Raw genomic sequence first — 72,089 nt, 5'->3', positions numbered from 1 at the left:
ATGAATTCAAATTCAAGTTCACTGGTAATTTATATGAGATAGATGGTATGTTTTTGCTCTTCATGCATGTATTGTTTGTGGGAAGAATGTGAATCAAAAGAGTGCGTTGACAAATGGTCTTGTAGACCGTTGGTTCCCATTGATTCATATCAAATTCCCAAAGCACTACAATTGAGCCAAATGGAGACATCAGTGGATTTTGACCATGTATCCAACCTAGTGGATTCAAGTGATTTTTTGAGTTAATTTTTTTGCAAGTATTCTTTTTGGTTCATTTTGTTGTACATCATACTTTATTTTTGGTATTAATTAACACTTTATAAAATGTAGGTCATGTGTATGCAGTTCTTGCAAAAGAGACCAATGAAGAAGGAACAAATTACTATTTGTGTCATTGTGTTGAGCCTAAAAGAAAATTGACAACCACAATCATTGGCGTAGAGGGTATTGAGTACCCAATAGGGTCTGCTGTCATGACAGAAACATGGCTTCGGAAAAAACCTATCAAGAATTATGATGTTTGGTTGTTCGACGACTTTGAAACACAGAGACATATTCTTCATTTCTCTAACCTTGTTGTTGCAACAAATATTCATTTGATGAAGTATCGTGGTAGACCTCATAACAAGATTTTATGGAAAGTTCATGAATCTAACCACGAGGCAATACTTGACACAATATAGGTTAGAGCCGATCCTGAAGGCTCACTTGATTGATTCTATGATTCAGAGTAGAATGATTTTGATAATTTTGTATAAAACATCGATGAATTGTTTTATATTCATTTTTTGTATATATAAATGCCCATGAGCTGATTTTTACATGTTTAGGGGCATAATTTTGTATATTTAAGTGGCAATGAGCTGATTTGTACATATGTACATGCCAAATTTTGTATATTAAAAAGGCAATGAGCTGAATCACACATATTGTAATGCCAAATTTTGTATAAAATCCCATGAGATGATTTGTATATTAAAATGGCGATGAGCTGAATTGCATATATTGTAATGCCAAATTTTCTATAAAAGCCCATGAAATTATTTGTAAGACAATTTTTTGTATAATCAAATAGCCAAGAGCTGATTTGACCATATTTAGAGGCAAATTTTTGAATAATATGTGACATGTTTTGTGACTATTTTGTGTGTCAATATTTTGTGACTATGCTTTGAGTATATGTGATGCGTCCCTAGTCAATCATGAGCATTCTTTATTCTTGTATAATCATGGATAATTATTTGAGTCATTATTGGGTCATAGGGGTCATAGATTGAGACTAGATACAATTTGAGCAAAAATTGTCATTGTTGTCAAAAAAATTGTCAAAAAAGTTGTCAAACAACTTCTACATTGCGTCAGTAGGGTATGACTCTCGACGTTCTGGTGCTTTGGAATGCATGACAGGGCCATGCCTCAAGTAAACCTGCCCACTTAGACAGGCTTGCGATGTCGGTTTGTGCACATGAGGAACATAATCAATTCTAGCTAATCTTGCAACTTTTCCTTGCAAGCAACTAACAGTTTTTTGAGCAGGCGAAAAAATGCTACTAACTGAAAATGGCTCCGAGTCATTGAAAACAGAGATAGGCCATTGTAGAGGAGCCTCACGCAACTCCATGGGATCAAACAGATCGACCGTATGTGTCGTGGATTGGAAGAAATAGTTCGTCAAATTTTGGCAATTTTTTGGACTCAGGGCAATTGAGAGATCTCATCGGTAGGGTATGACTCTCGATATTCTAGTGCTTTGGGATGCATGATAGGGCCATGCCTAGCATAAACATGCCCACCCAGATGTACTCACAATGTCGGTTTGTGCACACGAAGAACAAAATCAATTCTAGCCAATCTTGCAATTTTTCCTTGCAAGCAACTGATGGTTTTTTGAGTAGGCAAAAAAATGCTACTAATTGAAAATGGCTTCGAGTCGTCAAAAACTAAGATAGGCCATTGTAAAGGAGCCTCAGGCGACCCCACGAGATTAAAAAGATTGATCGTATGTGTCGTAGACTGGAAGAAACAGTTTGTCAAATTTTGACAATTTTTTGGACTCAAGGCACTTGAGAGATCGCACTGATAGGGTATGACTCTCAACATTCTGGTGCTTTGGGATGCACAACAAGGCCATTCCTAGCATAAACATGCCCACCCAAATGCACTCGCAATATCAGTTTGTGCACACGAGGAACATAATCAATTCTAGCCAATCTTGCAACTTTTCCTTGCAAGCAACTGACGGTTTTTTGAGTAGGCGAAAAAATGCTACTAATTGAAAATGGCTTCGAGTCGTTGAAAACTGAGACAAGCCATTATAGAGGAGCATCACGCGACCCCACAGGATCAAACAGATTGACCGTATGTGTCGTGGATTGGAAGAAACAGTCTGTCAAATTTTGACAAGTTTTTGGACTTAGGGCACTTGAGAGATCACACCAATAGGGTATGACTCTCGACGTTTTGGTTCTTTGGGATGCACGACAAGGCCATGCCTAGTGTAAACCTGCCCACTTGGATGTGCTCACAATGTCGATTTGTGCACACGAGGAACAAAAACAATTCTAGCCAATCTTGCAACTTTTCCTTGCAAGCAACTGACAGTTTTTTGAGCAGGCGAAAAAATGCTACTAATTGAAAATGGCTTTGATTCGTCGAAAACCAAGATAGGCCATTGTAGAGGAGCCTGACATGACCCCATGGGATCAAATAGATCAACTGTATGTGTTGTGGATTGGAAGAAATAGTCTGTGAATTTTCTATAATTTTTTGGACTCAGGGCACTTGAGAGATCGCACCAGTAGGGTGCGACTCTCGATGTTCTGGTGCTTTGGGATGCACGACAGGGCCATGCCTATCATAAACCCTCCCACCCAGATGCACTCGTGATGTCAGTTTGTGCACATGACGAATAGAATCAATTCTAGCCAATCTTGCAACTTTTCCTTGCAAGCAACTGATGATTTTTTGAGTAGGCGAAAAAATGCTACTAATTGAAAATGGCTCCGAGTCGTCGAAAACCAAGATAGGCCATTCTAGAGGAGCCTCATGCGACCCCATAGGATCAAACAGATCGACCATATGTGTCATGGATTGGAAGAAACAATCCGTCAAATTTTGACAATTTTTTGGACTCAGGGCACTTGAGAGATCGCACCAGTAGAGTATGACTCTCGATGTTCTGGTGCTTTGGGATGTACGACAGGGCCATGCCTAGTGTAAACCTGCCCACCCGGATGTGCTCGTGACATCGATTTGTGCACATGAGGAACAAAATTTGACCATTGCAAGCGTGAGGGTGATCTCGCACCAAACACATTGTTGTTTATATTCATATTGTCGATTTTTGTTGTTTATATTCATATTGTTAATTACATATGCAAATATTCATTTAAATTTATAAAAGGGTAGCCACCAAATATAGCGAATACACAATAATGAACTAAATACAAGGAGTTTTGTAGGGTTAATTCAACATTTTAGAAATTTTATCAAATCATATTCCACAATTGCAATGCTTTATATCATATATTTTTGTTGTTTATATTCATATATTTGATTACATATGCAAATATTCATTTAAATTTATAAAAGGACAACCACAAAATACAACAAATACAAAATAATGAACTCATTACACATTTATTGGATCGAATATCGATATTTATATATATAAAAGAAGGCATGTCTGCCAAGTCAATACAAGTATTACAAAAATGTGGCATATGCCATGTCCAAATCGATATATAATAAAAATGTAGAATATTTCGACATGTATTGGTCATTCTATGACCAAAACTAACACTATATGATCCTAAACTTGTGGGGGATCATCAAAATCAAGCCTCTTCGATACAGTACGTGGCTTTGTAGATGGCTACAAAACCACAATTCAAAAGCCAAGTTAGAATTCTTTTGTAGAAAATAGTTCACAATTAACATCATAACTATGCATTTAACTTTAATTCCTTTTCAATTGAAATGTAGATTACCTCATCGATTGATCCAGGAGCTAATGTCTTCGCTCTCCTCTCCTTGTCACTCTTAGGAGTTGTAGCATCGTAAATTGTACGCACTTGCTAGGGTGGTACAATTTCACACCTAGTTTAGCACCCGCCTTGGCGCATTTTGTATTTTGCATTTCATTTCCCCTTTAGCACTTAATTAATTAAATTAATTAGGTCTAAGGTTATATTTCATCATCTTCCACATCATAAAGTTGGGCCCTTTCATTAAAGTGTGCCCTTTTCATTTTATTCCTCCTATACATCATTTAACCTAAAACCCTAATTAGGTCCTATTTTGAACTTGGGGGCTTGATTTCGGGGGTCAAAACATCTCGAAATCGCCTGTAACTTCGGGATTCTCTCTAAAATCATCATATCCGACGGCCCTGAAAATTTGGTGAAAAGTTGCCAGGACCATGGCGCCCGGAGTGCACACGGTCCCGGACATTTTTCCCAAAATTTTAGGAGCGCGATCCAATCATAAAATAAAGCTTAACCCTAAGATATTGGCGGGAGATTCAATCTCTAGGTCAGCCAAAAGTTGAAATTAAGACCTAGGGTTTCATATATAAGAGCTCTCTTTCTTCATTTGAAGGGATCCGATTTTTGGTTTCAGGGACCTTCTATGCAATGAAAGAGCAGATCTTTGGAGACTTCAACAAAATTCAACATTCATCCATCAAGCATTCATCAATTTCATTCATCCATTTAAGGCTTTGAAGGCATTGAAGAGCAATAAGGGATCACCGACTGGAGATTGGCTTGTACCCCTCCCTTGGGGTTGGGTATGATTTCATGTTGTTTTCATGTCCTTGCACAAGCTTCATTACATCATTTGTATTCATGCTTTAGATCACTCTACATCTTGATTTGGAGCATTTACATTATCATTTGCAAGCAATTAGGGTTTACTTTCTAGGTTGCTCTAGTTTACTTACTTGCATTTTAGGATCTTGCACACACACAAGGTCTGCACACACACTACTTTTACAATACAACTTGGCTATTCGTGGAGGTGTAAATCACCAAAGTGGGGGTTTGACTAAGGCAAAACCCTATATAGCCACCCAAAACACCTTTTCAGATATAAGTGCAGATTTCGGGATTCGGACGACGCCACAAATTGTAGATCCGACGGAAGCGAATGGAGACTGAACCACACACCAAATTTCAGAGCAAAAGACCAGGACAAGGGCGTGGGGTTTCCTAGTCCCTGGGACAAGGGTGCTGAGTGCCCTGGTCCCTCTGTCAGACAAAAAGTTTTCAGCACTTTTCGATAGCTTTTCAGGTTGCAAAACAACAGTTTCAGGAGCAGAATCAGGAAAGTGGCGCCCACGCCCCTGTCCCGAACATTTTCACTCAGATTTTAACTCCAGGTACGCATTTGCATTTTTGTCTTGTCCTTGTGTTTACAACTTTCCCTTGGTTTAATCTCAATTCTGCAATCTTGTTACTAGTTCATACTTGCACTCTAGGGCTAGTAGTTGAACTTGCATCATTTTATCTATCATTTGCAACAAAGGAATAGAAATCCTAATAGGTAGCCTGTGGCTCTCTCTTCCACAAAAAGAAGTAGCCAATTGTGTGATACCTCTAGGCTCTTTCGTATTCCACAAATGTGTGTCAAAAGGTGAGATTAGGGCATGTTTGCTTAGTGTCACTTTTTCCCTCACACAGAAGTTTTCTTGAAGACATACTTAAATTGATCCAGGTTATGGTTGTACCATGATGGAGTCTATTGTAGATTAAATGTACAATTAATACAATGTACTAACATAAATATATCAAAAACACTTAAAAGCTATAATATAGAGAACAATGATGTACCTGTGCCTGAGATGCTTCTCCAATGGACTGAGGATGGCTCACCATTGATGTAGAAACTGATGCTATTACCTATACAAAAAATGTAGAAAGATCAAATACAATTAATATAATGATAAGTATTGAAGGTTGAAAACAATTAATTTTACATATCAAACAAAAGTGTACCAGATCCTGAGATGCTTCTCTAGTGCAAGGAGGAGGGTTCGCCATTGATGAAATAGGTATGGATATTTCTTGTATGAACAAATTATAAGATTATAATATATCACAAGTTCACATGTATGCATGCATATAATCATGAAATCAAGAAAATAAAGTAGAGATACATACCTCTGCCCTCTCTTGATCCGCAGGCGAATCAAGTGCATTCAACATATCCACAAAGCTCAATGGCTGTTGTACATGTAAAATAGACAAAAAACACTAATCAATCTACAAACCCCAACTAATACTTGATTTCAACATTTTCAAACAATTGTACAACTAAAAATGTGTTCAATTACCTTCTTCACATGTTTTTGCGTCTTCAAGGAATTCTTTTTCTTACGACGAGCCGTAGACACAGAGGGGGTACCCTAAAAACACAAAATTAACATGAGATATTAGTACAGATAATAAATTAAACATAATTTTAAAAATCTAAAATGAAATGACTTTCATATTCCATCAAAACAATACATAAAAAGAGTTGTACAAAATATGATACTGTATAGCCTTGTAGGCCAAAATCGATCGCTGAGAGCATGATGTCATCAATCTGGGACATTTAGTCCCCTGTCAACACCTACAAACCACAAATTGGACCAAGCATTAAAGATAGTTAGTATATCTTGTATTTTTTTGAATTCAAAGTGTACTATTCTATTTTAACATGTTACAAAATTTATACCTCAGGCATCAAAGTTGCAGCTATGGTAACTGGGGGAGGTGTATGGGATACCACTGCTGCATCCTGAAATGCATATTATTTGTCTCAATTTAAATCGATGTATAAATGGAAATTCATTTATGTAATTACTAATTTAAAGTGACTGATAAATAAAATGTTATGAATTCAAATCAACACACCTATGTCTATGGCTCATGGACAAACACCATGTCCATCAACTCATCTGTCAGCATGACATCCTCAACCGTGTGAGCCTGACATCTACAACCGCAAATCATGCACAAATGATATAAGTATCCATCTGAATCGGTTGCATCATCTATTCCCAAGCATATCCCCGAGCAACTGACACACATATGCTCGATGGGCTCTCTATCGCCCTCTAATGGCTCATCATCCAATACAATAGGGTGTGCTAATGATGTCCCATGCCGGATGATGGCACCAGTCAATGTTGTGGCCGCCTGAAGAGTCTGTAGCTCCATTGACTCTTTCAGCTCTAATGGGATAGCTTGATGCACCTTGGGTTTGGGTTCTAGGGGGCGGTGACTCTCCACGACTAATCGCCTACGGGCTCCAGGTCTATCTTGGGCAGAGCCACCACCTCTACCATGAAACTCTCTCATGTCAAAATAGTTTGGCCGCACATTGAGCACAAACTCACAATATATTTTTTTCAAAAAATTTAATGGCACCTCATAATTATTACAAGGTAGATCATCAAAGACCATCCACAACCTCTACCAAAAAATATTCTTCATCTGCACATTGGTACACCAATGTATGGGAAACCTCTTTGCATTAAGAGTTAGTGACTAACCAGTTTTGGGATCAACAAAAAGGGCACATATTTGTTGTTTAAAAATATTTTTGTTTTTTACTCCATCGTATGATAGCCCATTGGCATAGAATTGATGACACCTATCCCTAAAGCTTCCCCATTTGGTAATTTCTATGGAAACAACTATGGCACCACTAGCGAATGTTTCTAGGCTAGTGGCGAGGGATTGATGATAGTCAAGTTCAGAAGTTTTCAATTTTACAATCAATATATTGATTTTAGACGTATTTTGTCCTAGCTAATTAATTAATTCTTCCTGTGTTTCTGCTGTGCGGTCAAAAGGAGGAATTGGGGGTTGTCCTTGTGTGTTTTCAGGAGGTGCATTTGGTTGTTCTTGTTCTGGATTAGAAGAATCTGGTTTTTGAAACAAAAAATGAAAAAACCTAATCAAAATTAATGAAATTAAATTCAAAATGTAAAACAAATTGCATAAACTAGAAAGAAAGACAAAAATAAACAAAAACTAACCTTGATCCATACCTTGGAGGACAAATTTAACACCCCGTTCATAGTTTAGGTTAGAAAATGGGGAAAAATTGAAGTAAAAAACATGCTTTATGAGTAAATGAGACCTAGTTTTTTTTTTTTAATTTTTTTCACTAGGCACCGCGTACGCAGTTTTATTTGAATTATTAGCGTGTACATGCTCATTTTCCTATAAGCAGCGCATACATGCTAAATTTTGTAGGTGTAGTGCGTACGCACTCGTTTTCCTAAAAGCAGCGCGTACACGCTACCTTTTCTAGGCTCATGAAGAACAAACCTAAGCGCATATGGGAGAATTTGAAATTTTAAAACCGCGTACGCGCTGCCTGTTTTTCCATGTTTTTTTTGGGTGGTGTCCACTTTTTTGACTGCCATCTTTGTGCACACGCCCAAACTTTCGACTTATTATTTTAGAAAGGACATTTTTGTTAGGAAATGAAGCTCAACTAGCACCTTTATCGCTGAACTCTTGGCCTTCCATTTTGAAGGTTCATTTGTTATATATACCTCATACATAGCTGCTCAGCTTGATGTAATTTTTCAGACTGTGATAATATGAAATTCCCCTGCTCTTAATGTGGATGTAGGCATTTAAGCCAAACCAGTATAAACATTGTGTCGATTCTTATCTATTGTTTTCTTCTTCTTTTATTATCTATATTTATCAGCTATTTCTGGTTCATTTCTTTCTTGACAATCTGTATCAGAGAGAGGTTGGATTGTTGTTTGAGATTTCAATGGTTGAAATTCCAAAATCATGGAAGAAGCGAAGGTAGAGAAATTCTCCAGGCAGAACTTCAGTTTGTGGAAAGTACAGATAGAGTCTTTGCTGATAAAGCAAGACCTTTCACTTGTGCTTGAAGGGAAAATGAAGAAGCCATCTACGATGGCTGATGAACAATGGGAAAAACTAGATAAGAAGGCAAGAGCAACGATTTTTCTCTCGCTGTCCAATAATGTCCTCTTCAATGTCACAACTAAAACAACAATGAAAGCGGTATGGGACAAGCTTACAAACATGTATGCAATAGCATCGGTTGCAAATAAGGTGTTCATAATGAAGAAGTTGTTAAACTCAAGATGAAGGAAGGTAGCGTTATGGCAAACCACATCAACAAATTTAACACCTTAATCAACCAAGCAAATTTGGTGGGAATGACACAAGATGATGAGAACAAAGACATTCTCTTGTTATGCTCCTTACCAAGTAGCTAGGATGGAGTTGTAATAGCAGTTAGGACCTCAGTGTCCAGAAAGAACAAGCTATTTTTTGATGATGTACCAACTACTCTTCTCAATGAAGATTTGAGAAGAAAGAATGAAGAACCTTCATTAGGTGAGGCCTTAACAGCTCTGAGAACTAACAATCGAGGAAGGAGCCACAATAGAGGCAAAAATAATCATAATCGAAGATCCAAATCAGGAAGGAGATCGAAGTCTAGATGCAAAAATGGTGACTGTGGTTTTGTGGTAAATCTGGTTATCAGAAAAAGGATTGTAGAAATTACAAAAAGGCACAAGAGAAGGTGTGAGACAGCGAAGCTAATATTGCTTATGATAAAGAAGATAGTGCTTTAGTTCTTTCCACCACTGACATCACTTCAGATTCATGGGTGCTTGATTTCGGGGCATCCTATCATGGTACTTCATGTATGGAAGCATTCATGAACTACCAAAAAGGTCAATTTGGAAATGTCTTTTTAGGTGACAATAAAAATTGTAAAATTGTTTGGAAAGGTGACGTTTTATTACCATTGGAAGGAGGAAAAACATGGTTGTTAAAAGATGTTAGACATGTCCCAAAGTTGAAACGAAACTTGATATCCACTGGTCAGCTTTTTACACAAAGATGTGATGTCAATTTTCAGCTCGATACTTGGAAGGTCACCAAGGGAACCATGTTGATTGCCAAGGGTAATAAATTAGGTAGTCTCTATGTATTTGAGAGCCATGGTGAAGTGGGAGCTGCCATGGTTGTTGAGGACAGCAAAGCGGGCCTTTGGCATCAAAGGCTTGGCCACATGAGCAAGAAAGGACTCAATGTTATGCTCACAAGGGATTAGCTTCCGGGTCTCAAAATGGTGGATTTAAAATTTTGTGAACATTGCCTTTATGGCAAACAAAACCGAGTCAGCTTCTTAATAGGTGGACGTGACAAGAGGACAACACCATTAGAATTGGTACATTCAGACGTGTTTGATCCTACCGAGGTAACTTCTTGAGGAGGTGCAAACTATTTTGTTACCTTTCTTGATGATAGTACAAGGAAAGTTTGGATTTATATGCTTTCTAGAAAATCATAAGTATTTTCAAAATTCAAAATATTTAAAGCTCTTGTTGAAAATCAAAGCGGGCACAAAATCAAATGTCTACAAACAGACAATGAAGGAGAATTTTGTTCCTTGGAATTTGATAATTTTTGTGCAGATAATGGCATTCGAAGAGTTAAAATTGTTCCTTTCATGCCTCAAGAGAATGGGCCAGCGGAAAGACTCAATCGAATAGTTCTTCAGAAAGCTCGATGTATGCTTTTCAATGCTGGATTGGGTAGAGAATTTTGGGCAAAGGCTTGCAATACAGCTGTATACTTGATTAATCGGAGTCCATCCTCTCGATTGAATTTTGGTATTCTAGAGGAAGAATGGCTGGGAAAGAGAGTTACATTCACACATCTTAGGGTAGGGTTTGTGGATGTCAAGCCTTTGCACATGTTCCTAAAAAAAGAGTACTAAATTAGATCCCAGATCGCTGAAATGTATATTTGTTGGGTATGGCGAAGACCAGTTTGAGTTCAGATTGTGTAATCTAATTGATAGAAAAATCATTCGAAGAAGAGATATTGTCTTTGATGAACACACGTTCCGTGCCAGGCAAACACCACTGGAAGATACCAAAGATTGTGTTCCTTTGTTAGCATTTTCAGATACACATACCCGCAGAAATAGAAGTAATTTACGGCAAGGCAGCCCAAGTGGAACAACACTTTTCTTGCCTTCACCGACCTCTGTTTTATCACCGGCCCCTGTTTCATCTCCGTCCTCTATTTCGAGTAGCATGGGAAGTGGTGATGCTAATTCCTCTTGGAAAACAATCGACATACCTAATTCGGCACAGAACGTTGGTAATAGTAGCGGCTTTGACTGTCTGCGTGGGTGTCTGGATGAACTGGACATCCACGACTCTGGTCCCCTGCCTACGTGCCTTGCGCATCCCACGCAAAGCGAACTATTCCCACTCTGCACAAAGGTGTGACTACACACTCCACGCAGCAGTCGAACACGTCGACAAAGTATGACCACGACGTTGGAGATTTCTGGAAGCACATTGGTGTGCGTGAAGACTCTCTACCCAGCGATACGCACATCGCTCCAAATCTGCCCGTGCCACATTCAGCAACGGAAGTGACTCCGCCAGGCTCACAAGTTCGAAGTGGACAAGGATACGTCCAGCAGTTTGACCGAGCTAATGAACCGCTTGGTTCTTCTGCTACACACGAAGGTCATTTTGATAATTCTCCACGACCAATAGAGGGTCGTGCCACGCAGGTTTCAGGGGACCCTTGACTCATAGAGACAAACATTGGTTGTAATTTCCAGAAACAGAGAAAGAAGAGTGTTGGAAATTTGGGCAGTGATAAAGGCCCAAATAAATTAACTCATTCAAGTTCTTTTGGTGAATTGAGGAAATCTACAAGACACAGGAAAGTTCCATAAAAAATTCTCAGATTATGAGCTACTCTTTGCTGAAGAGGCAGAACCCACTTTATTACTCTCTGAACATACAGAACCCGCGAATTATCAAGCTGCTATCAAGGATGCCAATCATGCAATGCATGAAGAAATGGACGCATTAATAAGAAATCAGACGTGGGAATTGGTTCCCCTTCCGTCTAAAAGAAAGGCCTTAAGAAATAAGTGGGTTTACAAATTAAAAGAAAAGGATGGAGGTTGAAAATGATTTTGTGTCATGTATGCTCAGAAGCAGGGCATTGATTTTGATGAATTTTTTTCGTCAATGGTAAAAATGAATACCATTCGAGCTGTTTTGGGATTGGTTGCACCATGGGCTCTCGAGCTTAAACAGTTAGATGTGAAGACAACTTTTCTTCATGGTGATGTTAATGACGAATTGTATATGCAACAGCCTGAAGGGTTTGTCAGAAAGGGTCAGGAACATCTTTATTGCAAATTGAAGCGAAGCTTGTATGGGCTTAAGCAAGCCCCAACACAATGGTATCTTAAGTTTGATAAATTTATGGCTGAGCATGGCTTCATACGATGCGAATCAGATCCATGTGTTTACTTTAAACACCTCCCAAATTGTGAATTTGTGATACTTTTTCTTTATGTGGATGACATGTTGGTAGCTGGAACGAGCATGAGGATTGTTCGCGAATTAAAGAAAGAATTAGCTACCAGATTTGCAATCAAGGATTTAAGGGCAGTGACGAAAATTCTTGGGATGACTATTTCTCGGAATAGGAAGAAGAGAGAACTCAGGCTATCTCATCAAAGATGCAACTACCAACTTCATTCACTAAGAGAACAAAAAAACTCCATAAGAAACACTAATTAAGCCACACAGTAGAATCATTATTCACTATCGTTTTCCCATTGTTGGAAGAAACACCCAAATCCTCTACAATCTTTGACATCTTGGCAATATTTGAACTCAGAGGACGTCCCCTCTTCCTCTTCATCTCTTCTTGCTTCTTGTCCTTGTTTTGCGGAGCTGCCTCTGATTCCTCATAGCATGCTCTGGCTTCTAAAGTTCATAAATAATTCTTGATTTCACTGAACCCAATTTGGGTCGTAGCACAAGAAATCTCCTTGTCTTGATTAGAACCTCAAATGAAGAAGGGACATAGAGGGAGAATAACTTCTCCAACATGCAACCAATCTCCACCTATCACCACAAAGCCTTCACATGGTTTTGCTATCCCCATGAATGACGCCAATCCCCAACACCACTCCTCCTAAACACACTTCAAAACAATCCAAAAGGCCTCTTAGATCACAATTCGAGATACTGGTCCAAGAAAAGAGAAGCAATGTTTTTGTTTCTCCTGTATCTATACATCGCATTCAAAAAGGAGTCGCCTAAAACCATAATCACCTTATGGAGGAATTCATTATCTTTGGACTTGAAAATATGCTTTAGACACTCATCTGTGGTCTTACCCAAAAATGCCACCATAGGCTTGAGCATTTGGAACAAGAAGCTCGTTAGGTTATCCTCGTCTCCAGCATCCGCATTTGAAACCCTAGCCTCCCAGAACGCAGAAGGGTAGATCCCATGTCAAAGATTGCAAAAACAAAGCAGAGAAAGGGGTAGGGGGAAGCGATGACCCATCTTTCACAACCCGCACCCCCAACAGAAGCCATGACACAAACAACACCAACATCTCCCCAAGGTTTCCGTGCCAAAGAAAGTCATCCCCAAAAGCTCTAGCCGCAGGGCAAAAACCACATAGAAAGAAACTCAGTGACCCATCGAAGCCCCAGCCACGCAATCTCATCTGCATCATCCTCGTCCACTTCATCCTCTTCATCAACAAACTCCCTTGCAGCCTCAACAACCACCTCGCCTCCCGCCTTACTTAAAATGACACTTTTATTGATAAACATATGTAACATATGTAACTTATGTAACTTATTTGATTATCTTTTTCACTTTTTTGATAAACATATGTAACTTAAAATGACACTTTTATTGAGACTTTGATTGTGCTAGAAACTGTAGCTAATTCTTAAGTGCCTTGCTAGTTAAATTTGTATTGGTGTCAAGGCTTAATTGTCTCCTAGGAATACTAGATACATTTTCCCACAAAAGTGCTCTTAATATGAACAACTTCTATCATAACTAGAAGGTTCTGATAAACAATCTACTTCCAAGTAGGTCAATTGACCAGAAAACTAGAAGATATACAATGCCTAAGAAGAATGTTTAGACATGGAATGAATAATCTACTTGGTACAAAGGGCCATATCTTTTCATTGAGTCAAGAGGAGCCCAATCCCTCCAAACTCACAAGGGAGGCAATAGAATTCCTAGGACATTCTATGAAAATATGGCCGGCTTTCATCTTGGCAAGATATGAAAGCTCAGTTTTAAATTTCTCAGTCAAATATTGAGACTTTTGACACAATTTTATCTACTCTACCTCAAAATATGCATCATAAAATTGGCATCTAGTCTGTCATGATTTGATGGAAAGACTATCAGTAGTATCCAAATACTACCTTTTATACTTACAAGATGTGGTTGGGTTATCGTTGGATTTCCCCACATCTTCCTTTGGTAGATGCTCTTAATCTTTTGTAGAATTTACAATAACCTCTTTGTGTTTGGCATCAATTATTTTGTAACATATAGGCTGCCATAGTTGAGCCTAAATTTGCCCATTTTTCCTAATGTATTTTTTTCCCAAGCTTTTCTCTAGGCTAGATCGCCTTTAGCATATGGGTGTCAAGGATCCATGTTGTCTTTTTTATGGACAATTAGAATCCCTTCCAGCCAGAGCGTTTATCTTGTAATATGACTCTTCTAGGAGATAAGCCTCATTTTTCTTTCACGTATACCCAAACATAACATGGAGATTCTATTTTATTTACAACAAGGTAATAATATATCATTCCAGGTAACTTTTGAAATAAATTTCAATCTAAAGATCGAAAACTGAATACAATTACTCTTAATATATTATATCATAAAAATCTAATTTCTTAATTGAAATATCTAAATATCCCCCAATGAGACACATGATACCCATTTGAAAGGAAAAGCCTCCCATAGTTTATCTTCTATTTGTTTTATATTAATCATATGTAAATATGAATGCTTTTCAAGTCAAAACATTGCCTGATATAAATCAGGCAAAATTTTAGCCTCATCAGGGACTTTAAAAAAGCTCTTACAAATTGTACCAGAAACAGGTTAAATAATGTGTTCACTTAGATATGAATTAGTAGTTAAACATGTAGTACTATGAATCCGAAAGTTTCGGGTCCATTGAATCGGACAAGAATTACAAATCCAATCATTACATCGAGCCTTGGATTACATAATACATCAGCGTTGAATCATTCATACGTCCTCTATTCACAGTACAGAAATGGGAGCCCATCTACAACCTGAAGAGATGACGCCTATGGTTCTCAAAGCTCTTATCTTACTTCAATCTCTAAATTATAAACACCTGGCATACAATAGAAGTTTGATTTACATGCCACATGTACAAATATTCCATTCACAATCTGCAGGAAATGGTTGCATATCATGATTTTAATAGACGACTTTATGTCATATGGTAACCCTCATACAAAATTGTATACACCATATGACAACCAGTACTATTCCATGCTGATACAATATCATAACCCTCATACAAAATTGCATGGCTCACAACAATCGCTAACAATGGATAGGATATCATAGTCTCCAATCATAATTGCATGGCTATGGTTATACAACCCACATCCACCACTAATAATGTTTGTAACACATCGTTTTTTAAGGTGTGATGATTGAAAATATTTAGAATTCGTTATTTTGATTCAGTCACTTAAAAAAATTAGTTATCAAATTTTTCATTTTTTAAAAAATAAATAAAATTAAATAGATGTTGGTATATTTTTTTTTATTATGTCGATAGGCATCTACATTGACACAAAATGTCTGTAAATAAAAATTCAAATTTGAAACAATTTGACATGCAAATGACAGGTAAATGAATGAAATATGCCATCTTTTGGTTTTTTGTGGAGGTGTTATTTTATCACTCCAAATAAAATAGAACCCTCATCACTTGTCTCCAACTATACGAAACTGTTACATTCAAATGATAGTGGAAGAGTGCCATAATATTTAAAAGGGAAAAATCAATAAAATCAAGAAGCACCTCTATTATTATCCATATTTTTGAAACTCTTGAATACTACTAATATTATTGCAATCATCAGATTCCCTTCTATTATAAGATATCTCTCGACATTATTTTACCTATATTTTTTAAATATAGATATAATAGTATAATTGATCAACAATAATAGAGAAAGACGTGTCTAAATCAAATCAGTTATTATACTTCGACTAAGTATTCACATGTAAGAGGATGGTATCTTTCAAAATCACTCACTATCAAGTGTACTTTGGATTTGCCTATCGGATTTAAGTTTTGATGGATAGCTTTTTTATCACATATCATCATTGTTATCAATTGTAACCACTAATTTGTGTAGTGTATTTTATTTCAAAAGTAATACAAATTTACAATAATAAAGGAGGTAATCTAAATGTACAATTAAAAGATTTTACTAAAGCATATCTAGAATTTTCTTATGAAGACAAGATTTTATTTCAATTATCTCCATGAATCATAAGTGACTGTGATGTACATTTTTTTTCCTTAACCTCTAGATTCTATTCACTCTTTTGATAAGTTACCTACTACTTTCTTGCAAGATTTTTGCATCAATGTCAATTTGAAGTAATTGTAAAAAATTGTAAAACTATAACCAATAAAGTAGTGAGCTAGTTTGTAATTTTTTTATTTACTTTCATACTTCATGTAAAAAAGATAAAAAATGAAAACAACTCTTTAATGAAGATGAACTTCAAATCATTTTTCTTGAAGCAATTCTTCTATTGATCAGTAACAATATACATTTGTGCAATTTCTTGCCTTGTAAAGACGTATACCCATTTGATAATCACTCCATATAATTAAAGTACAATAATAAGTATCTTATCCTCAACATCTTCAAATTACAATCTACATTTGTTGAGGATTGTCACCTCTATTTCCTAGTCTATTGAGGTTGTTAAGTCTAAGGGTTCTCTTCCCTTGCATCAAGGCCTCATCTTGCATCTCTATAAGTTCCATTAGAGTCTAACCACTTCTAGCGACCCTAATATTAACCTTCGAGACTGAGGTTTTGGTCTGGGTCTCTATATTGAGCTTCTAGTTAATTGATTTGTGGACCTTCCTTCTCCAAAACTCCATAAGGTGCCTACCTAGTTTAATCCCTCTCAAAATACTAAAACTAAGACTCCTCTGGGCTACATAGTCGGTGAAATCTTTATTAAGAAAATGACCGTCATTGTCGAAGAGGACTTAGAGGATACAACCTCTTCCTTTTCTACTAAGTCAGATTGGACCTCAAATAAAACACACTATTAGTTAGAGGCTAATCCTCAGTCCTCCCATTCTCCCCATCATTCTCCTAAGTCCTCTCCTCAGAGTACTCTTTTTAAGGAGGAATTTCCCCTCTTTGCGGCTAAGGTGAATGAACTTTGTGAGAGATTTAACAAGCATGAACCTACAATCCATTAGATTTTGGGCTCGTTTGAGGTGGTGAAAAAGAAAGTTAACAAGCTCAAACCATTGTTGAGGTGAAGGCTAGAGCCTCTAGCTAGGTGTATGACGAGAAGGAGCAGAGGGCTTGGATGGTAGTGGGGAAATATGCTGGGATGATTGAGAAATGGGAAGTGGTGGACAACTCTATTTAAGAGCTTACAGAGAAAGTTCCTCGAGCCAAAAATACAAAGGACTTCATTTCTTTGGTGGAGATTCTCCAGGAAAGCCAAGATAAAATAAGGACTATGGAGAACATGTTTGATCAATAGAGGGACATTACAGAGGAGAACTTTGCTACTATCCATGATATTCTAAAGGAAATCATAAGAAGGTGAGTAAAGAAAAGAAAACATCTTGAGTCCTCGACTACAACAGGGTTGGAAGCATTTGTCACAAGAGTAAAAGCCATGTAGGACTCCTTGACTATTTCATCTAGGAAAAATTCCAGTAAAATCTCTCTGTGCAAGAAAAAAGAAAAGATATTTGTTTGGAAAGGAAGTTTGAGTTCTTTCCCACTCGATAAGCCATTGGTTTGTTCTTTTAGTGGGAGAGTGTTTTTTTTTGTTGCTTTGTTTGTTGTGCCTAGTGTCTGGTTCTAGTTTCTGGGTTTCTTTGTATTTGTGGTTCTGCTTGGTCCATTTTTACAGTAGGCTTTTTCTCATAGGTTCTCACTCCTCGCGAGTCCTTGATTTTGTTGTATTTTTCTATTATTTCATAAGATTCAGACCTCTTCTGATTTAGTATTTTCAAAACAATCTACATTTATACAATTTCTTATTTTTAAAAGATGCATACCCACTTAAAAGATTACTCAATGTAATTTAAGACACAACAATAAATAGACCATCCTCAAATTAAAACAAAATATCTCCCACTAAAACTTACAAAACATTAAATTTCAACCTTAGATTCCAATAATAAACATATACTAAACAAATATATATGACCCAAAAAAAAATGAAACATCAACTTTTAGGCACCTACGTGGCTACATGTAAACACTAAAAGTTAGAACGCGCTAGCCGTATTGACACTGATTTGAAAGGCGCTGGTGACCCATGCTTTATCTTTTTCTTTTGTTTTGTTGGGTGCCAACATGCTTATCTTGTACCGTGAATTTCTGAGTGCCAAGTTGCATCAACATGGCCATGTGCACCCTAAAAGCTGGCAAAACGAGTCGCGAAATTTTAGCCTCAAATGAGAAAATAAAGATAATCTCGCATACATTATATCATAATATGTTAAGAAAGTAGATTTTTGGAATCTACCCGAAAGACGATAAACTAGTTACCAAATGAACATTAGCGAAATGTCGCCTCATGAGAAAGAATCTAAGTTACCAAAGTCGGTATCACATACAGTTTATTAAGGTAATTAATTAGACCTAAATGCAAAGCAACAAATTAGTCATCAAATTAGACGTGCACTACTGTAAATCTGAGAAACAATCTTGGGCACATGACCTCAGTTACATGACATGTGAGGAAGCTTCCTCTTATTGACCCTTTAATAGAGTCTTTCTCTATAAAAAGGGAAGGAAAACTGTTACTGAATCATTCCTATCTCTTCAACTCACACCAGGAAAATGGAAGCCCATCTCTACCTTTATGAGATGATGCTTTCTGCTGCCAAGCCCATGGCTCTCAAAGCTGCTGTCTTGCTTAACATCCCGGAAATTCTAGCTACACGTGGCAGAGAAAATTATCTCTGTGTGGATGAAATTGCTCAACACATTTGTGCCTCCACAAAAAATAAGGTTCCCCAGAAGGATTATTTGTTTAGGATTTTGAGATTGCTGGCTTCTTGTGGGGTCTTCACAGAAGACTTGGATGAGCGAACCAAGCAAATGAAATATGGGTTGAACAGTGTTTCAAAGTTGCTTGTGAAGGAAGGAAACAGGGATTCCTTTGTGCCATTTCTGATGTTGGCAGTAGACAAAGTGTACCTGGATACTCACCACCATTTTCATGATGCTGTCTTGGAAGGGTGTCATCCCTTTGTCAAGGTGCATGGCACAAGCCCCTGGGAATATGTCAGTTCAAATACTGAAGCCAACAAGCTTTTCAATCAGGCCATGGCCTGCCATACAAAAGATGTCATGGCTTCCGTGGTGAAGATGTATGATGGGTTCAAGAGAGTTAGGAGTGTGGTGGATGTAGGTGGAGGACTAGGCTCTGCATTGTCTGCTATACTTGCTCAACATTCACACTTAAAGGGCTTTAACTTTGATTTGCCCCATGTCATTTCAACTGCACCTCCCATACCTGGTGAGAGATCTCAGCTCAGCTTTCAAGGCTTCAGTTTTGGATCTATAGTGATGGTGATTGGTCTGGATAGATCGGTACTACTTAGAATAAATATACTAAAGAGTATTTACTTGAAGGGGAAGTTTTTTTTACCAATTTTATTAACATACTTTTTTTTGGTTTTAAATAATTGGATAAATATGTAATTTTATTTTCTTTTCATAAATTTATATTGTTTATATGTTATTTTTTCATTATAGGAGTGGATCATATTGGTGGAAACATGTTTGACCAAATTCCTTGTGGAGATGTAATTTTCATGAAGGTAAAAAGTTTGACATTAAGAAATAACATACTTTAGTCTCTTATGAGTTCTATTTCTTTCTTACATCCACACTCTCTATTTACATGTTCATATTTAATTATTGCATTCTTTTATATTTTTACTTTCTTTGTTACATCAATACTATGTTTTCTAAGAGGTTATTATTATGTTTATTGCAGTGGATTTTACATGATTGGGATGATGACCATTGTATAGAAATTTTGAAGAAGAGCTATGAAACAACACCAAAAGATGGAAAGGTCTTAATTGTTGATGCACTACTTGATGGTTCACAAGGGAGCTTGAATCGACTAGGTTTATTGTTTGATATACATATGATGATCTATACTGTGGGTGGAAAGGAGAGAAGTGAGGAAGAATTTAGCCAATTATTTTTTAAAGCGGGATTTAAGAGCTACAATATTATTCAGCTGCCTTTTCTCCAAGTCCTTATAGAAGTATCTAAGTCTTAAAATATACTCAAGATATTTTAATGTTACATTTTCTTTTTAAGTAATTGTAGTGACATCTCTATCTTAAGATATGATTTTATATAAATCTCTAGTAACTATTCTAAAATGTAATTTTCATTTTAAGTGATGCTAAGTTGAAATAAGATATTCACAAAATATATTTTTACATGAATAAGGAAATGGTGTTCATTAAATACACTTGATTGAATGTTAGAGTATATGCTTTTGTAATTTTTTAAAAATGTAATGGTGAAAATTGTAATGACTGGTGTATATCTATATATTTTCATGAAAAAAATATAATGTGAGCTTTGAGCTTTGATTGGTTCTAGTTTCCTACAACTAGAGAACCTTAATATTTATTGTTCTCTTCCTTAGATGGAAATCACAATGCAAAATTAACCCTACAAAATAAAATCAAATTTAAAAAGTAAGAAAGTTCTTGTCTCGTTCTCCATATCAAATCAAAATAATAATACAAATTAGACCATTGTGCTTTAAATTTTAAACATTTAAATTTGTGCTCATTCCCTACTCTTTATACTTATTGTTTATTGCTAATTAAATTTAAAATTTGTGATCATTCCCTTCTCTTTCTAGTAATTATTTTCTACTAACTTAAATGTAAATTACTCAAATTCATCTTCAAAATCATTGTATAGACGTATAAAACTAAATTAGGAATTCACTTTTATTATTTTATGCCTTCTTTAATGGTTAGTAGTGATAACAAATCTAATATATCCTAAATGGATAGTCTTGAATGAATGTGTTCCTTTGGTTGTTTTATTGATTCTTTCTTTTGTGCCTTGATCAAATTTACTTAAGTTGAAAAATACCTAAATTTAGCTAATTGCGAACATTGTCAGCGTTTTAGAGTTTTTGTGTTTCTTGTACCAGTATACCTTCCCTTCTAATGCTGAATACCCACACCAATTCTTTAAAAGTATTGCTAAGTAATATTATTTGGAGTAGGAGAGATACAAGTACATCCATCCTTGCATGTCTTTCTTATGTCTCCCAAAACCCTACCTAGAACCTTTGTAAAAGTTCCTAAGTATTGATTAGCAATCCTTTGGAACTATCAAGGTTTTCTTTACACTCCTATCTCTTTTAAGCATCCTTGACCCAAAAAAATTGGAGCTTGTATTTTCTTAAGTTCTCTATTTTTTCACATTTTAGACTATTCCGTTGCTCTCACACCATTCATTTGAATTTTTTATCCTTGTAGAGTTGGAAAAATAAAACCACTTTGAAAGGTGCTAGATAACCTCTTCAAGACTTAATAGACCTTTCTACTCAAGATAATCACAAAGCATAAATATTGTCAAGCACCATTAGAAGACACTAGATACATTACAAAGATCTTCTGGTGACCTCCATAAACTCTTTGCCCAAGGATACATGCATGGGTCATGGATGAAAACACGACATGCTAACATCTTATATAGATAGAGTACGAAGTTTCATACCAAAAAATGTAGAGTGATTGGATGTGTTTTAAAGATACTAATGAGATTGAAATAGGAAGGAAAGGAAACGCTCATAAGGGGTCCATGAATGAAGCTTCTAGTAAAGTTATATCTTCCTTAATGTTATCTATTTAGGTGGAAATATGGATCTACAAATTAGGCTATGAATCCACTTATCTGCACACACTACATTAAAAGGGAGAGTGAAACCAAGAGATCCAACCTGAATTATATTTAGAAGAGGGTTGAATCTATATTAGATTCTACTGCCCTTTTGATTAGTTGAGTATGCAATTGAAATGATATAGTTTGAAAGAAAGATCTAGGGTAAATAGTGGGAATCATGATCTGATAAAAATGTCACAGAGGCACCCATGATAGCATATTCAGCTTGAAAGTGTAGGAATGGGAGGTAAATATCAACCTGGTCCTCTAGTTATTAGATGCAGAAAAACAAGAAACATTTAGAATTAGAATGTCACTTAGAATTTTTTGCAAGAAGCACAAGTTAGAAATTTATAGGACCGGGAGGAGATTATTAACCTAATCCTCCAGTTTTCGCTCCTACAAAAGTCAGATTCTAGGGTGAACTCACAATATTGGTTCCCACTTTTTGACCAACTTTGACACTTATATGAATATTTTGAAAAAAACCTTCACTTTCTGACACCTATAACTTTTAAACCGTTAAGAATTTGAAGATGATATAAACTAGTGATTTTTAACATCTTGTTTGTAGATTCTAATAATATTTTTTTCAAATTTGTTTGAATAAAATTTTATTGATTTTTCCATCTCCCTCAAAAAGTAATTTTTTACAGCAAACAACATTTTTTAAGAGTGATGTGTATCCCGAAATGCATAATTTTTTTTCTATAAATGATAAAAACTTAATTCTTTTGAATTTTGGTTTGTAACATCAATACCCAAGGCATGCAGTTAGTTTGATAGTGATATGTTGAATATTTTTCATTTTATTATGTTTTGAAGTTCAACTAATTATAATTTAGATATAGGTGTACGTTTGAACACATAACTTGTTCTATATATATCAAAATTCAATTTTCTTTTTTTTTTATAAAGAAAACATCAGTACCTAGGGCATAGATATTTTTCAAAAAAATTTTGAATTAGTTTACTATTTTTCCCAATGCATTGAACAAAGAAGTTCATGTTCAGTGAAAAACCTACATTCATAAGAAATAAAATAAAAATATATTAATGAAATTATATATACTAAAAGTTATACTATTTGGAAATCTTATAATAAGGAATAAATACTTTTTAAAAATAACTTTTAAATGAATTAATTTGACCCCCCAAAAGCTAATGTAAAATTGTTTTTTTATCAGCATTTGATAGATGCAAAGGAGACTCCATTGCAAGCATTATTTAGAAGTAGAGAGGTTCTATCCAAGAAATTTTGATCTAAGAGCCTTTGATTTAACTCTCTTCAATTAATTACTTAAAATGGGACCTCTTAAAGCTTAAATCATTATATTTTCTTAAAAATGTATGATTTCAGCAAAAATCAGGACGTACCAAAAAGTGGGAACCAACTTTGTGAGTTCACCCTCTATTGTCATCAAATTACTTATTGGAATCTTTATTTGTGGCTCTTGAATTTGTCACCTACACACTAAAAGAAGGGAAATAGTGTTGTTGATAGGGGTTTGCCTAGATTAAACTCTAGGTTTAAAATTATCCTATGAGTTGAACTAAAATTGAACTTGAAATACTAAATTAAATGCTAATGTATATACCTCAGATATACTAAAATTGATAATTAATTGTGATGAAATTCTCTTTGAATGTAATCACAAGTGTTGATTCAATAACATTACTTGACATGAGATAATAAAACACACATGCTTGAAAGAATACTATTGTAGATTTGCTACTCCATGATGTTGAAATGTTTGAAGAATATGGTTGAATGAAATGCTACCTTCAATGCCTGAAAATGCTTGATATTGGAAGGTAATGAACTCCTTTAATATAAATGAATTATCATATGAATAGGAATAATTCTCTTATATAGGTCTCCCAAGGTAATTTTATGATTAGGACAATCTCCTATTGTCAAATTAAGACAATGAGAAAAAAAATCACTGGAGAGGGGAAGTGCATTGACATGCTGAAATCAGGTTCCTTTTAAGGAGAAGCATGATTCCCTGGGTACTCCGTTTCACCAAAAATAGTGTAGACAAGTGGAAAATTAGAGTGCACAACCCAAGGCATAGTTTTAGGTCTTCATGTAGAAATATAACATCATATTTGAGGTAAAAAGGGCTTGAAATGGACCTAGGGAAGAGCTTTAAGATGTAAAACACAAAAGTAGGGGCACAAAAGGTGGTGTATATTGTCTAGGGTTACAAGATATGATGCTACATCTAGCCCCTACTTTAGTGGGAGTATGGGCTTATGTGCACACTCATAGTAAAGTAGCAGAAAGAAAGATAGACAAACATATGAGCAATTGGAATCAAGATCACAAAGTGATAACATATCACTATATTTGAAAGGGAACAAGGTCCCAAGCCTAGGATCTTAACTCTTACAATAATATGTAAGGATACATGAAAGAATGCCAAAACAAAGAAAAATAAGAAAGAAAAAAAAAGTCAAAGTGAAAGCCATATAAAAGACATAAAAAAGACAAAGGGTTAGTACTAAAAGCAATGGCTCTAAGTCAAGTAGTTGAAGAGACCTCGATAGTCAAAATATCTCAATCACTAATATAATTCCTATAATGTTATTAGAAGAGCACAAGTGGTCACATGGAAAGGGATGACCATGCATCAAGTAATGAAACAAGAAAGAATGGTCCAACAATTAACAAATTTTGGTCTAGTTTCGAGCATGTAGATCCCATCTCATGTGTATAATTGAAAATGTCTACTTTCTAGAATGAAACATATCATCTAAGACATAATAATATGTAGCTAGGAGATTGCATATATTCCCCCCCCCCTTATGATGTCATCATAGCCCTATGTTGATATCTTAAGGTAGAATGATAGAAACAAGGATAGACACCTTCATTACCAAGGAGATATCCTTTAGGAAAAAATATACATAATCCAAGATAAATAGGCATAAATCTTATGAGAAAGGAAAAGATAGTTGTAAAAAGATAACTTGCACAAGTGTAAATTGACCCTTTTGAGTAATTAAAGGAGAAGGAGATCCTTACCAAAAGATATCTAACTCTATTTAAATAGAAAAGATATATAATAATAATGACATTTTTCAAATCGGTGAGAGACCAATAATGTACACCATCCCATTGCTAGGAAAAAGTGGACTCATAGTGAAGGATTGCACACATTCACTACAAAGAGATTATTCATAAAAGATGTACCATTTTAGACAAAGAATATGTCCAGACCAAGGGAAACACTTATACTCACATGGAGGACAACTCTATTTAAGAGAGCACATCAAGTAATAAAAGATTAAACTCAACAAAGGAAAACAAAATCCTTGAAAGAGATGGAAAATTGGAATATTATTCTTTTGCTCCAAGAAAGGAGACAAGGAAAAGACTGTTATGTTATCATCCATGTATGATTACATGTGAATTTGTATCATTACCAATGAAAAAGAGACCTCAAAAGGTATGCTACTAATGTCACATAGTAGGAAGAAACATAATAGGATCAAGGGCATGCTAAGGTATTATTATATACATAGAAAGAAAGAATTTTATATTAGGTGTTATAACATCAAGTTTTCGAACATATCTTTGAAATTCACAAAATATATTTTTATATGATTAATGACATGTTTATTTCATATACTTGAATGAATGTTAAAATATTTCCTTTTCTAATTTCTTTTATGAATGTAATGGTGAAAATTATAATGGTTGGAGTATATGTATATACCTTTTCATAAAAATAAAATTATATGAGCTTTGATTGGTTCCATTTTCTTACATCTAAATAACAATAAAATTTATAGTTCTTTAACTCAGATGAAAATAACAATGAGAAATTTACCTACAAATTAAAATCAAATTTATAAAGTAGGCAAGTCCCTTTCTCATTATCCCTGCCAAATAAAAAGCATGATGCCAATTTGACCCTTCTTTAAAATTTAGATTATAAAATTTGTATACATTCCTCCTCTTTCTACTAATTATTTCCTACTAACTTAAATATAAATTATTCAAAATCATATTATAAACTATCGTATATAAGTATAAATCTAAATGAGGAAATCACCTTTATCATTTTATGCCCCACTTTAATGCCCATTAATATCCTAAATGGACCTTCTTGTATAAATGTATTCCTTTTGTTTGTTGAATTGATTCTCCTTTCTGTGCCTCAATCAAATACTTAAGTTGAAAAACCTAAAATAGGCTAAACATACATAAGCTGAAAATACCTAAAAAATGGGTAAGTATATAAGTTGTTAGAGTTTTAGAGTTTTGGTGTTTCTCATACTAGTACAACCTCCCTTTTAATTCTAATTTCCCACTCTTAGCCATTGAAGATATTCAAAGTATTATTATTTTGGAGTATAAATGTTGCAAATTAATCCATCCTTGCATGTCTTTCTTACACATCCCAAACACTACCTTGAATCCTTGTAAAAGTGTCGATGTATTGATTTGTGATCCTTTGAAACTATCAAGGTTTCACTTAGAATCCTACCTCTGTTAAGCATCAGTGGTCCCAAAAAATTTAAGCTCTTTTTTTTAAGTGTTCTATATGTTCAAATTTCAGACTATTCTCTTGTTTCTGTACCATTCATTTCAATTTTAGATCACAAAAACCAATTGTTAAATATAGTCTAAGTGTCTATATTTCATGGTTTTGGATATTTCCCTCCCATCATACCATTTCATATTTTTCCCATTGTCTAATTTTTTCAATTTAGTTCTACTTAAGTGTTAGTATTATCAAACCTTCAAAATTTCAATGTCCGTCTTATTTTCCTTCTATAACTTGTCATCCCTAATCCTTAAGGCATATAAATATTAATTATACTAAGCGCATTATTTGTCAAAAAATTTGACTTCCTAGTGCATCCATGCCTTGTTACCTATTCTCACACATCATCAATTCATCAATGTTTTGATCATCGTCCTTTTGGACTTCTCCATCCATTCTTCTCAGTCATGTTGCCCATCAAGTTTTAACTTCCCAATACTTCCATTGCCTCATTCCAAATTTATTTTCTGGCATGCATAATTTCAACCTTTCCATCCATTTTCAAGAGTTAAAAATTTCACCTTTCCTTTACTAACCTTATGTTGGCATAATCCCTCTTTGTTGATTTTATCATCCCCCTTTCCATGGTACATAGTTGATGGTAGCTTGGTGGTTGAATATATGAAATCTAAATTTTGTTGCCATGTTAGAGGTTGATGTGCCTAAATCCTTGATTAGATAGGCATCCAATTCAAAGGATACCTAATGTCCTAATTATTTGACAAGCTAAGAGTGATAGAATTTTCATTGAGACGTTAGAAATTTGAGTAAATAGATTAATTATCTGATAATTAATGAACCATTAATTAATCAATTATGTTCCTTTTACTTTGTTCACATAAGAACAATATATGAATGATTTTCCTATACTTAATATATCTATTTAGGTCATATTTTCTCATAAGATATGACAAAGAAACTTATCATGCTCACCTAGGGTTTCATGTAGGGCTTCTTATTTGATTTTGTAAGGATTTCTTTGCTATTATAATTCAATTTGATTTATATCAATTAATATATGCATATCATCTTGATTTAATGGATTAGTCTCACTCTCAAGGTTATTTAGCATAATTATGACTTTTCTCTTTTGATGTTGTCATTCATTATTGGGAGTTATGAGATTGAATATAGACTTCAACATGCATTAGAGCATTAGATATATATATTTTACTCCAAATTCTAAGAGATACAACATTGAGGGACAAATTGATTCGACCTATAATGAAAGAAGCATATTTATTTAATGTAGAATGAAAAAATATTCTAATATTTTCTATATAAACATTGAAATCTAAGCAGTTGTAAAAATAGAATAGGGGCTAAACATTGAAATCCAACTGATTGTATATTTGTAAAACATTACTCAATTTTTCACTTAACATTTTTGTTTTATAAGAGTAAGAGATACTCTTGTAGGGTACAATAACTTGCATAGACCTATGTACTAGAAAATTGTGAGAAGAAAAAGGAAAAGAAAAAATAGAACTCAAGGTATTAGTCAATTGTTCAGGATGGTTTTACAAACCAAAACATTGTCTTTATAAAGCCATCACAATATTCATACCTACCCTATGGAAAAAAACTTCCCATCAACTAACTCTTAGCAACTAAATATTTATTGATTAAACTGTCTTGAAATAATTATAAACTAGTGTAATGTTCCATAATTCTCCCCCTTATTACATTAATTTTTAACGAGAGTGGGCCATTGAAAGAGTTGAATAGAACCCTTCTAGATACATTGATGAAGTTCCTTCACCAATACTCCTTGCTCATTTACGAAACATTGAATTGATTGTGTTAGTGAATCTCTTGATTGTAGGACTTGCAACCTATTGTACAATGTGAGTGAACATTAATGATTTCCCACCCTCCATACACAATGAAACACATTCCCTTTGAACCCACATCTCCTCTGAGTGTGTCTGATCCCTCCTCTATTGCTATGCATGAGACACCTTTCCTTTGAAGGTCTGCATGTCCTCTAAGTGTATATAATGCCTCCTCAAGTGTTACATAAACAATATCTCATATGTTGTAAAAAGTGAAAACCAATAATTTGAACATGAGACAACTCTCCTTTAAAATTTTACATATCCTTTAATTAGATATATTTTAATCTCTATCCACTAGTATGTGATGCATTGAGAACCTTGAAACTTCTAATCGGTGTAGTATAGATGTCGCCAAATAAAAGTTATACTTGATAAGAAGCAATAAATATGAAATTTTTCACATGACCCAATTGAGATTTCAATCAAATAAAAACATAGAATCCACATCCAAAGAATAGAAAGCATACCCATCTTAGTTGACACAAGATATTCCCTAGGAAAACCCTGATGAAAGTAAAACCTAGCCTCCAAAAGAATCGATCACCATGTATTATTAGCAATGAAATATTACAAATACAACCATGAAATCTTTCAAAACCCCAACCATCAACAAGCACTACATGTGAACAAGCATTTAACCACACATCCCATACCATGCTCCCAACCTCCCCAAATGCTAAACCTATCTTACCCAAACAATTACCATTGTGGTTTCTTTTGTAGAAACAAGCTCCCACAAAACCACCAAGTGGTATTACATCAAAATCATGTGCTAATAGCATGGTACAACTACCCCATTGACCCCAAATCTAATATTGGGTTTTTTTATTAAATCATTTTCCCTAATATTAAATAGTTATAATATAATATATACTATAATACAATTCATAAAGTGACCCCAAGAATATTCCAAGGAAATCTCTACACTTTTCACCTCCATGTGCACCTCACATAATAAATAAAATATTATAATAATAAACATTATTATGCAAGATGTACAACACCTATTTTTGCAAAATTCTCTTAGTGATTGTATATATTGAATAATGGGAAATAAGTAACCGCATCATGAAGAAGTGAACAATCTGTCTAGCACATACATCATCATGTAATCAATTTTCTCCATCAAGATACATGCAAAAAGAAAAAAGGAGACCACCATGTCATACATGAATGCTCTCACCCTCCACCATGTCACTTCCACTACACATAAGATGCCATAAAAAGAGAAATCCACACAATTTGTCATGATGAAATATAAGACCTTTCCTCAACTAATATCTATAGACACATAATTTTTTTTATTAAAATATCCTCTTAATTAATCTTAATTTTTTCCTACATCATCAAATGGATCTTGTTGGCAAGAGACACAACATTGTTGTTCAAATATTGTCATTAATGAAAACTATAGTTAGATATCCAATCTGCGATTCATGATTCATTCATACCAGAAGATTGATTGAGGTTCGGTGATGTCTGGTGAAAAGAACAGGACATCTAGCCGAGTGTACAATGTTTTGATTGGTGGTTCAGTTGTGTTGATTATTTGATGTTGTGGATCTTTTAGATGAATTCTAGACATGTAATATGCTCTATTCTAGGATTATGGTCTCTGGTGTTGAGTCTTGTGTTCATTGGAAGATCCGGTAGATAGGTTTTTTGGTTAGAACAATGTTCATTGGTAGTAACATGCATGACGATTTGTTGTGTGTGGAGTGATTCTAGTGATTGGTTGTGTGTTCATGGATAGTAAGCTGACATGTGGAAAGCATGTGGACAATTTATATTGGTCTGCATGGTTATTTTGGATTGGATTAAGCAGAATTGGGTAACATGTTTCATTTGTGTGTTATGCATTTTTGGGCCGACATGATGAAGACTTAAAATGTTGATGCAAATATATAAGACTGATTGATATGATCATTTGGTGTATCAATGGTTATTTGTGAAGTGTGTATTAGTGATTGTGTAGAGTTTCAGGTGCACGATTGAAATATTTTATGCTCTGATATAATGAAGAATATTAGAATAGAGCGAAGTAGCAATATGATCATGCGTTTTGTGCTTAACCAAAACTATACTCAGACATTTTGTGATGCTATTTAATAATTCAAACCGCCTTGTATCTTTTGTAATAATTTTGTAAGTCAGTGATCTTTCCGATTGTTGGAGTCAAGGATCACTGAGAGGGGAGGAGGGGGAGGTGAATCAGTGATCTACCCATAAATAAATTTTCTGACTTATTCTTAAACCACCAAAAGTATATGCAAGAAAGCAAAGTGCAGAAACAAAAGATAATCAACCAAAAGATCATAACACCAAGATTTTTACGTGGAAACCCAAATGGGAAAAACCACGGTGGGATTTGAACCCACAATATTATTCCACTATGGCTTGTAGTAAAAAAATATTACAAAAAAGGGGAATGCACTAGCATTCAGGAACACTGCCTAGAGCTTACAGCTCAAGATACAATAAGGGATACAACCTCGAAAGGCTCACTGCCTTACAAATCTTTTACAATGATGAATTACAATTGTTGAACTCCAAAATAGCATCAAACAATGCCTAGATGAGTTTCGATAAAGCACATAAAGTTTGACTGTACCACCTCTACTACTCTACTTTGTTTTTGTCTCAGTCAGCTACCAGATCAAGAATACGCATGTGAAACTGTGCCAAAAGGATAACTTTCTCATATCACTTCACACCATACACAAAAAATATCTTCTATACCGATCTTATATATCCACAACCACAAAATAGACAATTATCAACTTGTCTTGTAGTGTAAACTATAATCATGAGTCAGCTCCAATCGAATCACCAAAAACATATGCAGATCGCCCAAAATATGATAAAATAATTTCTATAGGTCGGCCCTATCATCCCGTGCACAAATCTCATCACTAAAATCACCAGACCAAAACTACATGGCTCAACCTGAATTACCGGTAGACTATCATCAGATCACAATAACTTCCGGATATCAAAATTTTTGATTACTGGATAAGATCTTCAAGGAGAGTTGTCATCGATGACAAACATAGATAACTATTCATGCATCAGTATCCATCGGATGAGTGTCAATTGCCAATAATCTCCTCCTTTGGCATTGATGGCAACACTCGTGAAAAATTACTAAGTGTTGAAACCTATACACCAGATCAAAATTTCTAAGGCTCCCCCTTAGAACAAAAACTCAAAAACCTATAGCGACCTATCAACCCAAAAAAATTGCATCCTTCTATACATTTTTCACTCTACTCTCCCCCTTTGATAGCAATGCCAAAGATGGGTGATCCTCAAAAGCTTATGTACAATAGTGTATATCATATATACTATACATACTTGAAGATATCTACAAAAATGGTCTTCCAAAATCCTAGGTGAGTATCCCACTCATTCTTCAACTTTTCCAAAATTGTGATGATTGCACTAAAAACATAGGCATGAATCTCCACATCCTTCAATCCAATTGGAACAAGTTGTGTTATAGCCTTCATACAATCTACTTTATTACTTAACATGATGTCCATCTAGGAGGCAATCAGATTCTGGAGTTCACCAACACTCCTCAAAATTGTGTCTCTATCTACATTAAGGCTCGAGATTTGATCATTTAGAGCCATTACTTACACTTCTATGTTGTTGGTTAGGGTGACATTTGAGTCAAATGACTGTGAAATTCCAGCTAGCTTACCCTAAAAAATACCAATCTGCTTGATTATATCAACTGTGAATTTGGGCAAAATAAGATAAGACTTATATATCTTACCACCTTCAGTTAGTGCTTCAGAGATTGTTTCCAGAACCTTGTTTAATATTACTCTATCATCTTCTATCATCTTCTATCATCTTCTGGAATTTTTTCATATGAACCTGTTGGTATTTTGATGATGTTTAGTTGTGGTTGTCATTGATGGACACACACTTATTTGTTATATGAGTCCAAGTTTTTATTTTTGATGATGTTTAGTTGTGATTGTCATTGATAGACACACACTTATTTGATATATGAGTTATTCTCAGTCGGTACTATGTGATGTTGCTTAAACCGGTATTGTATTCCATTGTATGCATAGTCTTTGTTTGTTGAAGACTATCGGTGTTTGCAGAAGGAGCTTACCGGTCAAAGCATGACCAAGGACCTCAAGTGGTACGAGGACTTAAAGTGGTACAAGGACCCTGAGCGACAACCAATCTTTTAGGATCGGAACACTATGTTCTAGTTTACTAGTCTTTGTTTATAAACCAGTAATCGGTATACTACATTTTGTTAACCAGCAAACTTGTAGAGTGTGATGAGCTATCATCCACCGATACCGTTGCGGTGATTCTATGTCATGTTACAAATTGTGTCTAGATGCACTGTACCTAGGAAATTGTACTCTAATCTCATTGGACCAACATGAAATCAAATTCCTATATGAGGGCATCATGTCTAGGGTTTTGCATGTAGATATATGTGTGTCAAGTGTTGTGCAAGAAGATTAGGTCTTTGTGGAAAAGGTATCTTGCGACAATGATTGAACAGAAGACTGAAGTAATGCTGCAATGCATTAACATAGAGCTATCAAGGATCTAACTAAGCATTTTGTAATACTTTCTAGATCACTTACTTGTTGATTACTAAGCTCTTCGACAAGTCAAAAACCCTTAACCGAGTAGGCTTAGTTAAGCATGTTCAAAATCCTCTTACATGGTGGTTCACAGTTGTGGATCTGAAATCCTTTAATAGGGTAGTCTTTAACAGGACTTATCTCCTAACAGAGATCTGGATTCCTAATAGGATTTTTTCTGGTGAAGAACATTGTAAGGCCTTAACTGGTTTGACATTAACCGGTCTGGTTTCTATTTTGCAGATAGTAGACTTCTGAGTTTTACTCACCCTGGTTTTTCCCATTTGGGTTTCCACATCATAATATCTTGTGTTATGGTGATTTTGTTATTGTGAGTGAATTTTCTATTTTCTATTTGTCTTGTTTGTGTATTAACTGGTTTACTATTTAAAGGCATATACCGGTCTATAGTAAAATTGCTTAAGTGTTTGTTAAAGTTTTTGGGTATACTAATTCAGCCCCCCTCTCAGTATTCATCAATTGGTATCAGAGCCAACCTTTCTTTAAGTCTAACCACTTGAAAGGAGATATGGGGGAATACAGCATGAGGGAACTCACTCACCATCTAGCTAAATCTGAGAAAGCCTATGATGAACTTAAGGTCAAGTATAAAGCCTCTTTAGCCAAAAGAAGAGAACTTGCTGAGAAAATGCTGGAAATTACTGAAAACAACTCTTCTAATGAAGCAAACATGGATGCCCTAGTCGAAGAAGTGGAGAAACTGAATGAGTCCAAAACAAATCTGAGGAGGGAGCTGGAAGGATTGACCATTATGATGAGTCAGGAACTAGAAAACCAAAGAAAAGATGAGGATCTAGTGAAGGACAAGGAGCACGAGATCTCTAAGTTGAAACAAGAAATTGGTACCATTACTGCTTATCTGCAAGAGGGTAAGGAAGAGAAAGAAGAAATGCAAGTAGAACTGAATGCAGACCTTTCTCATAATGAAACCCTAATGAAGACCAATGAAGGTCTTTCCAAAGAACTTGCTGAGACAAAGGAGATACTTGCAAAGTTTAACCGGAGTGCTGCGAAGTTGGACCAAAAGATGGAATCAATGAAGCCATCAAAGGATACCTTTGGACTTGGTTTCTCTGCATATGAGGAAGGTGAATCATCTGGAACCAAGACTGATGCACTAAAAGAGAAACCAGTATGTAAGAACAACAGTAAAAGGAAAGGTAAGCCAAAGTTCAAACCTGTATGCTTTAACTGTCATAAGGAAGGACATACTACCAATGTATGTAGGAGCAAGGCTTATAATAATTTCCCTTACATACAAAACAATGTGTATGACCACAAGGCTACAACTGGTAGATTTAATGGTCATTGTTATGCATGCAACAAGTTTGGGCATAGATCTTTTGAGTGTAGGTCAGTTATCAACAACTCTGGAGGTTATGCATCAAGATCAAAAGGAGTTGTCCAAGAACCTCTTATGAACTGGAACCAAAACCAGTATAGAACCTATGACCACAGGTCAAATGGTTATGGAGTGACAAACGGTTGGAGAAAAACCTATGTGATCTGTCATGGTAGCGGTCACACTGCTGCAACTTGTAGGAGAAAGAATGGAAAGGTGAACACCAGACCATGGAGAGAACCTGCTATGGTATGCTATCATTATAATAAACCGGGACATATTGCTAGATCATGCAGACTGAGATAGAATCCATCGGGAGACAAACTGATCAACCCAGAAGGTAAAGGAAAGGTCGATGTTGAAACCATTCAAGCTGTTATGAATAAAATTTAGAAAAAGAAATCTGAAGAGAAGCCACAAGATGTACCAGTTTCCACACCTAGTGTGGAGACCCGTGAATCGGCAAATTGAGATTTGAAAATCTTAAGGGGGAACATATTGGTAACAATATTTTGAACCCCCTGAGTATATCGGTAAAGTGATTTTATCGATAATAGTTACCTATCAACTGATAGAAGAAATAAAGTGGTAAAAGGTAAAATTAGGGTTTGTACCCTAACGGTGATGCATTTATTTTGGTAGGTAGGAGCATGTATAAAGTTGATTCTTGTAGTCATTTTTACTTACCTATTTTTGAAGAAGCATTTTTCTAACTTGAGCAGAGCGACAAAAAGTGATCAATCTTGCATTCAAAGAAATCTAGAAAGAAATCTTGTGCAAGATTCAACTGTTATTTCAAGTTACCCAGAGTGGAGGTCAAAGTGCTAAAGCAAGCCTTTGGAGAAGTGTGTAGTGCTCAACATCGGTGAACCCTAGTTTGGAGTGAAAAGGTATTTTTTGTCGATTCACTCTTATCATTCAAAATTATTTAGACATGGCTTCTACATCTAAAGTCTCTTCTAGTTCTTCCACACCTGAGGAGTCATCTGAATCTCTTAGGAAGAAAGTGAAATACAATGCCCTATCTCAAATTCCTGTCGGAGTCATTGTCGAAGGGGATGTTTCTGGTTACATTGATTGCAAACTGGAAGACCTAGGGTCTCTAGTGATTCACTCTCAATTGAGTTTGTTCTATGGAAAAGATGAGAAGATTATACAAGAGTACAACGTGATCGAGAAGAAGAAACTCCACAATGCAGCATATTTTCTTGAGGAATTCACAAAAGATCATATAAAAATTATTCTTAGTAGGGTTCATGGTGACAAGATGTATCTTGAGCGAACCCATGATATCACACCGGAGGCAGTCCATGTCGTGACCAATTTCTGCAATATTGGAGAAGTCCCTATTCTTTGTAAGATCACAAAAACCAAAGTGACAGAGCTCACCGGTTCTGTGAGCAACAAGAGGGAAATGATTGTCAACACCATTGAAGATGACTTGGTGAAGTATGCATGCATGGTGATCGGATATAGAGTATTCTATGCCAACATAATGAATTATGTTCCTACAGCTACGGTGCATGTTGCTTATCGAATGATTAAGGAAGATGTAGAGTACAAATTATGTACCTGCATGCAAAAACAACTCATGGAGAATTTGAAATCCATCAAAGAGGACAAGACACTAAGGTTCAAATTCGGTCAACTACTTGTCGGGTTGTTTTTCTACTTGCAAGGGTATTTTTTGAGAGTTGGTGATGTTTAATGGTCAAGTGACTTACCGGTTACAAGACAAATTAAGGAGAGTCTTCAAGTAGTGGGATCTACTTATTTGGAGACTCCGAACAGGTATTATGATGAGTTCAAATTGAAGATGAACCAGAGAACAAGGATATCAGGTGACCTGGTTAAGAAGTATGAAGATGATATATGTTTCACAATCAAAGTGGATCATTGCATAATGGAAGCGGTTGAGCCAAGACAAGATGAAGTTGAGCCTATGGGCTATGAAGTGGTGAATGATATACCTATTGGGTATGCCTCTACCCTACTTGCTTCATCACTTGATCCAAAGAAGAAGAGGATCGGTACCTACTTTGAGAGGGTTAATCCTCCTACAGTACCAAAGCAGAAGAAGAGGAAAGTTGTGCCATCGGCATCAACACCGGTTACATCTGCTGCCAGTCCTAAAGTAACAAAGAGATCACCAGCTAAGAATAAATCAGAGGCTATTCTGCCAAAGGTATTTGAGAGGAAGAAGAGAACCAAGAACGAAGCACAGGATTCAATAGACACTAAATCAGAAGATGAAATAAAGAAGGTGAGGCAAGCGAGTAAGAATACCAAGCCAATTGGTAATGTACCTGCAACCTCTACACCAGTAAATATGCATGTTGCTTCTTACAAGCCTATGACACATTTTCAATGAATTATGAAGAACATTAGAAGGAAAATTCTTGATGATCTAAAAGATTATTTTGATGATCTTAGTGATATTGAAAAGCAGGAGGTAGAGCAAGAACTTATTCAGTATTTATGTGATAATGATCGGTCTTTGATTGATATTAAACTTGTTGTCTTTAATTATTTGTATAATTCTTTGGATAATAAATGGCGCATTGTCATTGAAAAGGAGCAAGAAATTAGGGAGCAAATTTTTGCTCAATATTTTCCAGATGCCTCTAATTTTGAATTATTTGAGCTTCTTAATTGGTACAAAGGCATCTTTTTCATGCTAAAGAGAAGACTTCAGTTACTTGGAGGTAAAGTCTCTGAGGTGGAAAAAGACACCCATCTGCAGGCTAAAGAAGTTGTCAAGATGCAAAAGGTATCTGAAGAAAATCGGCAGGCTGAGCAAAAGCCTGACCTATCAATATCTAAATCGAATGAAACCTTCAATGATAAAGGAGAAAGAATAACTGAGAAAAATTATCCTATTGATGTGGATGCATTAGATGCTGAGAGTACTAAACTAGAGGAAGCAGAGAAAGAAAGAGTAGATAAGGAGAAAGAGAAGAAGGAGAAAGAGCAGAAAGAAAAAGTGGAAAAGGAGAAAGAGAAGAAGGAGAAAGAGGAGAAAGAGAAAGTGGAAAAAGAGAAAGCGGAGAAGGAGAAACTGGAAAAAGAGAAAGTGGAGAAGGAGAAATTGGAAAAAGAGAAAGCGGAGAAAGAGAGTGTGGAGCAAGAAAAAGCAGAGAAAGAGAAAGTAGAATAGGAAAAAGCATAAAAGGAGAAAGCGGAGAAGGAGAAAGAGGAAAAATAAAAATAAGAGAAAGAGAAAGCGAAGAAGGAGAAACTGGAGAAGGAGAAGGTAGAGAAGGAGAAACTAGAGAAGGTAGAGAAGGAGAAACTAGAGAAGAAGAAAGAGGAAAATGAGAAGGTCGACAAGGAAGCTAAGGAGAAAGAAGAGCAGGAGAAGAATAGACAAGAGGAAATCAAAGAAAAGGAAGGTGGATAGACTTCTAAGACTCCCAAGGCAACCTGAGATCAAGGTCAAGTTAAACAGGTTGATTCCACCAGTCACAATGAATTGACTCTTGCATGTCTCACCAAACCGGTAGATGAAAATGAGCTCCTGAGAAGTAATCAACTTGCTCAAGAAAGATTGGAGGATCTGAGAAGGAATAAAGAAAAATATTTTATTCAGCTTGTTGTTGACAGTCTTTCAACCTTGGTCCCCAATACTGATCTTTCCGGTACCAATTCCTCATTGGCCCAGTTAAAAATTCTATGCACAATAGTGGGTGATCAAGTGCAATCACTAGAAGATGTTGCCCAGGCTACCACAAAGAAAAAGAATGAAAAGGAACTAAAAATTGCATTGGTCAAGCAATTTAATGAAGATAGAGCCAAGCTAATATATCAGAGAGATGATATCAGTTTGGCCATGGCTGAAGGTAATAAACTTTTGAGAAAAATCTGCCAGCCTGATCTATTCTATGATGATGCTCTGAAGAAGAAGGGTCAGCTCCAATTGGAGTTAAAGAAATATATAGACAATTTCAAAGTGCAATATGATTCCTTCATAGTATATGGGTAGATTGTACAAATTCACCGGTAATAGATTGATAGGATTGATTTAGAGATCTGCAAGCGGTCTCAAGATCTGCAAAAACTTCAGTTGTTGTTGTTACCTAAGTTGTAGATTCTTTAGAGGTGCTTTCTAAACATGGACGCTATTATTGTCACTCAAGAATTGAGTATTGTTGATGCCATGGAGGAATTAGCATTACAGATGAAGACCTAGAGTGAAATTGTTGCCTCACTCCTAGATACCTGGTCTACAAACATGAAGCAATTTTTGAAAAACTTTAAATTTGTTTTTGAAAAGTTTTACTCATTATTGTCATAAACATATACTCTATTTTTATGTTATGCAATATGATTTTGGCATGTTTGTATTACTTTGTCATTGTTGGCAAAAGGGCAGTAATTTTGGTTTGAAAATTTTATGGGGAGTGGTATTGAAGTAGTTCATGCTTGCAATTTTGGCAAAGGGAGTAGTGTATATGCTTTGGGTGAGTAATTTTGCTTATGGCATCATTTTTGTTTTGTAAGCACTTAGATGTCAAATTTTCCTAAGCATTGCCATCAATGCCAAAGGGGAAGATTGTTGGTATTTTGATGATGTTTAGTTGTGATTGTCATTGATGGACACACACTTATTTGTTATATGAGTTATTCTCAACCGGTACTATGTGATGTATTGCTCAAACTGGTATTGTATGCCATTGTATGCATAGTCTTTGTTTGTTGAAGACTATTGGTGTTTGCAGAAGGAGCTTACCGGTCACAGCATGACCAAGGACCTCAAGTGGTACGAGGACTTCAAGTGGTACGAGGACCCCACAAGGCAGACAATATTTTTAGGATCGGAACACTATGTTCTAGTTTACCAGTGTTTGTTTGCATACCGGTAATCAGTATACTACGTTTTGTTAACTGACAAACTTGTAAAGTGTGATGAGTTATCATCCACCAACACCATTGCGATGATTCTGTGTCATGTTACAAATTGTGTCTAGATGCACTGTACCTAGGACATTGTAATATAATCTCATTGGACCGACATGAAATCAGATTCCTATATGAGGACATCATGTCTAGGGTTTTGCATGTAGATGTATGTGTGTGAAGTGTTGCACAAGAAGATTAGGTCTTTGCAGAAAAGGTATCTTGCAACAGAGATTGAATAGAAGACTGAAGTAATGTTGCAATGCATTAACAGAGAGCTATCAAGGATCTAACTAAGCATTTTGTGCTACTTTCTAGATCACTTGTTGATTACTAATCTCTTCGACAAGTCAAAAACCCTTAATTGGGTAGGCTTAGTTAAGCCTGTTCAAAATCCTCTAACAAGGTGGTTCACAGTTGTGGATCTAAAATCCTTTAACAGGACTTATCTCCTAACAAAGATAGATTCATAATAGGATCTATTCTGGTGAAGAACATTGTAAGGCCTTAACCAATTTGACCTTAACCGGTCTGGTTGCTATTCTGCAGATAGTAGACTTGTAAGTTTTACTCACCGTGGTTTTTCCCATTTGGGTTTCCATGTCAAAATAGCTTGTGTTATGGTGATTGTGTTATTGTGGGTGAATTCTCTATTTTCTATTTGGCTTGTTTGTGTATTAACCGGTTTACTATTTAAAGGGCTATACTGGTCTGCGGTAAAATTTCTTAAGTGTTTGTTAAAGTTTTTGGGTATACTAATTCACCCCCCCTCTTAGTCTTCATCAAAGCCTCCTTAAATATATCTAATACCCGCTTGGTGGTAGACTTCTCTAGTGATTTAAAATTGGTATTTACACTATTAATCAACTGCAATAATTTACTGGAGGGATTAGCATTAGAATCTAGCTGCAAGTCTGGTACCACCTTATGTGAAACATCAATAGACATCTGAATTAACTTCTTGTCCTCATCGTCTCAATTTACTAAGTCCTGACTAGCTTGAGCCTGGACTGTTGTAGCTCTCATTAGCCTTTCTATTGGAGACATTTGTCTGATATCAAAAGGTTTATCAAAATTAATAAGAGATCTATAGAAGAATTATTTTTCCTTTGTCCTTGGGAGTGTCAATTGTCGTGACTACCAGGACATTGACAATTCTTTGCTCTCCCTTCTCTTGTGCCTTATCCTTCTCCACCTCCTCTTCTCTTGCAATCAACTTCTACTCAGTAATAACTTCTTCTTTATCCTTTACTTGTGCACTGGTGTCACCACTTGGTGTAGTAACATCATTAGGAGTCTCTTGAGCCTCTTCACTTTTCATCTCTACTACCTCCAGAAGATTTTGGCTATCTGTAGCATCAAGGGATGAATGGGTCTGGTCTGTCGAATGAGAGGTGTAAGCCTTTTGAGATTCATCTGTTAGGATAACTGATGAACAACTGAGAGGGGGGGGGGCTGAATCAGTTGTTAATAGATTATATTAATCAAACCACTTTATAACCTTTAACCGGAGCACATAAACATTGAATACTAGAATAATAGAAACAGATACTGGTAAGTAATAAAACATAAGATCTCCTTCACATATGATATATCATTCTATGACCATGGCACATGATCTACAATGAGATCTTACATCAATTTATAAAAACCTTAAGGCCTAAACCAATTAGGTCGGCCACCTAAAAGATATTATAATAAGATCATTATATACATCCATATTACAATGATATGCCATGTTGTCTTTAGACTAAAACAATATTAACCAATCTATAAAACATCTCGGTAGCGTGTAGAGAACACGTTAACATGATACCGGTCCATAACCTAGATAGGTACTGGACCTAATCTGGGTCCACAACGCCAAACAAATGTCTCCAATCAATTGAGGCATGATCAAGGATCACCTTCTGCATCCTGAATTCCATTTAGAGGCCACGCCAGCACCACTTGCACATCCTATCAAGATTTCTCAGTGAAAGCTCTATCGGTTAAACCTTAAACCCTTACCGGTAACACAAAATCTTCTACCGGTAACCAAAACTTGTCTACTGGTAACCAACCATAACAGATAGTGTTGACATCAATGACAAAACATTAATGCAACACATAATCAATTCATCCATATTGGCAACAATCTTCGCCTTTGGCATTGATGGCAACACTACATGTGAAAAACATCTAAGTACCAAGAAATTCCAAATAAGTCTCCCCGTGTGGAAGACAACCAACAATCTCTTGAATATCAATAACTCTCCCCCTATGAATAATATCTCTGTAAAGTTCTGAATTTATTTTTCACATCACTATCTCTCCCCCTTTGACATCAATGCCAAAAATTTGACAAAAATATCAAAGCAATAATATAAGCCTTTGAATCTCAAAGATGACTACTCCCCCTGAGAAATAGTTGTTGGCATTCTACACTCTATGAAAATATGGTTGATATTGTCATTGATGGAAACCAACCGGTAATAGGTTTCTACACAGGCATCGGTAGGCACCAACACTGGCAGGCATATTCACCAGCATCCAGATTACACTAGCAATGAAGTATACCGGCTCTTAGGCCGGCATGAGACAAATTTTTTTATGTGAATTATATTGTAAATGTAATTAATTATTTGTAATCCAACATGATGTATTGTAAAGACTCATATATGTATGAGATCTCATAGGTCATTTTGTATGGTAAGATATTATTTATGTATGAGGTGATATAGTGAACAACAAAGGTTTATGTTAAGGTATCTGATAGAGCTTAAACCAGTACTAAACCAGGAATTTGAGATGTTATTATGAGTAGTACATTGTATTGGATTTAATTATCCATTTTGTAGTTAGTGAGACTCTTCTATTGAGCAGTGAGCTCTAGGCTGTTGGCCTTCCTGCATGTGCATGCCCATGTTGTAAGTAATATTTATTCATATTGGCCAGTGTGTAAATATTATGGGTCACAAATCCCACTGAGGTTTTTCCCACACCGAGTTTCCTCGCCAAAATATTTTGTGTTTTGGTGTTCATTTATGTTGTCTTTGTTATTTCTCTTTAGTACATTATTTTCTATTCACCGATACATTGATTTGGGTTGCAAAATTATAAATAAGGTTAAATATTCCATTAACCGATTAGACACTGATTCACCCCCCCTCTCAGTGTCTTTGGGACTGTCATTGAATCTAACAATTGGTATCAGAGCTTTGTTCTCTATTTACAAAATCCTAATAGCTTGAGGAAGTATCTGAAACTGGTACTGATAGAAAGCTTGAGAAAATAGTTGGAAGGAGCTCTTGAAGATCTTGATGCAAAAAAAATGAAGAATATCAAACTTGAAGATGATCTAAGGACTGTTAAGGAATTCATTCAAGGACTTCAGGAGAACTTGGTTATAGCACAAAATAAGAGAAAGGAACTTCATGAGCAAATGCAGAAACATGATGATGAAAAAGAAACTCTTAGTGATATTGTAGACTAGTTGAGGCAAGAGAACACTAACATGAAAAAAGAAATGCAAGATTTAACCATGAGGCTATGTAAGGATATCAAAGACATAAAGAAGAGTGAAGAAGACTTAATGATGGAGCAAATAAAAATTTGAGACTTTGTCATGAGAATGATATGCTAAAGATAGATCTGATTCACATGCAACATGATAAAGAAGAGCTTGGGAGACAAATTGGCATTCTAGAAAATGAGTTGATCACTGCAAATGAACACAAAGACAAATTAAAGAAAAGTTCAGAAAGACTTGATGACGTGCTGAAAAGACAAAAACCTGATGAAGATACAATTGGACTTGGATTTGAACATGGAGAAAGTTTCGGGACTGCAAATAATCAAGACCATAGTAAATTGGTAAGACAACCTAATGCTTATAAATTAATGGGAAATGTTTCAATTGCAACAAATTTGGTCATAGAGAAAATGAGTGTAGATTTAGAAATAATTAGAATACAAACTTACCCACCGGTCAATGTTCCAAATGTAACAAAGTTGGTCACAATTCTGAAAATTGTAGAATGAATGTGAAACACTATGTTTGTGGTAGATTTGGACATTTATCTAATCAATGCAGAACACAAACCGGTCAAGGTTATGGAAAAGCTATTCAGAGGTATAATGTAACTTGTTATGCATGTAACAAGATTGGGCATATGACAAAATTTTGTAGAAGCAAGACTATACCGACGAACAATAAAGGATCTAATGAGAAGGGAAAAGAAAAGGTAAATGAAATAAAGCAAGAATTTTCTAAACAATGTATTAAGAAAAGAGATCAAAGAATTGATGAATTTGTCTTTGCACTGGTAGAACAGAGTAATCCTCCATTGGTAGGAGATTCTTTATCTAACTAAGGAATAATCATTAGGGGGTAAGGCAGCAAGTTGAAAATCATGCATTCTACCCTAGGTTGATGGTAAGAAGACACATTTCTTCTTTACCGACAAATGTGTTAAGATTTCACTTAACTGGGAAGCATTAAATGTGACTTTTGAAGAACTTGTTGGTTATAAAGCATCAGAAAACCCCCATTTCAATCCACCAAGCATTCAAGCATTCAGAGAGTGTGAAATTAAGCAAAGACATCCAAGGTGAAGCAACAAGGTATTTTCAGGCATTCAAGATTTCAAGCAAGAGGTATTTATCTTTCGAAATGACATTTTCATCTTCTGCACTTGAGTTTATTGCAAACCTTACTGTGGTAGAAAACATTAAGTGCCCTAGGCCCGTGTTTAAGATCATCCCTAAAATTGCAAAGCAACATGATTCTATTAGATCTTTTTGAAAATTCCAAAGGGAGTCACTTTTGTCGAAGACCCTAGAACCTACATTCACTGCAACATAGAAAATATAGGGACTGATGATTTGAAAAACATGTACAATGATGTTATTATTGATGAGTAAGGTTTGGTTAAACCAGAGCACAAGATTATAGGAGACTAAGAATTTGTTGAAATACTAAACATACTTGAATTTCCGAAGGAGGTAGTTCGTCTTGTACTAAGCAGAGTTCATGGAGAACTTATGTGGCTTGATTTGGTCTTTAAAATCTCAAAGGAAGCAATCAAGGCAGTTACTGGTTTACCCTCAACTGGTAGTAGGCCCAACAAAACTAAGAAGATACCTAACAAGGGTGTTATGGATTTAACCGGAGATACATCTAACAATAGATCTCTTAGGGTTAATGACATTAGTGATGCAAATGTGAGATATGTGAGCATGGTACTTGGCTATAGAGTAACTCATACAAATAGATTAAACTATGTTTCCAGCTTATGTATTCATAGTGCATATGAGATGGTCAAGAATGTTGGTATTATGGATGTGTTGCACTGGTTTTGTCATTGATGTCAACACTTATCAACACTCATCCTTCTGGAGATCTTTGGTTATGTTCACTGGCAAGTCCAGTGACTTATACACAGTCACCGATATATTGTTCACCGGCACTAAAGATGACTTGTTATCATCTGGAGATCACTTGGTTATGTCGAAGATATGGTTTGGACACTTGGTTTTTGTATTTGGTTATTGGTCTAATCGAGTTGACATATTTGCTGTTACCGGCAAATTGGTCTAGGTTATGAACCGGCATGCATTATCTATTCCAGATCAGCACGACACGTTGTGAAGATGATTTATTGATTGGATATTGTTGTAATTGCATTGAGTCGACATGATGCATCACATCTTGACTTATTTGTAATTGATTTAATTGTAATATTCTTTATTAGCCGATCTACACATTTGGTCTTAGGTTTCGGTATATATGTAAGATCTCAATTCTAAGATGACATATGTGGTATGTAAGGCTATGATATTGTAACATGGTATGTGCGAATATTGAAGATCATATGAGTAGACTATAGGGAAGGTTTGAAGGATATTATCAGAGCTTAGTCAGTACTGAATCTAGCATTGGAGATGCTACTTTGAGTAGTACATTATCATTGGATTTAACCATCCAATTGTAGTCAGTGTGAGCCCTATTTGGTGATTGCGTAGCGAGCTCTAGGTGGTTGGCCTTTCTACATGTGCAGAACCCCATTTGTATATGCATACTATCTGCAGTAGTATCATCTGATTGTGGGTAAGGTTTCCCACTATGGTTTTTCCCCTTATAGGGTTTCCACATACAAATATCTATGTTATGTGTTATGGATGTTGTTTCTCTTTGTGTTATATGCATTAAGTTTCATCGGTATTGATATTAATTGTTAATCTGTTAACCGGCATTAAGTTTGGTTTACCGGTATAAAGTATCAAGTTTGATTAAGTTATATGTGGGTTGAAATTAATTGACAACTAATTCACCCCCCCCTCAATTGCCTCTGGGTCCTAACAATTGGTATCAGAGCTAAGTCCTCTTTTTGAAGAAGTTTAACAACTTGAGGAGATTCTATGGCAACTAACTTTTTTAGGAAGTACAGTATGAAACTTGATGGAACTAACTATTGTATATGGAAGATCAGAATGGAGACACATCTGAATTACATTGGAAAAGACATATGGGATGTTACAAAGAATGGCTATGTTGGTCCTACACCGAATCAACCTAATCCACCAACATTAGGTAAGGATCAAGAGAATGATTATAAAGCAAGAGAAGAACTCTTGAGCGCCTTGTCAAATCAGAAAATCATGGGATTATCAGACCAATCTACTGCTAAAGCTATTTGGGATAAATTAGAGACATTGAATGAAGGAGATACCACTATCAAAATTGCAAAACTGGAATGCTTCTGGGTCAAGTATGAAAATCTGAAAATGGAAGAAGATGAAAGAATTTTTTCTTTTATGGAAAGGGTTAATGAAAGTAACTTCTATTAATGAGTTGAGAACAATGCCTAATACATCAGTATCTAGAGATACCTTGGTTGGAAAACTTTCAGCATTTGAGCTTGAGGAATTTGGTCATGTTGCTACAATTAAGAAAGATTTAGCCTTCAAAGCATCATCATCTGCAACATCATCATCATCATCTGATAAATTTGATTGGAAAGCACTTTATGCAAGAGAACTTGAAGATATCAAGAAGGAAAATGAAGAACTGGAAGAACTTGAAGCACTATTTTCAAGGAAAATCCCTAAAGGTCCTGTTAGTAGTAAGTATGAAGGTAAAGTGCCATTTAAATGTTTTAACTGCAATAAAGTTGGTCATATAGCATCTAGATGTCATGATAGACATGCAAGATTAAGAGAAGAAGCTAAAAGAACATATAAGCCTAACCTTGAATATCAGACATACAGATTTAAAAAGAATAGACATAAATCATGTTACTATGTTGATGAAGGAGCTACTGATGATTCTGATGAAGAACAGATAGACAATGGATGGGATTTTGTTGCAATAAAAGAAGATCAACCAGCACCTACTGCTCCACCAGTAGTGCAAGCCCTGGCAGCTAAAATTGAAGGAAAGGACGAATGGATTATAGATTTCAGATGTTCACATCATATGACTAGTGATAAAAGTAAATTCCTATCTTTTCAGGAATGCAATGGAGGTCTAGTAATATTTGGGGATGACAAAGCTTGTTTGATTAGAGGAAAAGGCACTTTATCTTTTAATGGTAAACACAATACTGATAACATTTATTATGTTGATGTTTTGAAGCATAATCTTTTGAGTGTTGGTCAATTAGTTGAAAAGGGATTTCAGTTACAATTCAAGAATGGTAAATGCAAAATCATGAACAGAACTAGTTTGGAGATTGCAACTGGTAATCAGACTAGAGGTAATATCTTTCATTTGAATAAAAATGAAAAGACATGCTCTATTGCACATATTGATGAAAATTGGTTATGGCATAAAAGACTTTGTCATCTGAATTTTGATTGCATTATAAAGATTAGTTCATCTAAGGCAGTAAGGGATTTACCTAAGATTGTAAAACCTCATAATTCGGCATGTAAGGAATGTCAAATGGGAAAGGAAGTTAGAACAACTTTTAAGAGTATTTTTGAGAAATCCAATAATGTTCTTGATTTAATTCATACTAACTTGTGTGGTCCGGCAAGAATGAGAAGTCTACAGGGAGATAGATACTTTATGCTAACCATTGAAGATTATTCTAGAATGTGTTGGGTTACTTTTCTCAAGGAGAAATCTGAAGCTTTTGGGAAATTCAAATTATTCAAGGCACTGGTAGAGAATGAAGCCGATAAGAAAATCAAATGTTTAAGATCAGATCAAGGAGGTGAATTCACATCTAAGGAGTTCAATACATTTTGTGAAGTGAATGGAATTGAAAGACAACTATCAGCACCACAGACACCTCAACAAAATGGAGTTGTGGAAAGGAAGAACATAACTATTTTGGATGCAGCTAGACGTATGATATCAAAAGAAAATCTACCTCATGTGTACTGGAGAGAAGCAGTGAATACAACGATTTACAATTTCAACAGAGTTCACATAAAAGGTGAAACCGGTAAGACAGCCTATGAATTATGGTTTGGTAATATTCCTACTCTTAAAAACTTCAAAATATTTAGAAGCAAATGCTACATTAGGAGAGATGAGTATATTGGTAAATTTGATCCTAGAAGTGATGAAGGAATATTTCTTGGTTATTCATCTAAGAGAAAAGCATATAAATGTTTTAATAAAAGATTGCAAAAAATCATTGATAGTGCAAATGTGAAGATAGATGAACAATTTAGAGGAAATTCAAGGTCTATGGATTATGAACCAGCAATTGAGATGATCATAAATGAACCTATACATTGTGCACTGGTATAGAATGTGGATCTAGTCCCACCGACATCATCAGAGAATTCCACAATGACTGAAGATTAGCAGCAAGTGAACACACCCAGGTATATAAGACCGAATCACTCTGGAAGTTTGATAATTCGGAATAAGTATCAAGGGGTTATGACAAGAGGAAGATTGGAAAATGAAGAGCTATGTTTAATTTCTCAAATTGAACCAGCATCTGTTATTGAGGCATGTGAAGATAAACATTGGATTAAAGCCATGGAAGATGAATTAGAATAAATTGAAAAGAACAATACATGGACATTGGCTCCCCAACCCAAAGACAAAAATGTAACTGGAACTAGATGGGTATTCAAAAATAAACTTAATGAAGATGGTAAGGTAATTAGAAACAAAGAAAGATTAGTGTGTAAGGGATATTCATAGAAAGAAGGAATTGATTACAATGAAACCTTTGCACCGGTAGCTAGAATTGATGCAGTCAGATTATTTCTTGCATTTGCAGTACACAAGAACTATAAAGTATATCAAATGGATGTGAAATGTGCATTTTCGAATGGTGATCTTGAAGAGGAAGTTTACATTGAACAACCTTATGGATTTTCATTGACAAATGATAAAGATATGGTTTGCAGATTAAGGAAAGCTTTACATGGACTAAAGCAAGCTCTTAGAGCTTGGTATGCTAGATTGGACAAATATATTTTGAAGCTTGGTTACACTAAAGGTAATGCTGACAACAACTTATATTTCAAAGTGAGTAATGAAGACATCTTGGTTATTGAAGTTTTTGTTGATGACATCTTTTCTGGAGGAGAAGATGGATTGTGTAAAGACTTTGCTAATAAGATGCAGAAAGAATTTGAAATGTCTATGATTGGGGAGATAAAATTCTTTATAGGATTACAAATTTCACAGATTGATAAAGGAATATTCGTATGTCAAACGAAGTACTTGAAGGAACTACTGAAGAAATTTGGTATGGAAAACTCTAAACCGGTAAGTACTCCTATGACTACAACTGATAAATTGACATTGAAGGATGATTCAACTCCTGTTAATCTGACCAAATACAAATCTATGATTGGAGGTTTATCGTATTTGACACAAACAAGACCTGATATAATGAATGCATTGTGTATTGTTTCAAGATTTCAGAGTAATTCTAGAGAAAATCATGAATCAGCAGTGAAAAGGATTTTTCGGTATCTACAAGGCACAACAAATCTTGTTTTATGGTATCCTAAAGATGAAATTTTTTATTTATGTGCATACACCGATGCTAATTGGGCAGGAGATGTAGATGACAGAAAGGGCACCACCAGCAGCGAATTCTTTCTTGGTAGCAGATTGATTTCATGGTTGAGCAAGAAATAGAGTTGTACATCATTATCAACAGCAAAATCATAATATGTTGCAACAACAACTAATTGTACTCAGGTATTATGGATTAAGCAAATGTTGAAGGACATAAAGGCAATATGCAAAGAACCTATAATCATTTACTATGATAATTCAGCAGCAATTGATATATCTAAGAATCTTGTATTTCACTCTAAAACTAAACATGTTTCTATCAAATATAAGTTTCTGAAAGAGAATGTTGAAGAAAAAGAAGTGAGATTGGTTTATGTGAATACTAAAGAGCAGATTGTAGATATCTTTACTAAGCCTTTGCCTAAGGAAACTTTTGAATATCTCAGAGAGAAGCTTGGGGTTATACCCTCACTAGTAGAGACTTAGATAGCTGATAATTGGCATCAAACTAACAGAATTAACAGAGAAACTTCTTTCCAGTTTTGATGGAGGAGAGCTACTTCTCAGGGGGAGTAGTTGGAGAAGTTGGTTATAACAATTGGTTATATGAATTGGTTTTATCTGGTATTTGTATTGCTTTGGAATTTGATATCAAAGGGGGAGAGATATCTATGGAAAACCAAACATTATCCTTTGGGGAGAGATTATTCATTGGGGGAGTGATATATACTCTTTGCATTTGTATTTTAATTTCTGGTATTGATCTATTCTGGAGATTGTTGGGTTTTAGTTTTTGGCATTCTGTTTTGGCACTTAATTGTTTTTCCATCTTGTGTTGCCATCAATGCCAAAGGGGGAGATTGTTGGTATTATGGATGTGTTGCATTGGTTTTGTCATTGATGTCAACACTTATGAACACTTATCCTTCTGGAGATCTTTGGTTATGTTCACCAGCAAGTTCGGTGACTTATGCACAATCATCGGTATATTGTTCACTAGCAGGTTATATTGTTCATCGACACTGAAGATGAATTGTTATCATCTGGAGATCACTTTTTTATGTCGAAGACATGGTTTGGACACTTGGTTTTGGTATTTTGGTTATTGGTCTATTCGGGTTGACATATTTGTTGTTACCGGCAAATTGGTCTAGGTTATGGACCGACATGCATTATCTATTCCAGATCAGTACGACATGTTGTGAAGATGATTTATTGATTGGATATTGTTGTAATTGCATTGAGCCGACATGATGCATTGCATCTTAACTTATCTATAATTGATTTAATTATAACATTATTTATTAGTCGACCTACACATTTGGTCTTAGGTTTTGGTATATATGTAAGATCTCAATTGTGAGATGACATATGTGGTATGTAAGGTTATGACATTGTAACATGGTATGTGAAAATATTCAAGATCATATGAGAAGACCATAGGGAAGGTTTGAAGGAGATTATCAGAGCTTAACCGGTACTGAATCCAGCATTGGAGATGCTACTTTGAGTAGTACATTATCATTGGATTTAACCATCCAATTGTAATCAGTGTGACTCCTATTTTGTGATTGAGCAGTGAGCTCTAGGCAGTTGGCCTTTCTGCATGTGCAGAACCCCATTTGTATACACATACTATCTGCAGTAGTATCATCTAATTGTGGATAAGGTTTCCCATCGTGGTTTTTCCCCTTATAGGGTTTCCACGTACAAATCTTTGTGTTATGTGTTGTGGATGTTTGTTCTCTTTTTGTTATATGCATTAAGTTTCACTGGTATTTATATTAACTATTAATCTGTTAACCGATATTAAGGTTGGTTTACTGGTATTAAGTATCAAGTTTGATTAAGTTATATTTGGGTTGAAATTAATTGACAACTGATTCATCCCCCCCTCTTAGTTGCCTCTGGGTCCAAACAAAAAAAAATGGTAGGATTGATATCTGTGAATGGCTTAAGGATGAACTGATTGATAACCTGAAGAAGATTAAGGTTGACAAGAAGGGGACATTTCATTTTGGCAACTTACTTGTGTGTTTGATGCTCTACTTCACCAAAGAGATACCTGACATTGGTCATAAGGACTTTGGTTATGACATCCCGGTAGGCAAGCAAATCATGGAATCTATCACCGGTATGGGTTCTAATAGTGACAACATTATAGCAGACTACTTCAAAAACTTCCAATCTAAGATGAGAGCTAGAGAAAGGTTACCACAAAGCATGGTGGATAAGTATGATAAGAAAATCTTCTTTGTAATCAAACGAGATGAAACATGGATGGAAGTTGTTACTCCTCGAACTATTTGGATAATAGAAATGGGTTATGAAGTTTACCTGAATATTCTTGAAGCATATGCTAAAACACTCCTTGATGCGCCTAAAGAACCATGTGAAGAAATTTTTGGTAATGCTGAGACCATTGAGAGTGTTGTTTTGATGCAAAAGAAGAGAAAAAGGAGATAAAATTTTATCAGAGATGCATCCAAGATGGCCAAGGAGGTTAAAGAAAATGTAATGAACTTGAGTGGTATATCTACTAGTCAACTAGAAGGACTGAAACCAGAAGCTCATGTTTCACCGGTTGTTACTGTAGACATCTAAAAATGGTCAATGCTTGCAGAGTCATACTTTAACATTTGTGCATTGCCTTATTTTAGGGTTTTTGCATCGCATTAACATTTCTTCTATGTCACGCACTTGGTCTTTATCATTTGCGAGCATTGAGTCCTTCTTCTGCATTTCCTCATTTTTATCACTTTCGAATTAGGATCCTTGTCCTTGTCGATTTTGTCATCTTGCGATCGATTTGTCATCAATCATTGTCATTTTCAATCTTGTCATCTTGTGATCGATTTCTCATTGATCATTGTCATTTTCAATCTTGTCATTTTGCGATCGATTTGTCATCGATCCTCGCCCTTGTCAATCTTGTCATCTTGCGATCTTGCAATCTATTTGTCATCGATCGTTGTCATTGTCAATTTTGTCATTTTGCGATCGATTTGTCATCGATCGTTGTCATTTTCAATCTTGTCATTTTTGTGATCGATTTGTCATCGATCATCGTTCTTCTCAATCATGTCAATTTAGATCAATTAGTCATTGTTCCTCGTCAATTGGTACATTTATCAATCAAATCATTTATCAGCATTGGTCATTTATCAAGTTAGAATCATGATCAAATCGACCCTACATCAATTATCCTTTGTCAAGACTTAATTGTCGTCCTTGCATTTCTAATTCATCTTCTAAGGTTTTATGATTTATTCATTTAATCTTGTTTGTCATTTTTCCTCTAGGTTAAATAATTTATTTATTTATCCTAAGTCTTCTTGTTACAATTAAATATTTATTTAATTGGCTAATTAATTCCCTCTCTTTTTGTGAATTAATTAATGAATGAAAAATTGTTAATTAATTTACCTAATTTTCTAATTTCCTAATTCCTAATTTCCACTTAATTTTCTAATTTGTCAAATTCAATTTCCACCTAATTAATTTCTCTCTAGTCTCTCCCTATTTTTGTGCTTCGATGGAAGCATGAATTTCTCATGCATCATACTATTGGCATAGCAAGATGTCATAAGCTTTTAGTCCTCTAACCTTTGCATTGGCAATATGTCATAATTCATGACATAGAAGGTGTCATAACCTTCTTCTTTCAACTCAATTTTGCCATTTTTAAATCAATTGCCTCTAATATCAATTTCATGCTAATCTTGTCTTTTCTCCAATTTATCTATAAATTGGATGAATTTCTTCAATCAAAGGGCAGAATCAATCACGCTTCTAGTATCTTTATGTTGTCTTGTCAATTTTGCTTTCATATTATGCTTATGCACTTGAAGGTGAGATCCACAAAACAAAGCAATTTGAAGGAGAAAGAAGGACAATGGAGAATTCTTGAGGAGACATTCGCGTTTGTGATAGTTTGCATTTGATTTGAATGTCTTGTTTTTCATGTATCTCTATTGAATGTTGTTAGGATTGTTATCATTGCAATTTAGTTTCGTGATTGAGCTAGTTTAATGTTTATCTTGCTTTGATGAATTCCAAATTCCTATCTACATTAATTGGTGAACCCGATGTGAACTAACCATTTAACCATGTTTTGAGTGCCTTTTGAGCTAATTTGCAGGTGAAAAACCCAAGAAACAGGGCAACTCAGGGCTTTCTGGGCACTTCTGCACCTGTGTAGAAGGGATTTGTGCCTATGTAAGCAATCCTGTGCTTGTGTAAGGTATTTTGTGCCTGTGTAAGCAATCCTACGCCTGTGTAAGGTATCCTGCACCTGTGTAAGCAATCCTGTGCCTGTGTAAGGTATCTTGTGCTCGTGTAAGAAATCCTGTGCCTGTGTAAGCAATCCTGCACCTGTGTAAGGTATCTTGCGCCTGTGTAAGACATTTTGCACCTGTGTAAGGCCAGAAACAGGGGTAAAACTAGTGTTTTTGCTTGCAAATTACTTTGTGTTTTGCATTTTGTTCTTGTATTCTGGTTTTCTTTGGTACTGATTCTCTATGCAGCACCTTAGCGTGACATGTGACGAAGACAAAAAAAGAATGAAACTACTAACAAATTTTATGCAGGTTCGCTAGTCAAAGACCAAGCAAATCAAACTCCTAACTTAGTGATTTTGCAGGTTGCCTTATATTCCAACCAAACTTTGTGTTTGCATTTTTTTTAATTAGGCACCTAGTATGTTTGTTAAGTAGGATGGAATGAACATGTCTTCACTTTGCTTGTTGAGTTTGACATTGGAGTAGGAGAGTATGCTCTCATCCTTCTTAGGGTGATCAAAAATCCAGACCTTCGATACCATTCTCATGTTTTGGATTGTTTGTTACCTTTAGAGGGCCTGCCTTCCCAACCATTTTCTTTCTTTTGCAAGCAAGTGACAATCGTGAGAGGGGAATGACCCAAAGTGAGCACAACTAGAGTACCTTGGCATTATAACTCACTATAAATAAATACCTAATGGGCGAAAGCTTTGAAGGAAGGGTTACGTGGGAATTGTAGTTACTTGGGAAGTGATGACCCTTGGACTCTCTATCATATCAACATCTAAGTAGGGCCTCATGGTCTAAATCATGCTTGCATGACTACATTTGTTTGGTATCTTGGTGGGCCTATGTCTCAATCATGCTTGCGTGACACCAAGGAGTAGCGCTTAACAGAAATCTTTATTAAACACCTTGTATTTAGAAATCCAAAATCCTTCTAGTTGCTTGAGAAGGAGGAGTTCGGATACTTGGAAGAGATACTAAGTTCACCATGGGGAGATTTCCATGGGGACTAATGCTTGGCTGCCCTGAGAAGTGAGTGCCATGGAGGGGAGCCCATGGGGTCAAGCATCTATGTATTCTCCTTGAATCTCATAATGAGTCTACCTCTCAAGTACCTACTGTCCTTACCTACCATAGGAAATGTGTGAATGAGCATGATTGTTTTGAGTCAAAAGTCAAACAAACATTTGTCTTCTATGATTGTCAAAGGTTAAATTAAAAACAAGCTTTCAAAAGTGCTCATAATCAACTTGGATTTTTTAAAATCAACAACATCCAATTGAAAACGTAATCCAAACAAAGGTCCAAATTTGTCCAAGTATTCATCCAACATTTGAACATGGTCGTCAACACATTAAATGTCTTTGTTTCAAAATTCATGTCACTTTAGGTTAGGTTTTGTATAGTCCCACTTAGGTCCTAAGGAGTATTGTCATCTCTGTTCATTTTAATCCTTTTCATTGCAAGCGTCCTCATTTCACACTTAGGTTTGCATTTCATTGTCATATTCAATTCATACTTCCATTTAGGTTGCATAGGTTGCATTTCGCATACTCCAAGTCATTGGTTTCCATATATCCTTATCATTGCATTGTCATATCATATCTTCTAGATCATTTTCATATCATATCCTAAGTCATTGTCATAATCATTGCTTTCTTGTGTGTAGTCTCAAAAACTAGGTTTTGTCATACTTGAGTAATCCAAATCTTTGATAAAACCCTAAGTTATTGTTAGGAAGTCTAGACCTTATCAAACCTTTGTCTTTTTGTCATCTATGTCATTTGGTCAAACCTAGCTTAGTATCTAAGCATATAGGGGAGACATTGTCATTTTGTCCTTTTGTCACTTGGTCCTTTTGTCCTTTGAGGTCTAGACATCATTTCAATTTCCTAAGGGTCTCATTTTTAGAATTGCATTCATGAGTTTGTCCAAATCTTGAAAAAACAACAAAAACATAGGTTTCATTCTTTCCATAGATTGCATTTTCATCTATTTAGGTTGCATTTAGCTGCATATCATACATCATCCTTTTAAAATCAAAAATCCCAAAAACATTGCATAGTGACATGTCTATTGAAACAAGGTTCCAAGCACCAATGATGCAACAAAGTTTGACGTATCAACCAACAATGCAATCGAATTTTAATCCAAGGCAATCACAATTATATCCAACCCAACAACAAGGCAATATCGATCAAACTTTTTATGATGAAACAAGTCTCCAAATACAAAAACTAGAGGAGAAACTAGCTCAAGAAAAGGAGATATTGGAACAAAAAGTGAAAAACATTGAGAAGAATAGATCACAAATGTCCAAAATATTTCAAAAATTTCCAGGTCGAAATCCAAATATTGAGCAAATTGATGTAAGATCTCTTATTGAACGATCAAACATACCAACTCTCCTCTCACAAATAGAGATGATGAAACAATTTCAAGAAAAGAGACAACAACATTATGTGCCTCCACAACAAGAACAAGAAGGTGTTTACTATTAATCAGATTTTCAACCATCACAACCAATGGTTCAACAGCTCCAACATTTCCAACAGACACAACCAATGGTCCAACATATACAACCAACACAACCAATGGTCCAATTTCAACAATATGTCCAACCAACTATACAATGTCAACAAATAGTTCAACCAATGGTGGAATATCAACAAGTTCAATCAACATATCAATGTCAACAACTACAATCACAAATTCACAAACAAAACTTGCAACATGCACCAAGACAAATTTTGAACATGTCAAACCAATTTGAGCAACATCTAGTTCAAAATCAAAACATGACATCAAACCAAAAGCAAGTTCAAATTCTAGATACAACTATGTCAAAACCTCGAAAGAAAGGTGGCTTTATTGCAATGATCTTAAGGAAATTACCAAATGAGTTCTTTGAGGAAGATCAAAATAATACACTTATGTCTAGCAATGCCTCATCTCCTCACAAACAAATTGACTCTCCAGTGGCATCTATCCCTACACCTTTAGAAGTTTCACAAGAACCTTCCATATTGTCCTCATCAAATAATACACCCAAGGATGAAATTACCCAAGGGCTATTCATAATTGATTGCCAAGATTATCCAATTCATGATGCACATCCTTTTCATGTTTCAGAAATACGAGACCCAATGCCACCATGCACTTTATTGCCATTACCTGTTTTAGAGGACCCCATTCGAAGTCCCTCTTCCTCATGTTCAAGCATTGATTCCTTGCTAGAATCCATCACAAATGTTCAAAGTGCATTTCCTTCATGCCAAAGCATCGATCCCTTGTCAGAATCCCCCATGCATATCCAAAGTCCAACCTCTTGTCAAGAGGATAATTTAGAGCATGAAGAAATGTGTCTTAAAATAGATCAAGATCAAGATCTTGAAACCTTATCATCCCATCCAATTATTGACCAGGACCCCATCTTCCCAGACACTCACAATGATTCACTTATTCCTGTCAATTCTATCCAAGAACACAATATCCTTTCATATCTCATTGACATTCCATTCCCCGAGCAAGATCAAGATATCCCTTCCATCCTTTCCGATGATCCCATTAAAAGTCAAGAGTAAAGCACCTTTAAAGAGGATTCCAATGATCTTCCTCCTTGTCAAGATCAAATTATTCCTTTAAATCCTCCACAAGATCCTTTCGTTCCTCCATCTCCTTGTCTTAATGCTCCATATACACTCCAAGATCGCATTTCTTTTGATGATCCCATTATTTCTCCCATTCCATCTCTTGAAAAGCCTGTCATTGAACCATTTCCACTACACAATCCTAGTCCCCCTCATGATCCTAATCCCCCTCATGATTCTAACGTGTCAATGCAAAATATTCATGAACCCTTGACATGCATAATGGGTTCTTCCACTTTGGTGCAATCTGATCCACTTCAAGATCTCATTATTTCTCTCATATCATATCCACCTCATAATGGACTCGTGTCTTCTTCCCAAAGAAAAGAGTATCCTACAAGTCAAGATATTCATAAAGGCAAAGGAGTTGACCTTCATGAGAAAGAACCCCTCCATATCAAAGAAAATATTAAGGGTCATGGCCTTAGTGAAATTCCTCAAGACGTGGGTACCCCTACTAAATCCAACATCCCTTCAAAATCAAAACGTACACCTTCCCCATCATACTTTCCATCCATCTTAGGTCCTTATATCCCTTCGTCCTCTATGCAAGGTCAGAAAAGGCACACATCTTTGAGAACCTTCCAGTCATCCAAAAGAACTCCATTTCATTCATATTCATCCATGCATTCCTTTCCCCCTCCAAGCAATTTGGATGCCAAGTATAAAAGTCATAAGTTTAAAAATCCACATGTATTCAAGGATCAACATGTCCAATCTAACCAACATGTCAAAACAAAGAATAAGTTGATCTATAAAGAAAAGGAAAAGTCCAAAAGGTCACAAAGGCCCATTGGTCAAAAACAAAAGTTAAAATCTATATGGGTTCCTAAATCCCTTATGCAAGCAATGCACACCAAAGAACAACAAAAGCATGAAAAATCCAAAACAATGTGGGTTCCTAAGTAGCTTCTTGAAGCACAAAAAGAAAATTACAACTTGGCATCCAAAATTACTATTCCTCCATCCAAACCTTCCAAGTCTATTCCTCCACCACCTTCTTCATCCGTTTTGGGCCCTTATGTCCCAAAATCCATAGCCTTTCCTCCGTAAAAATCTCAATATCCAAAATACATTTTTCCTCCATCAGTCCATCACCCCTCAAGGTGTGTGCCAATGTCATTCTTGCCAACATTTCCATTCACTCAAGCACAATTCTTCCAATACCCTATCCACTATCCAATGCATATTTTCCATCCTTCGATCCCTCTGGTCCAATCCTTTACATAAATCCTTGCCTTAGTTTCATCTTATTTTCCATGTCCTTATCCTACCAACGTCTTTGAGCATACTTTTAAAGGTCATGGTCCATTTTTTTTAAGGCTACTATCTAAACAAAAAGACACTTGAGTCCTTCTTCCATCCCCTATCATGTGTCCATCTTCAATTGAAAAAGTCAGAAATCAAAAAAAAAAAAAAATGAGAAAAAAAAAAGACAAAAGAAAAAAGATAAGCAAAAATAATTCATCCACTGGTGAAAACCTGGCAAACAGGCACTTTGGGCAAGTACCATGATGAAAACCTGGCAAACAGGTATCATGTGTAATCTATGAACTTCTTGCACACCACACTTGGGGACAAGTTTTATCCTATCATATCCTTTTGTCCTTCATTGTTCCATTATCCTATCGAACCCCTGTCATTACCCTTCATATCCTATTGTCCCTCATGTCTAGTTTCCCTTTCCACCTTTGATCTTAACAAGGCTAACAATCTTCATGAGCATCATGCATCTTGTTTTCAGCTTTTAGTCCATCATAGCTTTTGGTCTTTATCCATTTTCTTATTATAACCTTTCATCCATATTCCCTAGCTTATTGCAACTTTCTGCCACTATCCCTTAGCCTCCCCCAACCTTCAGTCCATGTCCCTTATCCATTCTTGGTCTTGTTTATCCTATCCATATCTTATCACTATCCATACACTCTTTTTCATTCCTTGATCTTGATCTAACATAAGGACACAAAATTTAAACATGGTTTCAAAAACCTCTTGACATGTCCCTCATGCCATGTCACTGCTTTACATTGTCATATCCAATCTCTTGTCCCATCACGCCATAGCCCTTGAAAATTGCATCCGTATTGTCTCCATAATAAAAGGCCTTTGTCTTCCCTCTATCCAACAACATTTCAGAAAGCCTATTTATTCACCTATCATATTCCTTGCCTTGCTAGACATTGGGGAAAAAATTATAAAGATAATTCAAAAACATTCATATAATGTCCTGAAAAAAAAAATCCCTAAAAATCAAATAATGTCCTAAAAAAATCCCTAAAAAGTCAAATAAAGTCCTGAAAAAATGAACAAAAACATTGTAAAAAATCGAAAAAACAAAACAACAATATCCCCTTTGTGCATAGACAGATCGCTGAGCATACCTCCAATGACATGCAATCACACACTGTGCTTTACTGAAATCATGCATTCACAGATGAACTTTTCAATCAAACCAGACATTCAAACTGATCAAAATTGTCATATCAATCAATCAAAATAACATCAACATTATCATTTGTCCTTGTCACTATTATCATGGGTCTTATACAGGGTGTGGTATACTCAAAACCAGATTGTGTCTTGTCTTAGACAAGGTACCGCATTCCCTGGAACCAGACAGCATGATCATTCTTGTTTTCCACTTTTGACAATGACGATCAGAATGTTTGTTTGACTTGTTTGAATTTGCGAGTCTTATTTCTTTTTATTGATTTATTTTTGGCTTCGACCATGTTCCTATGTTGCTCAATGATGTCACTATGTGATTTAGAGTGGTCGGGATGGCTCATGGTCCTTTATTATTTTTTGTCTTCTATTTGTGGAGTGTTTCATAACATTCTGGGGCAAGTTTGTCTTAGGATTTTTGAACCATTCCTTGTCTGTGAACATGTCTGTCTTATGCAAAGGGATTGCATTATCGCTCTGGCCTTCATTGCCATGTTTCGCTGCATCCATTTTGCCATATCAAATAAAGGTTCTCACCTACTTATGTGCATATGTGAAAGCAAGTTTTTCTTCATCTCTAACTGTCCTCTATCTAATTTCTTCTTACTAACATTTCGTCCATCAGTCTTGGCGATCCGTTCAAACCTATCATCTTTTGTCATTCTTATCGATCAATTGGCCTATTTTCTAGATGTTTCCGGCCAATTCCTCGAGGGGGCATGCATATGTCACTGTCATTGTCTGGGGCATTTTCATTTTTGTTCTTTGAAACAATGCTTAAAATCGCATTGTCTCAAAGAGGGGCAAAAATGCATATGTCATTGCCATTGTCTGGGGCATTTTCATTTTTGTTCTTTGAAACAACACTTAAAATCGCATTGTCTCAAAGAGGGGCAAAATGTAGACATCTAAAAATGGTCAACGCTTGCGGAGTCATACTTTAACATTTGTGCATTGCCTTATTTTAGGGTTTTTGCGTCGCATTAACATTTCTTCTATGTCGGGCACTTGGTCTTTATCATTTGCGAGCATCGAGTCCTTCTTCTGTATTTCCTCATTTTTATCACTTTCGAATTAGGATCCTTGTCCTTGTAGATTTTGTCATCTTGCGATCGATTTGTCATTGATCATTGTCATTTTCAATCTTGTCATCTTGCGATCGATTTCTCATTGATCGTTGTCATTTTCAATCTTGTCATTTTGTGATCGATTTGTCATCGATCCTCGTCCTTGTCAATCTTGTCATCTTGTGATCAATTTGTCATTGATCGTTGTCATTGTCAATTTTGTCATTTTGCGATTGATTTGTCATCGATCGTTGTCATTTTCAATCTTGTCATTTTTGCGATCGATTTGTCATCGATCGTCGTTCTTCTCAATCATGTCAATTTGGATCAATTAGTCATTTTTCCTCGTCAATTGGCACATTTATCAATGAAATCATTTATCAGCATTGGTCATTTATCAAGTCAAAATCATGATCAAATCGACCCTACATCAATTATCCTTTGTCAAGACTTAATTGTCATCCTTGCATTTCTAATTCATCTTCTAAGGTTTTATGATTTATTCATTTAATCTTGTTTGTCATTTTTCCTCTAGGTTAAATAATTTATTTATTTATCCTAAGTCTTCTTGTTACAATTAAATATTTATTTAATTGGCTAATTAATTCCCTCTCTTTTTGTGAATTAATTAATGAATGAAAAATTGTTAATTAATTTACCTAATTTTCTAATTTCCTCATTTTCTAATTTCCTAATTCCTAATTTCCACTTAATTTTCTAATTTGTCAAATTCAATTTCCACCTAATTAATTTCTCTCTAGTCTCTCCCTATTTTTGTGCTTCGGTGGAAGCATAAATTTCTCACTCGTCATACTATTGGCATAGTAAGATGTCATAAGCTTTTAGTCCTCTAACCTTTGCATTGGCAATATGTCATAATTCATGACATAGAAGGTGTCATAACCTTCTTCTTTCAACTCAATTTTGCCATTTTTAAATCAATTGCCTCTAATATCAATTTCATGCTAATCTTGTCTTTTCTCCAATTTATCTATAAATTGGATGAATTTCTTCAATCAAAGGGCCGAATCAATCACACTTCTAGTATCTTTATTCTGTCTTGTCAATTTTGCTTTCATATTATGCTTATGCACTTGAAGGTGAGATCCACAAAACAAAGCAATTTGAAGGAGAAAGAAGGACAATGGAGAATTCTTGAGGAGACATTCGTGTTTGTGATAGTTTGCATTTGATTTGAATGTCTTGTTTTTCATGTATCTCTATTGAATGTTGTTAGGATTGTTATCACTGCAATTTAGTTTTCGCTATTGAGCTAGTTTAATATTTATCTTGCTTTGATGAATTCCAAATTCCTATCTACAATTACATCCTTAGATACAAACAGTGGAAAAGTAGCTAAGTTCAAAAGAGTAGAGAGGAAGAAGAGAAAACCATCATCGGTACCTTCTCCTTCACCTAAAAAGGCTAGAACTTTAAGGAAAAAGCACCAGGTCATAAGGGACCCTAAGAAGAAGTTAACACAAAAGAAGAAATAACAAACTAAGACATTAGATACCCTTACACCAGAGGAACTAATGAATGAGATAACACAAAAATGGTAATCTCTGCAATGCAAATAAATTGTATCATTCATTCAAAGATTCTGACAAAGACACTATAGAGGCTAGTATTATTTTGCATTTAGACATCTATAAGAAAGTTTTGATTGAAGTTGTAGATGATCTGCCGAATGACTTATATTTAAGGTTAGAAGCTAAAAGAATGTTAGTGATGGAGCTAGACAAAAATTTAAAGGTTGAAGCATTATTGGTAGTACATCCTGTAAATTCTAAAGAGGAAATTGATGAACTAATTTCTATAGAAAACTGGTCAGTTTTTGTGAGTGGACACCGGCAGGTTAGCCTAATGGCTGGGAGAGTGAAAGAGATTGCTGATGAAACTGCGGAGAAATGGGACATATTTTTTATGGAAAAAGAAAAGAAAGAGGAAAGGGAGAGGCAAAAAATGGACAAATCTTTTGCTAAGGTATACCAGAAGGACAAAGGGAAAAGAAAAACTGGTAGTATACTTGTTATAAAGGTTACAGATAACATTCCTCCACCAACACAGGATACTCCACCAATAACTTCTGAGACACTGGTAATTAGAGACAATCAACCTGTTAAGGAAACTGAAGAAGTTACTCATGATGACACTAACCTTGATTTTGAAATTCTTTTCACCATGAATGTAGATACACAAGATATTAACATTGTTGTAGATAAAGAGACTTCAGAGGTTAAGGCAGATGATGCTAAGATTAGCGAGATCTTTGAATCACTGGCACACACTGTTGACTCCCAGAACATTGAGATACCGGCACAAGCTGAGTAACTAGAGACTGAGAAACCAACAGAGGATTAGGTAACTAACACAGAGAAACCAGAATTAGAGAAACCAAAAATTGAAGAGGTACTTATACAAACCAAAAAAACCAAAAGAAGAAGAGGTAATTACGCAGACAGAGAAACTAGTTGAAAAGGTGAATAAAGAGGATGCAATCGATGGAAATAAGGAAGATATAGTGAAGGTAACTGGGCAAGTATCTGTTGAAAGGAAATCTATTGCAAAACCAAGCACATCTATAGGAGAACTCAGACCCACCAATGTAACAGATGTTCAATTGGATTCTATTAAGAGGATAACGGATTGCAATGCCTTAGCATTTAAGGCTATTAATGACATGTTACCTATCTTGAAGATGATTGTACCAACCTATAAGATAGATAATATTGAGGATTCATTAGGTAAATTGGACACATTGTCCAAATTTATTACTGAGAATGTTCTAACTATAGATAAAGTGAATGAGGATACTCTAAAGGAAATAGTTGATAAAGAGAAAAGTGAATTCTTTGAGAAAACCATCAAAAAATGTACTAAGCACATGGATTCACTATTACCGGAACTTAACTCAACAATTTTGGAATATAAGGAACTGTATAGAGAAGCTTGCAAGCCTCACCACCTAATTCAAGATATTGATGAGGATATTAAAAAGACACAGAAAGAAATCGATGATATTGCCGATAATATGATAGGTTCTTCAGGACTTATCTCATTTTTTTACGAGGAAATGGCAGTTTTTGAGGAGAAGTTGGAGAAACTTGACAAAGAGAAAGAAAGAATAAGGTTAAAGGCCTGGGAACTAAAAAGGAAACTTGGTCCAAGATTGGACAATCTTATAACTCAACAGGTTGAGTTATCAAAGGCATCAATTCAAGAAGAACAATCACCAGAACAATAGATGCACTATCTCACCAGCTTGATCCAACAAACTGAGACCATTCTTTCTGACAATAACAAATTCATGCAGAGCCAGAACATAATTTTAGCAGACATTTTTTAACTTGTACAGAACTAGTTACAGGCTATGAGGTAGCATTTTTGTATTCTTTGATTCTTTTTGACATCCTTTCCCATTGATGTCAAAGGGGGAGTAGTATGGAGAAAAATAATGCACAGATGAGATCACTTGATCAAGGGGAGCACACTCTTTTTGAGATCAGTTTTTGGACTTCATTTTTGGATAACAATTTTGGATTTTTCTCATGAGTGTTGCCATCAATGCCAAAGGGGGAGATTGTTAGCATTCTACACTCTATGAGAATATGGTTGATATTGTCATTGATGGCAAACAACCAGTAACAGGTTTCTACATAGGCACCAGCACTGGCAGACACAGGCACCGACATCGACAGACATAGTCACCGACATCCAGATTACACCGGCAATGATGTATTGTAAAGACTCATATATGTATGAGATCTCATAGGTCATTTTGTAAGCTGACATGATGTATTGTAAAGACTCATATATGTATGAGATCTCATAGGTCATTTTGTATGGTAAGAGATTATTTATGTATGAGGTGATATAGTGGACAGGGAAGGTTTATGTTAAGGCATCTGACTAAGCTTAAATCGGTACTAAACCAGGCATTTGAGATGCTATTTTGATGAGTACATTGTATTGGATTTTATTATCCATTTTGTAGTCAGTGAGACTCTTCTATTGAGAAGTGAGCTCTAGGCTATTGGCCTTCCTGCATGTGCAGGCCCATGTTGTAAGTAATATTTATTCATATTGTCTAGTGAGTAAATATCGTGGGTCACAAATCCCACTGAGGTTTTTCCCACGCCGGGTTTCCTCGCCAACATCTTTTGTGTTATGGTGTGCATTTATGTTGTCTCTGTTATTTCTCTTTACTGCATTATTTCCTTTTTATCGGTACATTGACTTGGGTTGCAAAATTATAAATAAGGTTAAATATTCCATTAACCGATTAGACACTGATTCACCCCCCTGTTAGTGTCTTTGGGACTGTCATTGAATCTAATAGTAGCATCACTACATCAACCTGAATCAAAGGATAAAGTTGATGATGCATACCGGACTGATGATCTACTCCATCAATTAAGTTTCTGTTGGAGGGGTAGATACCCCTAACCTATCTCTCAAATAATCAAATGATTCCTTAGACAATGATTTAGTGAATATATCTGCAATCTTCTCTTTAGTGTTCACATAAACCAATTTGGCTTCCTTTTCTTCCACCGTGTCCTTCAGAAAGTTATATTTTATTGATATGTGTTTAGTCTTAGAGTGAAATACTAGATTCTTAGACATGTTAATAGCTTCAGAGTTATCACAGTACATAACTATCGATTCACTATAATTTACCTTGATATCCTTCAAAATTTTCTTTATCCACAAGACTTGAGTGCAATTAGTTGTTACTGCAACATATTCAGCTTCTGCAGTAGATAACGAAATGCATGAATGCTTTTTTGTTGATCCATGAAACCAATTTCTTTCCAAGAAAGAAAGCTCCACCAAAAGTGCTCTTCTTGTCATCAGTATCTCCTACCCAATTTGAATCTTTATATGCACATAAAGTAAAGTTATCATCTCTGGAATACCACAAGCCATATTCTGTTGTTCCTTGCAAATACTGAAATATCCTCTTTACTGCACATTCAAGATTTTCTTTAGGATTACTTTGATATCTTGAAACATTACTTACTATATTCATAATATCTGATCTTGTCTGAGTTAGATATAACAAACCACCAATCATAGACTTATACCTTGTTGAATTTATTGATGCAGATGTGTCTTTGATAGATAATTTCTCACTTGTCACCATAGGAGTACTTACCAGTTTGGAATTATCCATACCAAACTTCTTCAACAATTCCCTTAGATACTTGGTTTGACAAATAAAAATTCCTTTGTCAGTTTGAGTAATCTGCAAACCTAAGAAAAATCTCATCTCACCAATCATGGACATTTCAAATTCATTCTTCATATTATTAGAGAATTCCATGCACAATTTATCTTCTCCTCCAAAAATGATATCATCAAAAAATACTTCAATAATTAGAATATCATCATTAGTGATCTTATTATATAAATTATTGTCAGCACTACCTTTAGTAAAACCAAGCTTCAAAAGATATTTATCCAACCTTGCATACCAAGCTCTAGGAGGTTGTTTCAATCCATATAAAGCTTTCCTTAACTTGCAAACCATATATTTATCATCTGTCAGTGAAAATCCATTAGGCTGCTCCATGTATACCTCTTCCTCAAGTTCACCATTCAAGAATGCACATTTAACATCCATTTGATAGACTTTATAGTTCTTATAAGCTACATAGGCAAGAAATAGTCTAACAGCTTCAATTCTAGCTACAAGTGCAAATGTCTCACCATAATCAATTCCTTCCATTTGAGAACATCCTTTACAAACCAATCTAGCCTTGTTTCTTACAACTTGACCATCCTCATTTAGTTTATTCCTAAAAACCCATTTAGTTCCAATAACATTCTTATTTTTAGGTCGGGAAACTAAAGTCCAAGTCTCATTCTTCTCTATTTGATCCAATTCATCTTCCATAGCCTTTAACCAATGTTTATCTTTACAAGCTTCAATAATAGATGCCAGTTCAATTTGAGAAATAAGACATACCTCTTCATTTGCTAGTCTTCTTCTTGTCATAACTCCCTTGTTCCTATCTCCAATGTTTTGATCTTCAGAATGATTTAACCTTACATACCTTGGTTTCTTTTGAACTTTAGGTTCACTGATCTCATCATCAGTCACAGTTGAATTTTTTGATTGTCTCAGTTTCTTGTACCAGTTGAGGCATTACCGGTTCAGTTATGATCATTTCCACTGCCGGTTCCCTATCATATGATATAGATTGATTTCTGTATTGTTCATCCACTTTCATATTTGCGCTCTCCATAATTTTATGCAATCTTTTGTTATAACATCTATATTCTTTGCTTTGAATTGAATATCCAACAAATATCCCTTCCTCACATCTAGGATTAAACTTCCCAATCGAGTCATCCCTTTTGATATAACATTTACTTCCAAAAATTATGAAATATTTAACAATAGGTGTATGTCCAAACCATAATTCATAAGGAGTCTTAAAGGTTTGACCTTTAATGTGAATGCTATTGAATGTGTAGACTGTTGTACTCACTACTTCTCTCCAATAGATGTGAGACAATTTGGCTTCCATCATCATAGTTCTTGCTGCATCCAAAATGGTTCTATTGTTTCTTTCCACTACTCCAATCTATTGAGGAGTCTAAGGTGCAAATAACTATCTCCTAATTCCATTTGTCTCACAATAACTATTAAATTCATGAGAAGTGAACTTAGCATCTTGATCTGATCTCAGATATTTGATTTTTAATCCCATTTTTGTTTCTACCTTTGCTTTAAAGATATTGAATTTCTCAAAGGATTCAAACTTCTCCCTAAGAAAAGTCACCCACATCATTCTAGAATAGTCATCAATTATCAACATGAAATACCTATCACCTTGAAAGCTTCTAGTCCTTGATGGACCACATAAGTCATTGTGAATCAAATCAAGCACATCATTAGATTTATCATGTATGCTTTTAAAGTAAGTTCTAACTTGCTTTTCCAATTGACATTCCTTACATACCAGATTATAAGGCTTTGCAATCTTAGGTATAACTCTAACTGCCTTTGTTGAACCGATCTTAACAATACAATCAAAATTAACATGACACAACCTCTTATGCCATAACCAACTCTCATCAATATGGGCAATCAAACATTTCTTATTACTAGTGTTTAAGTGAAAGATATTACCTCCAGTTTGAGTACCTGTTGCAATCTCCAAACCGGTTTTGTTAATGATTTTGCATTTTCTATCTTTAAACTAAAGTTGGAAACCCTTGTCCACCAATTGACCAACACTTAAACGATTATGCTTTAAACCTTCTACATAATAGACATTATCAGTATTAAGCTTGCCATCCAAAGAAAGAATACCTCTACCTTTGATCATACATGCTTTGTCATCTCCAAATCTGACTTGACCTCCATTGTATTCTTGCAGGGACATAAATTTTCTTTTATCTCCAGTCATATGATGTGAGCATCCACTATCAATTACCCATTCATCCTTGTCTTCAACTTTTTCTACCAGGGCCTTTTCTTCATTCATGATAGCTAGTTCTGGTTCATCTTCCTTTAAAGCATAGAACACCCATTCCTTCCCATTGTCAGACCCACTAGCAGAGTCTACCATCAGTTCATCCTCAGAGTCATCACTTACTCCTTCCTCATCCGCTATGTACCATTTTTTACTTATCTTCAATCTATATCTGTTCTGATTAGGCTTAAATGATTGCTTAACTCTTTCTTCAAATCTTGCATTTCTTTTAGGACATCTAGATGCAAAATGACCAATATTATTACATGCAAAACATTTAAAAGGTGATTTTCCTTCATACTTAATTCCTACTGGTCCTTTAGGTACTCTTCTAGCAAATAAGGCTTCAAGTTTCTCAAATTTTGCATCCTCTTTCCTCATATCTTCCAATTCTTTTGCATATAAGGCTTTCCAATCACTTTTGTTGGTAGATGATGATGCATGAAAAACAGTTTCAGATTTTGCAGCTCCAGAAGGTGCAAATTCTTCAAGCTCAAAAGCAAATAATTTCCCAATCACAATGTCTCTATTAACTAAAGTGTTTGCCATAGTTCTCAATTCATTAATTGCAGTTGCATTCATCTTATAAGCTGGTGGAAGGGCTCTCAAGACTTTGGAAACTATTTCATTTTCACTTAGAGATCCTCCACAACATTGAATTCCCATGACAATCTCATTTACTCTTTCCATAAATGTAACAATTCTTTCATTATCTTCCATCTTCAAGTTCTTATATCTTACCTGGTAACCATCAAGTTTAGCAATTTTGATAGTAGGATCGCCTTCATTCAAAGTTTGCAATTTATACCACATAACCTTTGTCGATGATTTATCAGTCAATCGCATGATTTGCTGATCAGTAAGTGCACACAAGAGGGCTTCTTTAGCTGTGTAATCATTTTCAATATTCTTGACCAGGTCTGCAGGTGTAGGATTGCTAGATGCCAGATCATAAGGTGTATATCCTTTCTCAGTGATCTCCCAAATATCCTTGCCAAGACATCTAAGATGAGTCTCCATTTGGATTTTCCATATCCCATAATTTGTTCCATCAAGCTTAGGGATTTCTCCTCTAAATATAGTTGCCGGTGGATTTGAAGTATTAGCCACCAATGGATCTACCTCAAAATGTTAAGCTTCTACAAAAGAGAACCAAAGCTCTGATACCAATTGTTAGGATAACCAGTGAACAACTGAGAGGGGGGGGGGTGAATCAGTTGTTAACAAATTATATTAATCAAACCACTTTAAAACCTTTAACCAAAGCACATAAACATTGAATACTGGAATAGCAGAAATAGATATCGGTAAGTAATAAAAATTAAGAATGAAATAGATAATTAACATAATGCAACCTACCACATAACACCATAATTTGTATGTGGAAAACCTGGTAAAGGGAAAAACCATGGTTGGAAGCCTACCCACAGTCAAATGATACTTCTACAAAAAGTATGTGATAAAATAAGGGGCCTTCACATGCAGGAAGGCACACTACCTAGAGCTACTTCTCATTAAAAAAGAGTCTCACTGACTATAGAGAGGTTATAACCACCTCAAGATAATTGGACAACAATCTAGAAGAATGAACTACTAGAGATATCATCTACCATGCCTGATTATAGTCCTAGTTAAGCTCAATACCAAAAGCCTTTGACCTCTTACTTAAATCCAATTCGATCACCTATGATCAACCAGATCTCCTTTGCATATGATATATCATTCTACGACCATGACACAGGATCTACAATGAGATCTTACATCAATTTATACAAACCCTAAGGCATAAACCAATTAGGTTGGCCACCTAAAAGATATTACAATAAGATCATTACATACATCCATATTAGAATGATATGCTATGTCAGCTTTAGACCAAAACAATAATAACCAATCCATAAAACATCTCGGTAACATGTAGAGAACACGTTAACATGATACCAGTCCATAACCTAGATAGGTACTAGACCTAATATGGGTCCACCATGCCAAAGTGATGTCTCCAATCAATTGAGGCACAATCAAGGATCACCTTCTGCATCTTGAATTCCATCTAGAAGCCGCACCAACACCACTCACACATCCTATCAAGGTTTCTCAATGAAAGATCTGTCGGTTAAACCTTAAACCCTTACTGGTAACACAATATATTCTACCGGTAACCAAAACCTGTCTGTCGTAAGCCAACCATAATAGATAGTGTTGACATCAATGACAAAAACATTAGTGCAACACATAATCAATTCATCCATATTTCCAACATCATCTTCATTGATTGGGACCCGATTGATCTTTAGAAAATTTCTCCATATTTATTTTGTTTCTTTCCTCACTTCTTCAACCTTGCCAACCATAAGTCGGTTCACTCATTTTTTGCTTCTTAATTCCTTTTGGTTGGCTAGCTCAATAAGTGTATCAACCTCTTCTTGGGATATGTAGGCACTTATGTTTATCAATTCTCTCTCTTTCATTTCTTTATCTAATCTTCTTGTTGTCAGCCTCCTAGCATCAAAAATATTATACAAAGCTTTGGGAATACTATGTTCTAGCTCAATTAATGACTTGTTGAAGTTATGCAGATGCAACACAACAACTTCGTCAACTTCCCTTTTCTTATTCATCAAAATCATCATAGTATATACCAATATTATCAAGATTACCATCCTTAACAATTTTATCAGTTAGTTATTTCATAGATAATAGAGGAATAAAGGTATATTTACCCTATACCTTATCAGATTCAAGGTCCTTATCAAATTTTATTCTCACCCTTCTTCCTCTCTTAGGCCTGCCAGTTAGACTAGGTTTTGATTTAGTCTTGTTTCTCTATTGAGCTCCGTCGGACTGAGGTTTCCTAATTACTTTGACAAATTCACCTTTCTTCTTTTCTTTCTCTACTTCCTCATCAAACTTAGTCTCATAGGAAATAGGGAATACAACTACATAGGTCCTCTTTGGTTTCTCTTTCTAATTCAACACTCCTTTGCTAGATGAGCTTTGACCTGTAGAAGGCTTTACCAGAGTAGGAGAAGACTTGGTCTCCTAAGGCTTTGCTTTGGAAGGATCTGGTTCAACCTTAGGCTTCTTTGATTCTTCCATTTGTGTCACCTTCTCCCTTGCTTGCATGACTCCCTCTCTAGTGAATCCCATTTGCACAACCACTTCTACCATTTTGGATACTTTTTTTTTTCTTCCTAGCTGGGTGAACTTCTTATGTAAATCCATATCGTTCTCCTTGAAGGTGTCAAATCTTGGTTCATTAGGATCCATCAGTTTGGTTAGAAGGTGTTGAACATAGACTTCAAGTGTTTGCGCATCAATCTCATAACCCATTATCAAAATCCAAACTGTCCTAGGCTCTACTGCCTCCATATGACATTGGTCCTTATCGACCATGAAATAGATATAGTTTTCATACTTATCCACCACTTGCTTAGGTGTCCTTTCCCTATCCTTCATTTTTACTTGGAATAATTTTATAAAGCTCCACAGGGAAACAGTCTGATTTTCACTATTTCTCTCGATCCTTCATTTTGTCTTGGAAGATTTTTAAAAAGCTCCACAGGGAAACAGTCCTATGAACAATTTGAAGAAAATCAAACAAGATAAGAAGCATGTATTCAAATTTGGAACTTTGATCCTATGTCTATACTTATAGTTTATGAATGAGATTCTGGGAGTGGGAAAATTTCAGTGGGCATATGACAGGCCTGTGGAAGTTTCAATCAATGAAACACTTCATGACCTTGGAGATTCTACAGTCCCGAATAAAATTCTATGGAGATACTTAAAAACCTTGCAA

General features: G+C 35.5%; 1 protein-coding gene across 1 annotated transcript; it reads left to right on the top strand.

The window, feature by feature from the left end:
* Window positions 1-18,967: 18,967 nt before the first annotated feature.
* LOC131036016 (caffeic acid 3-O-methyltransferase-like) lies at window positions 18,968-20,510 on the top strand. Its single transcript, XM_059217905.1, has 3 exons — window positions 18,968-19,672; window positions 19,912-19,976; window positions 20,156-20,510. Exons 1-3 carry the CDS (start codon window positions 18,991-18,993, stop codon window positions 20,447-20,449), a joined length of 1,041 nt encoding a protein of 346 aa, XP_059073888.1. The 5' UTR covers window positions 18,968-18,990; the 3' UTR covers window positions 20,450-20,510.
* The last annotated feature ends 51,579 nt before the right edge of the window (window positions 20,511-72,089 follow it).

The sequence above is a fragment of the Cryptomeria japonica genome, chromosome 3 (assembly GCF_030272615.1).
Source record: "Cryptomeria japonica chromosome 3, Sugi_1.0, whole genome shotgun sequence".
NCBI classification, from domain to species: domain Eukaryota; kingdom Viridiplantae; phylum Streptophyta; class Pinopsida; order Cupressales; family Cupressaceae; genus Cryptomeria; species Cryptomeria japonica.
The sequence above is the reverse complement of the archived record's forward strand: the minus strand, read 5'-3'. Positions and strand labels throughout refer to the sequence as shown.

Bases quoted from the DNA above. Each gene is read 5' to 3' on its own strand.
- LOC131036016 (XM_059217905.1), top strand. From the start codon at position 18,991: ATGGAAGCCCATCTCTACCTTTATGAGATGATGCTTTCTGCTGCCAAG. The intron at 19,673-19,911 runs GTGAGAGATCTC...TTTTCATTATAG, and splicing joins AACTGCACCTCCCATACCTG to GAGTGGATCATATTGGTGGA. The intron at 19,977-20,155 runs GTAAAAAGTTTG...TGTTTATTGCAG, and splicing joins GAGATGTAATTTTCATGAAG to TGGATTTTACATGATTGGGA.